This window comes from Schistocerca piceifrons, chromosome X, assembly GCF_021461385.2.
Source record: "Schistocerca piceifrons isolate TAMUIC-IGC-003096 chromosome X, iqSchPice1.1, whole genome shotgun sequence".
Taxonomy (NCBI): Eukaryota; Metazoa; Arthropoda; class Insecta; order Orthoptera; family Acrididae; genus Schistocerca; species Schistocerca piceifrons.
The window spans coordinates 576,517,718-576,589,806 of record NC_060149.1 but is presented as its reverse complement, the minus strand read 5'-3'; the positions used below and the strand labels follow the sequence as shown (position 1 = coordinate 576,589,806).

Genomic DNA, 72,089 nt, shown 5'->3' with positions numbered 1-72,089 from the left:
TTTCATACTTGTCAGCAGATAGCCAACATCGTAAATAAAGCTGCTGTTGGCAACAACAGCGTACGCTGCGAAACATTCCTCGCAAGTACGGCTACAGTCTGAAACTAATTCTTCCAAACAGAACTGGTCACGTCTCGTGCGAACTGCCCATCGTTGCCGCCGTCGTACGACAAAACGTGGAGTATTCCAAACCTTGTCGACTGAACCATGTAGGGTGTAAGAGGGTACTGTAGAGATATCAATGTGGAACCAAATGCTGAATCCTTAAGAATTATAATGTACTTCACACAGTCCAAATTTAATATGTTTGTTTCACTTGTACAATGAATAAAATTGGCGAAAAACTCTATCAGATCAAAACCATCAGGACACCTCTTCGTGAACATTAATATGCGGTGTGTCAACCTTCCACCTTTATGACGGCTTAAACTCTGCTGGAGACACTTTCAATGAGGTGTCCCGACGTCTGTGGAGGAATGGTAGCCACTTCTTCCTCAAGAACCGAAATCAGAGGAGTTTGTGATGCTGGGGGCTGGGGTCTGGAGAGAATTCGACTTCTAACTTATCCCTAAGGTGTTCCACTTAGTTCAGGCCGGGAATCTGGGTAAGCCAGTCCATTACAAGAATGTTGCCAATGACAATAACTACACTCAACACTCAATAACCATTCAAATTATCATAAAAATTACAACAATCAAAAAGTCAAGAACGATGAGGTGTTAGCAAAAGGTGCATAGCTGTATGAAGGTGCTTTATTTGTAACTACCGTTTTCACGTCAGTACAGAAGAATCTTCAGGTTTATAATGGTTATATTGCCGTAATGTAGATGGAGAATTACGGAGTCCCAGCTTTCGGGAAGATGAAGTTTATTGCTAGCCTCTACGGACTGCTTACACCACATCGGTCTGTTAGCAATATGGGGGAGGAATGCACGTTACACGGGATTTTAAGGTTTACTTCAATGATTTATAGAGCTGGTATCTACCGGGTCTTATAATATGTCCTATGAGGTGTTATATCGCCTGGCTCAGTCAGCAGTCATGGTTTGTACATTCTGAGAACCATTTTTTGAGTGTCCTCAATTTTATTATGACAGTCCACGATTGTGGTTTTTGACTCTTAACGTGGATAACTTCCAGAAAGCTGGGACTCTGTAATTACCCACATACATTGTGGAAAAAATCACTATTATAAACCTGAAGATGCGCCTATACTGACGTGAAACCGGTAGCTGCAAATAAAGCAGCTTCATAGAGCTATGCGGCGTTTGGAAATATCTCATCATTTTTTACTTTTTAATTGTTATAGTTTTTATGATAATTTGGAAGGTTATTTAGTGTCGGGTATTGTTATTGTCATTCATAATGTTTCGAAGTTGTGGGTGCCTCCCCAGAAAGTTGTTTGTAAGAATGTATCGTCCACAGACTATTACCTAGCAGATACTGATCTATGACGGAGGGCGTTGTTACGCTGATAAGCCGGCCGGGGTGGCCGAGCGGTTCTAGGCGCTACAGTCTGGAACCGCGCGACCGCTACGGTCGCAGGTTCGAATCCCGCCTCGGGCATGGATGTGTGTGATGTCCTTAGGTTAGTTAGGTTTAAGTAGTTCTAATAGTTCTAAGTTCTAGGGGACTGATGACCTCAGATGTTAAGTCCCATAGGCTCAGAGCCATTTGAACCATTGGTTTTTTTTTTTTTGTTTTTTTTTTTTTTTTGTTACCCTGATACAAAGAATCATCGTCTCCAAAGTTTTTCTCTGCTGTACGCAGTACACAATGCTGTAAAATGTGTACACACCCTTCCGCAAAAAACCTTGAGGTAGATTCCTTTAAGCGATAGCTGTTCTGCCCAGACTCAGCAGCGCGATCATTGTGAGAGAATTACTTCCAGATAACAATGATCTCCAGCAGTAAAGGCAGTGTAAGAAGTCGTGTGGTAGATCCATACCAGGGACGAGATAATTACATGTGAGAGGCTGAGTGGGTGATTCGGGTCGCAGTGGAGCAAAGAATACCATACTGGGAGCCATGGAAGAGAGCTAAGGATGATCCCATGTATTCTGCAGGCCTTATGGATCCATCACCGAAGAGCCATCGGAAATTGGAGCAAAGGAGGTCCCAGTTAAAATACTGCGTGTAAGGTCTGCCTTAGAATGTTGACCGTTCAACGTTTTTGTTAAATTCATCCAGAACGCCGGGCAGAATATTAAAAAGGACACGGCTAGAATTTTTTTGTCAAGTCGTAAACTTAGTCAAAACTAACGATGAAAGCGAAAACTAGAAAATAGTTCCAGCCCACTATGCCACTTTCATTGTCGAACTAATAAGAGTCAGGTCAATGACGTCTGTCAGGGTCACGCACGTGTTATGATCCGTGACATATTAATTCCTAGGATGGCGCAAAACTTCAGGGTCGAGCGGTTGAGGATTCCAAACTCATTATTTTGCGACATGGAACTAATGGTTGGAAATGAATATTTAAGACGATACAAATCTTGAACGAGTACTGCAAGGGAAGCAAGTGTTCGTAAGCTGATTGTGTTTCATAACAAACACAGGTAGCTGCCTGACGCATCGACATTGTTGGCACTATCTTGAAAAACAATACACAGTCGTCTATGACAGATCTACGTTGTAGTTTTCTACCGTTTACATTTTGTGACTGTTTGTCGAAGAAGGAGCATCATTCGTTGCAGGAACTTATAGTGATGTATGTCAAAGCTGGATGTAGTGCCAAAAATTCAAACGAATTTACAGAAAATAGTTTCACCATGGTCGTAGAAACATACTAGCAACTCATTCGTTCAAGCTAAATAGAACTGTCCAAGGCTGTCGACGACAAGGGTTTGGGGAGACAGTGTTGGATCGAGTGGAAGAAGATTCGCCAATAAGTAGGCCTACTTGTCAACCAAATGATGGAAGCGCTTTAAAATATACAGCGTGGACGTTATTGTTAGAGCAGCAGTTATTCCCCACCATTAATAAAGGGGGAGGAGAAGATTAGTGTTAACGTCCTGTCAACAACGAAGTCATCTAGACGCGAAGCACAGGCTCGGATTAGGGAAGGACGGAGAAAGAAAGCGTCCGTGCCCTTTCCTTTCTTTCCTTTCTTTCTTTCTTTCGATTTTTTTTTAAATCTCATTTTTTCGATACAGTTCGTTGCATTTGTTCGGGGCGGACGTCCCATGGGACCCATCTATCCACTCAGTTTTTTGTTGCAGAAGGCAGCTAACCCTCTGATCGAACACGCTGAGCTACCGTGCCGGCACTGAGACTAGCAGTCGCCTCATTGAGTTGTTACTACCAGCCTAAATTGTTCAATTGTCTGTGGCAGTAAAAAAAGGAAAGATTCATTTGAAGTCCTTAGTTCATAGTACTCACAAGGGAACCTCCCCATCGCACCCTCCTCAGATTTAGTTATAATTTGGCACAGTGGATAGGTCTTGAAAAACTGTACATAGATCAATCGAGAAAACAGGAAGAAGTTGTGTGGAACTATGAAAAATAAGCAAAATATACAAACTGAGTAGTCCATGCGCAAGATAGGCAACATTTAGGATAATATGAGCTCTGGAGCGCCGTGATCCCGTGGTTAGCGTGAGCAGCTACGGAATGAGAGGTCCTTGGTTAAAATCCTCCCTCGAGTGAACAGTTTAATTTTTTATTTTCAGACAATTATCAGAGTTCAGGCACTCACACATAATCAACCGCGCTCTCCTAAATTCCAGGACATGTTCAGATTTGCTTGGACATATGCAGGATTTGACGGTCTACACACGGAAAAATCTGAAAACGTTAAAAACATATGTTTTGACAGAGCAGAGAGAAAACTGTGCGACTGTGAAACTGTTGCATTCATTTGTTGCAGTTTATGTGACACACTCTTATGTTTTCATCACTTTTTTGAGAGTGATTATCACATCCACAAGAAAACCTAAATCGGGAAAGGTAGAAGAATCTTTTTACCCATTCGCCAAGTGTGCAAGTTAGGTGGGTCGACAACATATTCCTGTCATGTGACGCACATGCCGTCACAAGTGTCCTATAGAATATATCAGACGTGTTTTCCTGGATAAAATGTTTTCGGTTCCCATTGGAGAGGCACGTCATTTCGTCTACTAATCGCACGGTTTTGCGGTTCGGTCGCAAAACACAGACACTAAACTTATTACAGTGAACAGAGACGTCAATGAACGAACGGACAGATCATAACGTTGCAAAAAAAAAAGTAAGTAAACTTTTCACTCGAGGGAAGACTTGAACCAAGAACCTCTCAGTCCGCAGCTGTTCACGCTAACCACGGGACCTCGGCGCTCCTGTGCTCACATCATCCTTAATGTTGCCTATGTTGCCCATGGACTACTCAGTTTGTATACTTTGCATATTTTTTTCATAGTTGCACACAACTTCTTCCTGTTTTCTCGATTGATCTGTGTTCAGTTTTTCAAGGCCTATCCACTGTGCCAAATTATAACTAAATCTGAGGGGGGTGGGATGGGGAGGTTCCCTTGTCAGTCTAGGATCCGCTACTATCTATTTTTTACTCTAAAAGTTTAAGACACCGGGCATTCTCGGTTTCGTAACCGAACGTCACAAAGAACACTTTACATTGGTTACATAGAAAATCTGCATAGGCGCGATATGCTGATGAATATAAGAGGTGACTTAAAAAATTAAGTTACACATGTCGTCCCACACTAAGATCATTGAACTAAAAGAGTGGCACATTGTCAGAGGAGTGTACGTGTTATTGATTCCTTGCAGAGGCAGTTCTGCTGCGATATGGTTAATAAGTGCATCACAGTGTACGAATGGAAACGTACTCCAAAGCTGAAGCACGTGGGACAGTACGATTCTTGAGGACAAAAATCTAAATCGCTCACAGATTCACCCTGAAGTTCTGGCGGTATATGTGCCAAATGCAGTGTCGCGTCCGGCCACACAGAAGTGGATTATGCTAGTTGGAAAGAATGCCATCGACATCGACCACAGACTACAATGGCCAGGCAAACGAGGAACTGATCGGCAGCAATTGTAGATTTTTCAACGTTGAGGACATTCACGTAGCCGTTCTCGAATGGCTGCGTGACCAAGGAGCGAATTTGTATCCTCGAGGAACTGAACGATTGGTAGAACGTTCCGATCGTAGTTTACAGACTTGGTGGCAATGATGAAAAACAATGTCAAATATCTGTGTCACTTTGACGTGTAATGCAGTATTCAATAATTTACTTGGCTTGCCGTAACAACGTATAACGTACCTTCTAAAGCCACTTCGTTTTTCAATGTCAGCAGAAACTAGTTAACTCAATGAAACTTCCTGGCAGATTAAAACTGTGTGCCGGACCGAGACTCGAACTCGTGACATTTGACTTTCTTGGGCAAGTGCCAGAAAGTCAAAGATCCCGAGTTCGAGTCTTGAACCGACACTCAGTTTTTATCTGCCAGGAAGTTTCATATCGCCATTCCGCTGCAGAGTGGAAATTTCATTTTAGTTTATTCAATTTTTACAAGTTGATTCAAGAAGAATGCGCCCTTTGAAATGAAACATCAGTGGTAATTCTAAGCAAAGTCCGATTAAAAGATGTAATTACTGTTCGCTATGTTTACCAAGACGTTCAGCCTATAATTTAAAACTGACATCAAAATCAAAGAAAGAAAAAATGATAGAACACAGAAGGGCCTGCGATTCATCTGGTTTAAATATGGTTTTCCGTTGTTTTCCTAAATCCATTAAGCTGAATGTAAAGATAGTTCTTTGAAAACATGTGGTTGATTTCCTTTCCCATTTTTATCCAAACCGAAATCGTGCTGTTAGGAATGACTCCGTTGTCAACGGGAAATTAAACTTTAACTTCCTACTCTTCTCAACTGAAAGAACGTCGATATGTCATCTTAGGTGATCATCATATTCCGACGGGTATGCAGGAAACTTGGTGTGGAAAGTTAATTTTAAGGTACTTGCAACAGCGTCACTTCCCTCTGCACCACTTTTACGTGCATTTGTCGGTAGGGTATTCAATTCAGTGTTTATTTTCAGTCACATCTGGTATCTTTTACTAGGATATGATTTCGTTTAGTTAATAGAATACCTCTAAATTAATTTGGAGGAGGACTCACGTTAATGTGACTGATATTCTTCCGATCACTTCCACAAGTGTGGCAGGATCTTCTTCAGCCACCATATCTACTTCTATACACAGTCAGTCGCTTTAAACCGAATGGCATTGAAAAGTTTTATGTCATACATTAAGGTTTTTCCCATTTCATACTCGGGCAGAAAAGGAAAGAAAGGGATTTAATGTCCCATCGGCGACGAGATCATTAGAGAGGGAGCACCACCCGGATAGCGTAAAGAAATCAGCAGTGACATTTTCGCGACATTCATCTTCATCGGTTTAGGGAAACCGAAGACAATCTGTGTCAGGACAGTCAGATACAGGTCTGAACCACACTAACTCACAATGGTAGTCCATTATGTTAACCACTACGAAGCCTCTCTCTCTTAGTCAGATGAAGAGCGTCTGCTTATCATCGAGCTGTTATTAGTCAAATTTGTTGTTCACCATCCGTATGAGGCAATACGAAAGGTTTGGATGACAGCCGTGGATTCACTTCACACTCCCTGAAAACTGGTTCGTAGTTTTATCTAAATAGCTTTCGGGAAGATATAGGGCGCGCTCCTTCGATTATCCACCAGCTCATGTTTTTCACCGTATGCGAGACGCCTTCGAGTTAGTTAAACTAGCATATGACCATAGCGCTATCTCTGTTTGCGGATCCTCGGAACCCCTTGTTGTTCCAGCTCGATATAGATCTCACACATTCGGACAGCATTCCAACAGAGACGGTAAAAGTGTTTCCTAGTACCCAGACAATGGAAAGCGGGCTACTATTTGCTTCAACCATGACTATATGTGGGTAATCTAATCACTCCCTAATTTACATAGCGTGACTGATTCCACTTGTGACTCATTAATCGTCGAAAGTCTAATAAATTTCGTGCAGTACGTAACTCTACATTTCCCCATCCCATCACTATTTACATCCTCGTAGCAAGTTGATATCTGCTCGAATTAGTAGAGTGAAGTGATAAAAGTGAAATGCGCACTGATGCTGTCAGCTTAAGAAACTACAGGTATATGTTTCAATGCGTCGAAAGAAGAGCGGGACGCAACTCGAGCCACTAGAAGATTGTGCGAATCTTGCTCTCTTTGCCCCAACCTCTCGCTCTCTTATCACGTGAAAACGCTAGCAACATTGAAACATTAGAAGAAAGAAGGAAGGTTAGGATTTAATGCTCCGTAGACAACGAGGTCACTAGAGACGGATCACAAAGCTCGGAAGGAAAGCAAAATCTGGATGGTCAGGATCTCAGTCCTCCTGTGCCTTACCATCTCGCTCAGTTGCAACATTCGAGAACAATAAAGGAGTAAGGATTGGGACAACTAGAACGGAATATTAATCTGAATATTCTACCGCATTGCAATGAATGTCATTCCAATTATAAATATTGCAGCTAACTGGATGTCGTTAGTTGCAATGCACAAATACGCGTAGCTAATCGCTGTTATTTAAAAATACTAACATTTTACTCCTTCGTCATTAAGCGGACTGAATTATATTTGGTGTTTCGTAAACTTTCCTGAGGTATCGTTCCCTACACTGCATAATTAAATTAACGCTTGTCGTTGATTTACAGGTTTCATTGACAAATACGAGTCACATACTGGTGTTGCATTAGAAACATATTATGTTCAATGGATGCTGCCGATGCTCTACGAAGCTGCATAAAATAAAAGAGAGAGAGACGGCGTTACATAACGCCGCATTCGATACATAATTCTACGTCTACATACATATTTCGGAAGCCACAGTACAGTGCTGTCGGAGTGTATTTTGTAACAGTACTAGACACACCATTTACTGTTCCACTCGCAATTGGAGCGAGGGAACACAAACTGACTGTAGGTCTCAGTACGAGCCCTCATCTCCCTAATTCGGTCCTTCTAGTCTACATCTCCATCTACATCTACATCCATACTCCGCAAGCCACCTGGCGGTGTGTGGCGGAGGGTGCTTTGAGTACCTCTATCGGTTCTCCTTTCTATTCCAGTCTCGTATTGTTCATGGAAAGAAAGATTGTCGGTATGCCTCTGTGTGGGCTCTAATCTCTCTGATTTTATCCTCATGGTCTCTTCGCGAGATATACGTAGGAGGGAGCAATATACTGCTTGACTCCTCGGTGAAGGTATGTTCTCGAAACTTCAACAAAAGCCCGTACCGAGCTACTGAGCATCTCTCCTGCAAAGTCTTCCACTGGAGTTTATCTATCACCTCCGTAACGCTTTCGCGATTACTAAATGATCCTGTAACGAAGCGCGCTGCTCTCCGTCGGATCTTCTCTATCTCCTCTATCAACCCTATCTGGTACGGATCCCACACTGGTGAGCAATATTCAAGCAGTGGGCGAACAAGTGTACTGTAACCTACTTCCTTTGTTTTCGAATTGCATTTCCTTAGGACTCTTCCAATGAATCTCAGTCTGGCATCTGCTTTACCGACGATCAACTTTATATGATCATTCCATTTTAAATCACTCCTAATGCCTACTCCCAGATAATTTATGGAATTAACTGCTTCCAGTTGCTGACCTGCTATATTGTAGCTAAATGATAAAGATCTTTCTTTCTATGTATTCGCAGCACATTACACTTGTCTACATTGAGATTCAATTGCCATTCCCTGCACCATGCGTCAATTCGTTGCAGATCCTCCTGCATTTCAGTACAATTTTCCACTCTTACAACCTCACGACATACCACAGCATCATCCGCAAAAAGCCTCAGTGAACTTCCGATGTTATCCACAAGGTCATTTACATATATTGTGAATAGCAACGGTCCTATGACACTCCTCTGCGGCACACCTGAAATCACTCTTACTTCGGAAAAGTTCTCTCCATTGAGAATGACATGCTGCGTTCTGTTATCTAGGATCTCTTCAAACCAATCACACAATTGGTCTGATAGTCCATATGCTCTTACTTTGTTCATTAAACGACTATGGGAAACTGTATCGAACGCCTTGCGGAAGTCAAGAAACACGGCATCTACTTTGGAACCCGTGCCTATGGCCCTCTGAGTCTCGTGGACGAATAGCGCGAGCTGGGTTTCACACGATCGTCTTTTCCGAAACCCATGCTGATTCCTACAGAGTAGATTTCTAGTCTCCAGAAAAGTCATTGTACTCGAACATAATACGTGTTCCAAAATTCTGCAACTGATCGACGTTAGAGATATAGGTCTATAGTTCCGCACATCTGTTCGACGTCCCTTCTTAAAAACGGGGATGACCTGTGCCCTTTTCCAATCCTTTGGAACGCTACGCTCTTCTAGAGACCTACGGTACACCGCTGCAAGAAGGGGGGCAAGTTCCTTCGCGTACTCTGCGTAAAATCGAACTGGTATCCCATCAGGTCCTGTGGCCTTTCCTCTTTTGACAGATTTTAATTATTTCACTAGCCCTCTGTCGTCTATTTCGATATCTACCATTTTGTCATCTATGAGACAATCTAGAGAGGGAACTACAGTGCAGTCTTCCTCTGTGAAACAGCTTTGGAAAAAGACATTTAGTATTTCGGTCTTTAGTCTGTCATCCTCTGTTTCAGTACCATTTTTATCACAGAGTGTCAGGACATTTTGTTTTGATCCACCTACCGCTTTGAAATAAGACCAAAATTTCTTAGGATTTTCTGCCAAGTCAGTACACAGAACTTTACTTTCGAATTCATTGAACGCCTCTCGCATAGCCCTCCTCACATTACATTTTGTTTGTCGCTTGGTGAGATGAAAGTCGGAGGCAGCACAATCACTTTTCAGTCTGTCACAAATGTTGGTTCTCTAAACTTCCTCAATAGCGTTCCCTGCGCGGCGGAGGTTCGAGACTTGAATGCCACGTTATGTAAGGATACTACATTGTGGCCTGGTCCCATTGGGAAAGGCGGAGAGGATAAAAAAATTTCCAACGGAATTTTTATTGCTATCCAAATCTTCGGAACACGACCGTATCATTACTCTCTTCCGCCAAAAAGACAAGTTCAAAACATCGTGGCAACACGCCGTATCGGAGCACTGGCATCTGATAAATTACGTTATTGTTCGCGCTTGTGATAAGTGTGATATTTCGACCACAAGAAAAAAACAAATGCCAAAACAATTTCGTCAAATCGTTGACGAAGAACCTGCATGTGAATATCCAGACAGCACTGAACAACACTGGTCGATGTTCAAGGCAGTCGTTGTATCAGCTTCTAAAGAGAATTTAGCTGCGCTCCGAGAAGACATCAGGAGTGTTTGATTATAACAACCTTGAAATTTAACGTCTTATAGATTGAAAGAGGCAAGCTGTCATTGCTATGCAGAACAATCCCATCACAATCTTCAATAAGCAATTCCTAGCAGCCATAGTGAAGTTCAAAGAATAACCCGAACTCTTAAGAATGAATGGTAGAAAACAAACCACTTGCAATGCAGAACCTAGCAGACACCAACAATACTCGGGCATTTTTAATACCACGAAAACTATCTAGGGTCTGGCCACCCAAGACATAAATCCTTTACGATCCACAGGCTGTTGCTCCGTCAGTCCTCGTCAGTATCAACTTGTTGACGTTCCTTCTTTTCAGGAGTCGAAGCGGTTATCGATCAGCTAAACCAGCTGGTATAAACGGGATGCCTGTACAGTTTTATAAGAAAGGAGGCCCTAAGCTAACTCAACATATACAGCTGATTATATAGTCAAGACATAGGATACTGAAACGATTCTAGCTGACTTTCAAGATGCTTTGATCGTAACCATATACAAACAGTGGGATAATACCGACTGCGGAAACTAGCGGGGAATATGCCTACTTCCGGCAGCTCGGAAACTAAATACAGGGTTATTACAAATGATTGAAGTGATTTCACAGCTCTACAATAACTTTATTATTTGAGATATTTTCACAATGCTTTGCACACACATACAAAAACTCAAAAAGTTTTTTTAGGCATTCACAAATGTTCGATATGTGCCCCTTTAGTGATTCAGCAGACATCAAGCCGATAATCAAGTTCCTCCCACACTCGGCGCAGCATGTCCCCATCAATGAGTTCGAAAGCATCTTTGATGCGAGCTCGCAGTTCTGGCACGTTTCTTGGTAGAGGAGGTTTAAACACTGAATCTTTCACATAACCCCACAGAAAGAAATCGCATGGGGTTAAGTCGGGAGAGCGTGGAGGCCATGACATGAATTGCTGATCATGATCTCCACCACGACCGATACATCGGTTTTCCAATCTCCTGTTTAAGAAATGCCGAACATCATGATGGAAGTGCGGTGGAGCACCATCCTGTTGAAAGATGAAGTCGGCGCTGTCGGTCTCCAGTTGTGGCATGAGCCAATTTTCCAGCATGTCCAGATACACGTGTCCTGTACCGTTTTTTTCGCAGAAGAACAAGGGGCCGTAAACTTTAAACCGTGAGATTGCACAAAATACGTTAACTTTTGGTGAATTGCGAATTTGCTGCACGAATGCGTGAGGATTCTCTACCGCCCAGATTCGCACATTGTGTCTGTTCACTTCACCATTAAGAAAAAATGTTGCTTCATCACTGAAAACAGGTTTCGCATTGAACGCATCCTCTTCCATGAGCTGTTGCAACCGCGCCGAAAATTCAAAGCGTTTGACTTTGTCATCGGGTGTCAGGGCTTGTAGCAATTGTAAACGGTAAGGCTTCTGCTTTAGCCTTTTCCGTAAGATTTTCCAAACCGTCGGCTGTGGTACGTTTAGCTCCCTGCTTGCTTTATTCATCGACTTCCGCGGGCTACGCGTGAAACTTGCCCGCACGCGTTCAACCGTTTCTTCGCTCACTGCAGGCCGACCCGTTGATTTCCCCTTACAGAGGCATCCAGAAGCTTTAAACTGCGCATACCATCGCCGAATGGAGTTAGCAGTTGGTGGATCTTTGTTGAACTTCGTCCTGAAGTGTCGTTGCACTGTTATGACTGACTGATGTGAGTGCATTTCAAGCACGACACACGCTTTCTCGGCTCCTGTCGCCATTTTGTCTCACTGCGCTCTCGCGCGCTCTGGCGACAGAAACCTGAAGTGCGGATTCAGCCGAACAAAACTTTATGAGTTTTTCTACGTATCTGTAGTGTGTCGTGACCATATGTCAATGAATGGAGCTACAGTGAATTTATGAAATCGCTTCAATCATTTGTAATAGCCCTGTAATTCTATCTAAACTCCTGATGTCCCTCGCTGAAGATGCCCTACCAGAAATACAGTGTAGTCTTAGACCAATCTTGAGCGCAGTTGACATGACCTTTAGCGCACGGAAAATGCAGCAGCAGATATCAAGAGAATAAAATATGCCCCCTCCTCCATAGAGCCTTCATAGATCTTGTAAAGAGGATGTGGGTTTTCGCGGGAGGCGTGCCAGAGATAAATCCCTGCAGTCTCGCTATCACCTGTGTCCTCGGTGGCTCAGGTGGATAGAGCGTCTGCCATGTAAGCAGGAGATCCCGGGTTCGAGTCCCAGTGCGGCTCTCGCAGCCGAGCGAAGCAGACGTGCGGTGTGTGCTCTCCGCTGTCAGAGAGAGCCCGCGCGCCTTGTTTACTTTCTTCGGCCGACACTAACGTGACGCCGTAGCGCTACAAGACCATGGCAAACCAATACAGAAGATCAACCCTGAAATTCACATTTGGGAGCGACTTTATCCGACCAAAGGCGCTCGAAGTCGAACGCTTTTTAAAAGAGGGAGCCAAGATCCCGGCTGCCGACATTGTCGGCATTCACTTTTCGATCGTCAGTAGCACGGTCTATGTAAAGCTCATAAACGAAACTACATGCGACAAGGTGCTTCGTGAGATGAAACAAGAACTCCGCTTCTGCCACGCAGATGGCAATGTTGGCAACGTCGAGGTCGGCCATGCCGCAATGGGACTGCGGACTATCTGCATATTCGAACTTCCATTTGAACTCCCGGCGGCAGAAGTTGTAGCGGCGCTCCGCCCCTACGGCACGGTACACGAACACGTGGTTGAAAAATAGACCCAGTTTAAGACGTATCCAGTACTCAATGGAGTACGCCAAGTGCGCATAGATCTCCAACGACACGTGCCATCCTATCTACAGATAGGAGGATGCCGGGCCATAGTTATTTATGACGGCCAGCCGAAGACGTGTTCCGGATGCGGCAAAGAAGGACACCTTCGTTCCGAGTGCCTCCAGCGTCGGATCACACAACTCCCACCGAAGGACGTTGCACCACCAGCGGCGAAGACTGTTCTACCCGTGACTTACGCGGCGGCGCTCACGACGTTCTCCACACAACAGACACGGCCGACCGCTTCAGCGGTACAAGAATCACTTTCCACGGACAAAAACCCGGATGATCCGCCGACCTGGCCAGTGGTGGAAAATAGTACAACGACTCTGGAGCTACCGAACGCGACAGACATTGACGCCGGCAAGATGGCAATTGATTCCCTTATTGTACCGACCGAAGCGTTTGTTCCGGCGGAGCGTGAGTCAGTGCCGTCTTCTGACAATGAAGGCCATGTACGGAAACAGCGATCACCGAAACGCCGAAAGCGCCGTCGTCGGACCGTGTCGGAACACAGCGGTTCGCATTCGGCCGGGGAAGAACAACTGACCCCTCAAGAAGCCAGCCGCGAAGCTGAGGCTGTTTCCACTGACTCTAACCTTGCAGAACAGACAGAAAAACATGCAGCTTTCGAACATCAGCCCATTGACAGAAACAGTGAGCAACGGGAAGGTACCAGTGCAGGCAGCGAAGTCGCCCGGTCCCTTACTACCAACCATTCAGAGGCTATGGAACATGAACAGACATCCGCGCCCGCTTCGTGGGCCGAGGACGTCGAGACACAAGATCCCGACCCGCGGCCAGCTGAGGCGCCGCCGGATCATGCAGCATAAGCAGCACAAGGAGGACCGCGTTTGGCGGGGGGGGGGGGGGGGGGGGGGGTGACATCACTTCCGATGTTCGCTTCTCTCCAACTTCAACATGGATAACCTCGCCCAAACAACGCGTTGCCAGGCTTACCGCCTGGCGACAATGAATATCAACATGATCAGTTCTCCTGTCAAGATCCAACTTTTGAAAGAAACCATACGAGCCATGGGAGTTGACTTTGCTTTCCTACTAGAAGTGAAAACGACTGCACTCCCGCACTTTTACGGTTACGCCACACATGTGACGCCCGGTAGCCCTGCAGACACCAGAGTGGCAATATTAGTGCGTGAAGGTATTGAAGTTACCGACGTCACGTTTCTTCCCTCCGCGCGGGAATAGCATTTACGGCACTCAACACCCGATTCATTAATGTATACGCGCCGTCGGGTACCACAAGACGTCACGACCGCGCCAGATACTACTCCACAGATGTCGCTCCCCTTTTCCTTGGGCGATACGACCACAGCGTCTTCGCCGGCGATTTTAATTGCGTACTTCACCCCAAGGACCAAATCCCACATTACATGCCTTGTCCGGAACTGGGTGCGATGATCCAAGAACTTCACTTGTGCGACACGTGGGAAAAAGTCCACGGTAACCGCTCTGGCCACACTCATCTTACCAGTCATTCGGCCAGCCGACTTGACCGCATATATGTGTCACATGATCTCACACAAGGTGTGGTGGACGCCGAATTATGGCCTCAAGCCTATTCCGATCACAGTGCCTATATCTGCACTATACACCTACGCCCCCAACAAGTCTGGCGCAGCAAAGGCTTTTGGAAGCTCAACATAACTCATCTCCAGGACCTGGATTGCCGTCGGCAAGTTGCAGCAACGTGGACTGACTGTGAACGCCGTCACCCACGATACACCTCGACCCTGGAGTGGTCGCTCCTCTGTGCCAAACCAGCAATCCGTAGGACACTTATGCGATATGGCAAGGACGTGACTGCGTGGCATCGACAGACCCTCGATTTTTACTACGCGGCACTCAGGGACCTCGACGCCTTACCCCCTTCCCCGGAGAGACAACATGATCAAAGCAGAATCAAGGCTCACATACTATCATTGACGAAGCGTCGACTAGAAGGTGCAGTAGTCCGCTCGCGACGGCAATACCGAACGGTTGCAGAGGAACCCACTATGCACCACGTTGTGGCGGATAAGCGCCGACAGCGTCAACATTTAATCACTCAACTCAGGACACACGACGGTCGCTTATGTACGACCCAAGCAACCATAGTAAAGGCGGTGGAGGATCATTTTCGTCATCTTTACAAGGAAAGAACCATCATTGACGAGGCCACTACTGAAGAGTTACAGCAGATAACACGTACTATCGACGAGGCTACCGTGAATGCACTAACAGAGGAAATCTCACTCGCAGAAGTCGAAGACGCCGTGGACAAAGGTGCGGCCAATAAATCTCCTGGACCTGATGGATTGCCCATCGAATTCTACCGGACTTTCCGTGACATCATGATGCCTCGCTGGGTTATAATGTTCCGCGAACTTATGTCTCCAGACTGTGTTGTGCCGCCACCGTTTGTAGAAGGTCTCCTCATACCAGTACACAAGCCAGGTGGAGGGCTATCGATTAACGACCATCGGCCGCTTACAATGTTGAACGCCGATTACAAGATTTTCAACAGGATTATGGCGAGCCGTATTAAGACGACTTTGCCGATGATCCTCGCTCCAGAACAGACGTCGCAGGGGGGAGAAGCCAACATACACATGGCCACCGGTGACTGCAGGGACTTAATAGCGATCGCTTTTGCGTGCCGTCTGAGAGCGGCGATCGTCTCCGTCGATTTCAACCGCGCCTTTGATAGAGTGCACCACAACTTCCTCCTACGAGTGATGGACTGTATGGGATTCCCCCCGGGCCTCATCGACACCCTACGGCGTCTTTGGACCGCAGCCAGCTCACACGTCCAGGTCAATGGAAGGACGGTAGGACCAGTACCCATTAAGAGGTCTCTACGACAGGGTTGTCCCCTTTCTACCTACCTTTATGCAATCGCGCTCGAGCCACTCCTAGGGAGCCTTAACCACCGCCTATCTGGTACCACGCTGCGGGACGTCACCTTTCGCTATAGGACATACGCTGACGACCTGCTACTGCTGGTCCGTTCCAATGACGAAGTTCATAGCGTACTAACCTGGATTGAGCGATACGGACAGGCCGCAGGCAGTCTTCTGAACATCAACAAGTCGGCGGCGTTGGACATTGGGCGTGGTCTCGGACCGGAAGCCCTCGCTCCCCTCCCACCAGTTTCTGATCTGCGATATTTGGGAATCACGTTCAAGAAAGATGTACGTAAAACAGCTGCAGCAAACTACCGACGGTTATTACAGATCATACGCGCAATGGTGCGACAGAACCTGCTCCGGGACTTGAATCATCTACAACGTGTTGAATACCTGAACCTCTACGTAGCATCCAAACTCAACCACGTGGCACAGGTCCTCCCACTACCGCTGCAGATAGGTCGTCGGCTTCAGGCGGCCTTCAGTTACTACGCTTCCGCAGGTCATATCTTTAAAGTACGATACGACACTCTTACCCTCCCAGTGCACAAAGGAGGGCTGGGATTGGTCAACGTCAGGGCGAGAGCAGCTGCCTTTTACATGAGCAACATGAGGAAACAATGGAAAAGTCAATATACCTCTCTCACGGGTCGTTTACTACGGGTTCTGATGCCAGCCTCTAACGTCCCGCCGGTGTCGGTTGCGCACGTCGCACCACAGCTTTCCCATATGTCGACCTTCATTCTTGATTACAGCTATGTCAGCTTGAACCTCTCCGCCACACGTCCACCAAAGGCGAAAGATTTTTATACCAACCTTCTGCGGGCTGTTCACCATAACGTGGTGGAAAACAAGTACCCTACGGTTCACTGGCCAAGAGTGTGGAAAACGATACACCACCACTTTCTGTCTGTCATCCACGGTGGGTTCGCAGTGGTATCAGATCGCCAACAAAAAATATGCCACACGCCAGCGACTTCACACTATTGGACTGGCAGACTCCCCTTATTGCCCAGATTGTCACCTTTTGGATACCGATGAACATCGTTTTACTTGCGCATCATCGTCCGGAGTTTGGCGACTAACACAGAAGATATTGGCTTGTTACCTGCGGGTCACACCTGATATGATTGACCCGCAGACCCTACTCTGTCCCGATGAAACTTACTTTCCGGCTGCAAAGTATCATGCGCTTACATGGTTCAAAGGACTTACCGTCGCCTACATCTTTAGCGACGGAGAGAAAGAGCAGCTTGATTACTGGTGGTTCCTACAAAATGCTCACAATGCCCTCGAACGCACACCGAAATACTGTACGCTCTTCGCAAATTATTTACGCAGCGTTTTCGTTAACCCCCCCACTCAGCTGGGGAGTGTCAGGCTGTGGTTAATATGCTGTGCCGCATCACACTAACGGCTCAACGTTCTGCCTTGTCAGCCATGACCAAAGGAAGAGACAAGCTGCTGCAAGGATACTGTTTTCCTTGATGCATAGCGAAGCAGAATGCCTCCGTTGCAGATGCCCTTCAAAGGCGCTATTGGAGATTTCAGATAACGATGGCAAGGCTCCAAGTGGAACCAGTTACATTATTGAAGAACCTTTTAGTTAGAATTACAACAGTGGTTTATATTTTTATTTTTTTGATTACTCTTTGATGCCACCTTTGTTGTTGTAACACTTACTTGTAACACTTAGTTACTAGACTTCTCATTTGTACACGCTCCCTAAATGTAATCATATAAAAAACAAGAAAAAGTGGCAACGGATAGCCCTAACCTTGATTCCCATACCTCCCCTGGTCTATAGGCACCTCTCTGGGGTGGGTTTCCTCAGGAGCCAACGCCTGAAGTGGATCAGATTTTTTTTGTTATAGGATGACAAGTGGCGGTGGCACTTAGGTTTTTTTATTTATTTATTTATTTATTTTTTTAGTTCCATTTTCCTATGGGGCTTTTTAAGGTAAAAAAGTGGTCCAAAAAGGGGATAGCGTCTAAAAAAGAAAAGGGGTAGCGTCTTTAAAAAAAAAAAAAAGTCCCGGTCGGGGCACACATTTTCATCCGTCCCCGTTGACGTATGTCAACGCCTGTAAGCAGCTAAGGGTGTTCAGTTCATTGTGATCTTGTAAAGGTTAATCGACACGCTCTTTAGAGGGTCCTGTCTTCAATTGGATGCTCCCCAGAATATATACATAAAATTTGCCTGCTGCGTGACATCATGAGCCCCACCATCCTCAATAATTACAGTGCATTCAGAGAGGCTTTTGAAATCAAGACAGGGATGTGTCTCTGCTCCTACCTTGTTTTCAATATTTTTTGGAGCTTTACCACATCTCGTTGAAGGAAAACTTCCATCAAGAGTTGAAACAATGGATCGGACGGTTGGTGGGATTTATTACCAAGGTAATCACAGCCTCTCTCATCGAACTCCAGATTCCAGATTATCATTTTACGGTCAACACAGAGGAGTGCCTTCAAGAATTTTTGAATGTATTAAATAAGGCATACATGAGCATCGATCTAGATGTTAACGCCAGGAAAACTCAAATTTTGTATCAATCATCACAAAATACCATCTATACAAATCTAGCCATACGAGACAATGGTGAAATCTTGCAGAATGTTCGACACTTTCCTTCTGCTGACAGTCATCTCTCGGCAAACGCAAATATTGATGATGAAATCCAGTATCAATAAGATGTGCTAGCACTACGTTTGGCCATTTGAGGAACAAGCTCTTTGATAATCATGGCCTTCGCACTCTGACCAAACTCTTTGTGTGTCGGATAATCATTACACTAACTCTCACGAGGCCTGGATCACTTACAGAAAACATCCGAAGCTTCTCAATAAATATTATTAGCACCGCGTCAGGAATATCGTGAAAGTGAAATGGCAAGACTGTGAAAGCGGGGGTTTTTGTCTGTCTCGTTGTATGCATTTCGATTCTCAACCGTCATGAGGATATTCTCCGCGCGGGGACTTGGTGTTGCGTTGTCCTCATCATCCTTTCGTCGTCATCACCGAAACGCAAGTCGCCCAATGTGGCGTCGACTGGAATGATACTCGCAACCCGACGGCCGAACGCCCCCGGAAGAGGCCTCCCGGCCAACAATGCCATGCAATCATTTCACTTCATTTTATGCATTTTAGAGCCCAAGTTTACTGCATATTTTTTCTTGATTTAGTGTGAAGAACCTAACTCCTGAGTTTGTAAAAGTATTGTTGAAACACCCTGTAGAGGGGTGTGTCTGTATTTACCACCATTGTTTTCTAAAGTCGAAATACTCGGGTTAAGCTGTTCAGTCGTCTGTATAGTTTTGTCTCTAAAGTATCTGGACATACCACAAGGAATTCTTACACATCTATTTAAAAGCTCTTATTATACATTGATCTTAATTCTTTCAATGAATTTTCTTTTTCATTACATTTAGATTCACAACTCGTGATTTCGAGTTTTGCAAGTTACCCACACAGTAACGGCACATTTAAGACATACTCATGTCCGAGACGGGGCTCAAATTCACGATGTTCACTTCACGAAACAATGATACTTCCCCGGAGGATTATTTCCTTCATTCTTGTCCAAACCTTGCGATTGTTGTATTTTTTGTCATCGATGTTGATGCGACCTTCAACGAAAACTTTCCTACCTAATACTACTCGTACTACTACGGAGCGCTACCTTATTTGGACGAACCAGTCTTCAACTTCTTGGATTTTCCACTTGCAATTCGCTTTGAGTAAGCTTTGGAAACCATGGAGTTTTGGAAATGCTCAAAAACAGCTATTAGTACGTCGAGATCATTAGAATTGTAAGTGCACATAATTCTAAAGACTTCTCTTTTCAATTCCTCATGTATCACTGTTTTGCCACACGTCTGTAGGATATCCCTAAAGTCAAAATTTCTGCAGACGGTAGGGTATCCTAAACTGACTATTCTGAGGTGCTCGGAAATGAATATTTCTGTCGGTACGAATTCCTGAATGGGTAATGCGTGCCAACAGTGTGTTTGTCAGCTGACTGTGTTCCGAAACAAACAACTGACTGCTTTCATTCGAGATGTTCTGACTCAGTCGTTGGAGATTATCTATGAAATAATGTGATTTCAGCACGACAGTGCACCATGTCACTGCGGTACTAATTCTGTGAGTATCTGAACAACAGATGTCTTCGTCATTGGATTGGAAGGGGAGTTCCTGTTCCGTAGTAAGAGCGATCGGCGGGTCTCTGTCATATGGTGTTACATGAAGTTATGTCCGACCAGCTATTTCTATTTGTAGTAAGTATCAGGAGTCCGTGCAAATGGTTCAAATGGCTCTGAGCACTATGGGACTCAACTGCTGTGGTCATCAGTCCCCTAGAACTTAGAACTACTTAAACCTAACTAACCTAAGGACATCACACAGACCCATGCCCGAAGCAGGATTCGAACCTGCGACCGTAGCAGCAGTGCGGCTCCGGACTGGAGCGCCTAGAACCGCACAGCCACCACGGCCGGCGAGTCCGTGCACAAGGGACCATTCCGTAGCAGATCAAAATGGCTGTGGGGTTATTATCTCGGTGCTTCCAATCCAAGCTTCCTCACTTGCTGAGTTACAAAGCTTTTCCTCTGCATCAGATGAATTCAGCAAAAGTACTGGAATGCTTTTAAAATTATAGCAGTCATGATTCCGAAGAGGAAGGGGCTGTGCTGCGAATTTTACTATCTTGAAGAAAATTATTGAAAAAACGGAGGGCGAAATCAGGAAAACACATAATATTTATTTATTTAAATAAAGTTTTTGATGCCATAAAAAGAGACAAACTCGTGTAGATATTTTATAGCAGGGATTTCCCTCAACAGTTAGTAGCAGGTATGGAAAGCATTTCAATTCCAGGTAAAAGTAATAAAAAAAATCAAACAACTTTGTGACAAGGGTGCAGTTTACTATCTGTGCTTTTTAATGTCTAAGCAAACGAAATCCTTTTGGAATGAATATATCTTCTGCCATTTTATTGTTTTATTCTTAGAAATACAAACTATGTACTAACGATACTATTTGTAGATGACCAGGAAATTGTTGCTAATGGTGAAGATACATTACAAAGAGCAGCGTATCAATTATGAACAATTTAACCCTCTTAAAACTTGCTCCATGCGGGGTAACCGCGCGGTCTTGGGCGCCTTGCCACGGTTCGCGCAGCTTCCCCCGTCGGAGATTCGAGTCCTCCCTCGGACATGGGTGTGTGTGTGTTGTCCTTAGCGTAAGTTAGTTTAAGTTAGATTAAGTAGTGTGTAGGCCTAGGGACCGATGACCTCAGCGGTTTGGTCCCATAGGAACTTACCACAAATTTCAAAAAATTTAAAACATGCAAATATCGGCACTGTATGAAAAAAATTTCTAAAACTGTAATAAACGGAATTTTAAATACCTAGAATGCGATGTAGGATATGAGGTTGAAACTGATTATCAACATAAAGAAGAGGATTTTAACTGAATGAGTGGTACTATCAGACAAACCGTACAAAGGAAAATGGCAAAAGAAGCATGCTAAAATTAAAGAATCATTGACAGTTTCAGCTGTAACGTATGAAAGCGAAACTTTGGTAACAACAACAACAACAAAAGGGCACACTGAGTATCTACAGTTCAGAAATGAAGTTCTAAGAAACGTATGGTCTTTTAAGACCATATGAGTCGGATGGAGAATGATGCATTACTAAAAATCTTTAGTGTCGCATATGCAGGACCACACTTTTCATTCCACTGGCGAATTTTTAAACGTATCAAATGTATAATATATCGTGAATTCCTATTGTGTGCGTATGTTCATGCACATCGAGAGATTTTTTTTTTTGGTGTGCTACGATGAGGTGAATAGCGTTATGCTTATGCACCCCAGGCCCTTTCCTGTCGCTGCCAGTGTTGCAGCCATTTGAAGCAGAGATGGGTAATGTGTTGGAGGGAGAGAGAACGGAATACTTGGACGTTTCACGTGACAGGGACGTCAACAAGCCTTGTACTGGGTGTCGGTGCTGGATGGGCAGAGAAGTATGGTATCAGCACACTCGAACGCAGCCAGATCGACTCCTGGAACACCCCACCTCCGAGGTCGTGCAGGCTCTTAGCTAAGAGCGATAAGTAACTCCGGGAAGCGCTCCGTTCTGGGAAAATGGCCCCCGCATAGCAATGACGTGTGAATGCCTCCTCGACACACTCTGCCCGTGGCACAACGGGTCGCCGCCGTCACCGGGGTGGGTCTCTCTAGCCCAGGAGTGTGTAAGTCGCCGTCGAGTACCACGGACAGTCGAGGCGCAGTGCAGCAAACCACTTGCCAGTTCACAGGTGGACAGCAACTATCAGTGAGCTCACCGCACAGAGAACAACACGGCCGCCATTATCAGGTTACGAGTGACGCGATGCATCCTGCTTGTCAGCATGGTGTAGGTATTGTCGTGTGGTGCATGTTTATAAGGATGGAAATGGTGCTTCTGTTACGTCTGTCGACGATACTCTAATGTAATGCCCGATCACGAGGATCTGTAGACGGTCGCGTACAGCACTCTGCAAGCGACCTTGACCTTCAGCAAGCCAATGCTCCACCCAGTCGCTCCCGAATGTTGTCTGAACAGTTCGAGAAACACTCTGAATAAACCTGCGGCAGCATTAACCGAGATGTGTGTATATACCTTAGGGCCATTCCTCATGAGCCTAGATGGCGAATGATAAGACGGCTTTCTGTGTCTCCCAAAGCCCATGGCAGGGCGAAGGAGGTTGTCATATGCCACTACGAGTATTTAGTTGGTTCTAATTCGGTAGCTCATAAGCGTGTGTGTGTAGCACTCAAAATTGTAGCTATAGTACTACTGTGAAGGTGTCTCTAATTCAGCTGCTCAGAAGTATGTCTCTAGAAGTCAAAATGGTTGCTATATTGCTGCTATGAAAGTGTCACTAATTTACTTGCTCTTGAGTGCGTGTGTAACAGCAAAAGTTGATCGTGTGGCATAAATATGTATTTATAGGAATAATATTGTAATAGTAATGTGATACATGTACCATCATCTTGCCGTTATCGGTGTGGATTTATTTACTCGTTCAGTCTCAGACGTTCATGCAGAAAAGAGAACCAACAAACTACAATGCAATACAAATGTAATGTCACAAAGTCAAATAGTAGTCTGAAAATAGTATCTCCGTCGTTCGACGTTGAACTGTAGAAGTATGTAGGCACTGGAAGATATTTATCAAGAAACATGGTATTGGAATTCATGCAACCGAACTAACAAATCAGCGGTATGGCAGCCTCTAGCAACGGAAACGACTTGTATGTAACTACATATATGGATAGTGTATCAAGGAATAAAAACAGGGAAAAGAGAGAAAACTGCGTGCGGAACATTGATTTACGTCGGAAATACAACAACCGATGCCATAAATCAGTCACATAATGAGTAAAGACAAAGTGACATCAGATCATGTACAGCAAATCCTGCAAAAATATACTCTTCGTCTAACGCTGTGACAGTACGGACGTTACCATGGTGCAAAGGCGCCCTTCTCATATTGCAGAGTGGCAAATACCGTAGAGCATCCGTCTGCTGGATTTTTCCGAATATGCCGCACCTCTCGTACGCGTTTCAGATTTTTTGCTACACGTTGATAAAGTGTGTCTCAGCAGAATACCACAAGGCATGAATGAACTGTAAGAATAAAATGAAGATAGCGACCAGTCTTGCCTCAAACAAAAAGTTTACTGCACCCACTTTTAGATAGTGAAATTTATTACCTTATACCATAAATTTGGTCGTGAAGATAATGATTAGTGGCTCTGTGCACTGAAAATTGTATCTGATTTAATTGTAAACTGTTGTACACAAAATGCTTCGAAATCCACCTCACAAACTCCTAGGACGTGCGGAAAATAAATCGTATGATAAGCCAAAAAGACAAGCAATTTCCGTGTTACGCAACCAAATATGTAAACCACTCTCTCAGCAACTGTGCGAATGGGCGACAATAATTCACCGTGACTCTTTTAATAGTTACATTTTATGTAGTAAGAGTGACAAGTGCTAACTGCTATCGAAACAGAGTAACGAGATGCAGACCACTATAGAAAGAAAAAGACACCGATCCACAGACGAGACCTGTACCTTTCGTCAGTTCTACCCAGTACCTACACACATCCTGGGAGTTTGCATGGGACTTTCGAAACACCTTGAATTATGTAACATGTATGATGTTAATAAACTGATTTCTGTCTGTGCATTAAAACTTTCAAAAATCAATTATGTAAATGTGTTTCATAACACTGTTTTCTACAAACGAATAAATGCGTATTATTTACTTAAGACATTTTGTGATTTTCCTGATCACATCTTTATTTAACTGAATAGTACTCTATCTCTAAAGCTCTACAAGCTGGTGGGGAGTTTAAAATCTAACCTTTTTTTTTGTCCTGCCCAAGGGCAGACACTCAGTAGTATGATTTACTCCGTATCGTTACCTGCAGTGTTATTCGTACGAAAGATTACACTCGCAGCTATAGCACTAACTGCATACGGAAACAGACTCCACAATTAAAACAAATCAGTCAAATTACCCTGTGAGCGACATGGCGCTGAAATCTAATTCCAAGAGATCGACAGAGGCCTTAAAATACCAGTTCGTCACTATAAGTCAAATCGATTTCTTGTCTCAAGTTCGCAAGGCAGAGAAAGGCAAAGTGGAACTGCGCCGAGAAGTTTATTGATGGCTAATCGTTCTTCACTCAGTGCAGCTGCAACTGTTTTTATTTAATTCGTATTACGACAAACCTGATACCGGTACAGGGCATTTTGAAAGGGTAGACCTTAATCTGCAGTGTTAATATACTGTTGGTTACTAGAAGTGCAACACTAAGAAGAATAGCAAATAACGAAATTTTTTATTGTGCATATGCAGTATAGTAGGAAGAATACGTGATTAAATTCGAAAGTGATTTGGGAGTATACTTGGTGCGAAACGTAATGCACAGGGCTGCCGCCTCTGGGAGCAAAAATGGCTCAGAAGTGGCTGGTTCAAATGGCTCTGAGCACTGTGCGACTTAACTTCTGAGGTCATCAGTCGCCTAGAACTTAGAACTAATTAAACCTAACTAACCTAAGGACATCACACACATCCATGCCCGAGGCAGGATTCGAACCTGCGACTGTAGCGGTCGCTCGGCTCCAGACTGTAGCGCCTAGAACCACACGGCCACGGCGGCCGGCAGAAGTGGCTGGATGTCGACTCAAACTGAGCTTGGATGACTGACACGGGTACATCATTCGATACTGCTTCAACCCTCTGCCAGAGTTCGTCAATCATAGTGGCTCGTGAGTGATGGCGTACCAGTCTTTCAGTAACCCATGGCCAGATGTTTTCACTTCATGAGAGATCTGGAAGTGTTGGCCAAGACAAGAGTCGAACACTCTCTCTATCAAAGGTAGGTCAGGTCAGCACGAGTAACTCACCGTTTCATGTTATCTTGTTGAAAGATAACGTCATGGAGTCCTCGAAGATAGAGCACAATCTTAACACGTGTGACGATGATGAATGCAATATGGCAACGTTATGGCAATGGTCGTCATGCTGACAGTTATTTAGTGCTCCAGACTTCGTCACATTGTGCGTGTTGGTACTTGTCTTGCTGAAAACAAGGCCATTTCCTGACAATGTACCTGACATTGTTGTACGATTCCTCGGGCGCCAGTCACGTGGTGCCCTAGAGATCCTGCATGGCATAGTGTATAGCCCTCCTGAACCCATCGATTCCATATTCGAATAACAATCGTGGGGCCGGCCGGTGTGGCCGTGCGGTTCTAGGCGCTTCAGTCTGGAACCGCGTGACCGCTACGATCGCAGGTTCGAATCCTGCCTCGGGCATGGATGTGTGTGATGACCTTAGGTTAGTTAGGTTTAATTAGTTCTAAGTTCTAGGCGACTGATGACCTCAGAAGTTAAGTCGCATAGTGCTCAGAGCCATTTGAACCATTTTAACAATCGTGGGATGCTGACCAACGCGAGCAGCAATATCGCAGGATGATAAACTGCAGTTTCGATAGGCTACGATGTAGAGCCGTGACCAGCTGCGCTAGGTTTCTCGGTTGAGATCCGTGGTGCAAATAGCCAGATGGAGATGGTCCCGCAGATTCTAGATTGGGTTTAAATCTAAGGAGTTTGGTGGCCCTGGGAGTACGGTGAACTCATCTGCTCTTCGAATCATGCATGTACACTGCGAGCTGTTTGTGTGACACATTGCATTTTCCTGCAGATAGATGCCATCGTGCCGAGGAAAAACAAACTGCATGTAGGGGTGGACATGGTACCAGAGGATAGAGACATACTTGTGTTGATCCATTGTGCCCTCCAGAAAGACGAGATCATCCAGGGAATGCCACGAAAACATTCCTCAGACCACGAGGCACCCTCCTCCGGCCTGGAGCCTTTGCCTTCAGACGTTCCACCCTGTACACCACCTGTCGCCACTCAGAGGATACGTTTATTCGCGGTACTGGCGTCCAAATTCCAGTCTTCGTCGCCGTTGAACAGTAGCCATCATGAGTGCATGAACCAGGTGTCTGCTGTGGAAGCCCATAGCAACGTTCTTTTTTGGTACCTCCGTCGATCATACAGGCACAGCTGCACATCTATTCGTCCGTAAACATGTCCGCAGCCGTCGTTCAGCCCTGTTCATCTAAGGCTCATAGTGCACCACAGCTGCCAAACGCGTTTTGGATAGCGCCATTCTGGCATACACGGTATACTTTAGCCTACGCGGCAGACGAACAGTTTACAAACTTAACCCTTTCGAAAATGCTTCCACCCTTGTCCCGAAAGCCAATGACGATGGATAAATCGCTCCATTTATGCATTGGGACAAGGACTGCACAGTTTCCCGAGTCCTCCCCGCTAACTTTATATAACTTCCACTGCTACTGCTGCCACTTGTCGTCTGTGAGTGGTTGTTGCACGTTGACGTCGAACATAGGCGGTGGTCACATTAATGTGACTGGACCATGTATAATTCAAACATCGTCAAACAAATCGGGCAAAGATAACAACTAGTTTTCCTCTGCAATTTACTTGTCGTTAACTAAGGTACTATGGATAGAAAATTGAAAATACCATAAACGGAATTCCACCACAGATTCGGTAAGAAGAGGGAAATGAATTTCCATAGGATTTATTTACTCTCGCATTCACATAGACTAACTGGGGGAAACGTCTAGAAACTCAAAATAAATGTCTCGAGCACATAGCAGAGACATCACTATCGACGAGGTACGCAGATAGATCGCTTGGAACGGAGCTCTTTTAACGGGTGTCTTCCTTTCGGATTTTTAAATTATTTGACATGCATTTTACAACGATCTACATAGTATAGATGTAGATTTATGAGAAATAAGGTTCCAGTTGCACACAGACAAGGTAATCAAAATCGAAAGGGGAGTTCCTATGGACCGTCGTATCACAGTAGCCTAATACCGGACCTTGGGAACGTTTCACATAATGATGTATCTCACTTGACTGAAGCTCGTTGAAAAAAGCTATTTGTGAGCGAAAACGAGAAGAACGCTTTCGAAATAGGTCTGTTGCTACAAAAACACAGAACGGATTCCCGCGGTTCAACAGTATGACGTCATTTCCCGACAGTAGTGGGAGGTAAGTGCATCTTCAGTTGTGAAAATGAATCTCTGGCGTTAGAGCAGTAGATCAGTGGTAAATTTTGCTGCGGAGTTACTGTTGAGAAACGACAATAACATAGTAAAGAGTGCTATTCAAGAAGTTTCCGAAGGTTAATATCGGTTATATTTCTTCATACTTTAGTGATTGCATGTGCATTAGTTGCTGTGCAAAATCTAAACATCAACCGTTCGCGAACCCATGCCGCAGGAGGGAAGAAATCACTTAATGTGGGCAGTGGTTAGACGACGACGCTTCTTGGTGTTATAGTATTGTAATGTGTGCTGTAGTATTGGAAATTGAGAGTATGTTTTTGTATATTGGTTGCTGCAAACCTCCTATAGTTAAGCCAGTGTTAAATGATGTGGGTGTAGTCTGTCCATGTCGAATACTGTGTGCAATAACAGACCGTTGTGTTCAGGTTTATGGCCTTGTGTTGCTTATTTCGCTACCATCAGCCTGAATGCATCAAAATTCTATTCGCTCTTAAAGGTCAGGTGCATTTATACGGAGTGACAACATTTCGAGAACGTCTTTTGGCTTCTAAAAAATTTGTAGCAAGCTCTCTGTTAATCATTGCTTAGTTCACAGTACATTTAGATTTAGTTGGCCTCCTGAAATAAGACTGTTTCTTTTTCGTTTGTCTCGGCTCTTGTAGCTGTGGATCTTGTTACAAATAATGTGACACGTACCTGCGTGCACGCGTGTGTGTATATGTGTATTATTTAGCGGTTTTAACATAGCTTGATTGCTTCTGCACGAGAGATTGCCTGGCATGCTACTACATACTAACTATAAATTTCAGAACAGTCTACACAGCTATGTATGATAACCAGCAGATTGCTGCTTTGAGTTTTACCGTCATAACAACATACATGTCGTCTGGAGTGCCTGTTAAAGTGTTCCCATAATGATGGTAAACTGGCCAGGAAGATAAAAACTCGCAAATCGTTTGAGAACCACTCATTTTCCAATGCCAACAATAAAAGAAATACTGACATGACATCCCACATTATTTTTTAAAAAAATTTGGAGACAGTTACGTAGTGCATAATAAAAACATTAACAGATGTTGTAAGATCAGAGAAATGCTAAGAACTTAAAATCAGAAATAATTGTATTGTAAAAAGATATACTTACATGAATATATTAACATAATATTGTCTGGCAACCAAACCCAAACTGTAGAGTTTTCCAAGATCTTAAGTTCGGTCTAATGTTTTGTATTATTAGTTACAATGTACAAGTTTCTGCATTCTCCAAAAATTTTCACTGAACTGATATTGAACCTATGGCAGTACAGTATGTGAGATATGTTATGCTCAAAGGGTAACTCAAAGCAGCAAAATAAAGACACCATAAGCCAGCACATGGCAGTTGATACAGGGCACCCTGTACCATTAATTATTCCTATTCCCCTCCAACCCTCCCTCCCCCCCCCTCCCCCCCCTCCCCCCCAACCATTTGTCGTATGTTGGTTGCCAGGCTCTGTCCTATGGGCCTAAATTATGCACTCTGCACTCTTAACACATTGACTGCCATGAGACTGCAGTTGACCACAGTGGGGACTGATGACCTTTGCTGTTTAGTCCCCCTTAAACATCCCAACAACCACCACCTTGACCACAGCAGAGTTTCTCACCTGGTGCCTTGGCATCCAGTACTGTCACACTCAACATATTGAACTTTGAAGCAGACTAGCCCACCACTCACAACCCACCATCTTTCATTCCTTTCTGATAAGAGGCTCAGAATAGTATTCAGTTTTCTGCATGGCCATAAAAGTGTCTGTGAAGTTCATGAGTTAACAGAGATAGTTTTTGGAGGTTTGTCAGCTATACACAGTGCTGTGGACCACCATTTATTCCATCATATGTTGTAAAATCTGACGCAACTTGAATACAGTAAAATTCAGTGCGGTAGCCCTTGGAAATTTAGACTTCTTAATAGACTTATGTGAACAGCATTGTCACTGGTAATCCAATAAATGATGTATTACAAGTTCATCTATTTGTGGTCATTTTTTTGCCATGATAACAACAAATAGCAAAATGCATCATTATGTTGTTGTTCTACAAAAGGTTGGAAGAAGATAAAAGGAAACCATATCAATTAAGACCTTGCCTGGGTTGACACTGCGTTATTCCTATTTTGACACCAACCTGCATTGCTCAAGTATTCACTTGGCGGCATTGGCTCAGTAATCTGACTCCAGTGGCACCAGGTATACTGTTTATTTATACCATTTACATCTTCCTGAAGTATTATAGTATGATCTGTCTCAGTCCAAATTGAAAAATAAAGCAGCCATTTGTCACCAGTAATGTGTCTGACTTAAACAGTAGAATTGCAAGGAGCCAAAATACCTGAAAGTGGCATTCGATAACTATTGAACTCGATCAAAAATTCAGTTCCTTCCAAGAATTAATAATTTTTCATTTGCTACAGTCAAAATAACAAGTTACAGGGATGCATTGCTTCTGTGGTGTTCCACAGCAGAGTGTATTTCACTTTTGTATAACTCAGTCTTTATGAAATTGACAGTGAAGTATCTAGGCTGAAAATTGTTTGCTTAAGACCTATTCATACCAAATGTCTGAACCACTCAGAATAGTGTGAGCATCAGTTTGAAGACAAGTAGGCTGGATGTGTGCAAAATGGGATGAACAGGTGAACTTAGCCCACTCACTAAAACCTACCTTCCTGAACAGAAGGTGAAAGTTGAGGTAAAAAATTTCTTCATACTCCTAAGAAAGTAGCAGTTTCTTCTGGGAACACATAATCAGAATTGTGAAAGTGAAAGACTGCCATTCTGAAAGCTGTAAATGTTAACATTCAAGAGTGAGAACATTACTTTATCAGTATTAGCATAAGTGAAGAAGTACAAATCATAAGTTATGTTCTTGTATTCCCCTGTTTTGCTATCTCACTTGGAGTGCAATGTATTGATGTGTATTATACTCAATCTCAGTGACATCTACATGAATTAATTATTGTGTAAGAGATGAAACAAATAGGCCCAGTATTCACAGATAAACTACATTTGTGATGTTGAAAAGTGTATGTTGGTTTAATACCACTTGGTTAATACAGAGCATCAAGAGGAAGTGGACAGAGTTCGACACTCCCCCCACCCTTTTACAGTAGTTCACTAAATGTAAAATTTTCAGCCGAGCTTCAGGAAAATAAATTACCGGGAAAACTAAGGGTCTTGAGAATGCCAAGGAATTCTAGAAAGTTACTAACTATACCCATGATACCTCACATTTGGTTTGATGGCTAGCCATCGTGAATACCCTTGTGGTTTGACTGCCTGTAGAAAATGTGAAAAGAAGCTGAAAATCTACATACAGAAAAAAATGAAAATACTGTATGAAATGTAGACATTACTCTGATTCCTCCTCCACCCAATGCCATTCCAAAGATACACCAGTAATGAAACATTTTGAACCACACCCTAATGCAGGAACAAACTCTGGTTCATCCATAACCTGCCCCTCCCCCCCCTAAAAAAAAAAATAGTCCCTTGGAATTGAACTGTGTAGCTGTAACTACTCTTGCAGAGTGCACAGAAATTTAGCAAGTCAGTGCAAATCATAGCATTATTAAGAGAAATGTGTACAAAATGACAGTGTAAAGCAGTTTTGTAAGCATAGCCTACAGATTTGTTTATGCATAGCAGAGATGCTTCAGACTTATTGCTACTTTCTTCAACTAACAGAGGCATTTATACTTAATCAGCTGTTTACATAAGTGAATGCAGCAGCATGACTGTGTTTTACTTTTTACTAGCAGTCACTTTTAGCCATTGGTGTGCCAGTAACTGCATCGTACATATTCAGTTCTCACGGTGTCCCAGCATGACAAGACTTTTGAATCATATTTACTTCATACATGTATTATCTTCTAATTTAATGCACCCAGTAATAGTTTCGTAGTACATCATTTGCAAACGAGAATAGAAATAACTTAAGATATGTTTCTCATGGTGCTAACAGGAGGAAGAGGGCGGGGTGGGAGGGAATAATACAAAACAAAAATATGTGGTAAAAACTGTTGTAATGCCTTGTATAAGGAACTATGGGAGGTATACCTATATGTACTATAAATTAAATTGCCCCAATGTATTTTTTTCTGTCTGTATGTAAAGGCAAAGCTCATTATCTCCTGTAGGACTTTTGATACTGGTATGGCTTTCACTAATAAACAGATTGGTTCATGAGGAAGGGTAGTGTTGCCAGGCTCTGTCCTATGAGCCTAAATCATTCACTCTGCACTTTTAACACATTGACATAATACTGTTGTTGGCCACAGCAAATTTTCCCACCTGATGCCTTGGCATCCAGCATTGTGGCAATCAACATACTGAACTTTGAAGCAGACTGGCCCACAACTCACAACCCTTCATCCTTCATTCCTTTCTGATAAGAGGCTCAGAATAGTGCCATACAAGTCATCTGGTTCCAGATACCTGTGCAAAGCCGGGGCGGGTTGCTAGTGTGAAATACACTATGGTCGCACATATGGATGTTAAAACTAGAAGTTGGCATGCATTTTGGTTGAATATTGTAGGCAAGGAATGTATTGAGTCAGATCTGAGTGTTATTTGTTCCAAGTGTGTCACATTTTTTAAATACAAAGGAGACTTAGATTTTAGTAGTTGAAAAATGAATTTACTGTAAGCTGGAGTTTAGGTGACAGTAGCAGGCATCACATTAAATGCCAGATTTCATACTAGAAGAAACTATACATACGTTTCAAATTAATTACGGAAATTAGCTGGTTTTGTGTTCTATGGATTATTAGGATGATTAAGCTTGATTATGTGGAACGAGTCAGTTTTTATTCACATTACACATTCATTTGTAAACATGGCTAGATGCTGATCATTTACAAGGATTTTTTATTTAAAAAAGATCTGGTTGGGTTAATAATGTTTACTCATTGTCTTTTATAGATTACAAAAAGGGAAATTTTGCTGTGGAATAGGAGTTGTCCAGGAGAAACTTTTTCAGTTTGTTTTTATCTGTCCGACATCATTGGGTTAAATGATCAAAAATTTTGGATGCAGTATTATGCACCCCTTTAGTGGTAGAGGAAACCTTAATGTGGGTTAATGAATGTCATTTTTGTACTGGTATTGGAATAATTCACATTATTGTTCCTTTTGAACTGAAGTGAATTTTTTACAACATACTTTGTGAGGAAATCTACTATATAGCAGTAGTCAAAACACCTAACTCCTTAAACATATGTGGGATAATGGTAGGTGAGTACCACATATTATCCTTACAGTGAGTTTTTGTGCTATGAAGACTTACTTTCTTAAAGATGGGTTACCCTAGAACATAGCTCCATATGACAGTACTGAATGAAAATACCCAGAAAATATCAGTTTACCAATTTGCCTCTCCCCAAGATTGACAATGATTCTCAGTGCACTTGTGGCTGAAATAAATTGTTTTACGAATTTCAAACTGATCTCAAGTTTACATTCTTATAAAATGGACACACAATTTTTTTTTTTTAAATTTCTACCTTATTTACTATTTCAACATGTATTACACTTATTGTTGGTGTAGAAGAAGATTGGGAATGAGGGACAGGTCATTCAGAGCCCAGGTTGAGAAGGACCCACCTGTCTCGATGACGAGGGGAGATGTTTCATTTCTCCGTGAATTGTACAGGAAAAGAAAGGTGCAGCCACCACTTCTTAGAATATCATTTCTGCCCCCTGTCTCTGTTCCTTTGGTAGTGTTGGGATTGTTCCACAGATGTCTTGGTACTTAATCATTTTGTGATTGACATCGTAATTACTGAGTGAGTTGGCGCAGCAGTTAGCACACTGGACTCGCATTCGAGCGATTGTCAGTTCAAACTGCATCCGACCATCTTGATTTAGGTTTTCCGTGGTTTCCCTAACTTGCTGTAGGCAAATGCTGGGATGGTTCCTTTGAAAGGACACAGGTGACTTCCTTCTCCATCCTTCCCTAATCTGATGGGACGGATGACCTTGCTGTTTGGTCTACTTCCCAAAATCAACCCACCAGACAACATCATAATCAATGTTGTAAGCTGTATTTAGTAGTTCATTTATCACCTAAGAGTTATTTTGGCTTGACTGGGTATTTATCTCTAAAAGCCACAGTTTTAACCTTTTTTATATTTGGTCATACTTCTTTTAAGCTTGAACATCAGCAAATTGTATTTCAGTGTATTCCTTCATTTATTTTAATTCCTAGAGTTGTAGTGGATTTCCATTCCTGCAGACAAGGTGTTTTTTTCCCTTCTATATAAGGCTTTTCCATACTAACTAAATGTAAGCTGTGTCTTAAGATTAAATTCACTTCTCATTTTAATCAGTATTTCGTAGATTGTGTAACACAACAATATACAGCAGCACTCTGCAGATACAAGACCTACACAGGAGAGCCTGAAAAAATATCTTAATCTTCAAGTAGCTGTAATCCAACCACACATTAACTAGCAGTATTCCTTCATTAGTCTCATATGGTACAAGGGCCAATCAGTAACTAATGCCCCACAGCTTTTTCTCAGAACATATTTATTCCCAAGAGTTAGAATTTGGTGACATTATCAGTAACGTTTCTTTTATATGTACTATTTTTCTACGTAGTCTCCATCATGTTCTATGGTCCAATGCCAGCGTTGTGCAAGTGTGTGTTTTCCCTGTTGATAAAGGCTCTTGTCCTGTGTGTAGATGTGATTTCATTGCAGAATTAACTCTCTTGCAGATATAGTTCTACCTTTTTATTTGTAACATTATCATTGATTGCTACAGGGCGTATTTTACATTCCACAGCTAATTACACAGCAAAAGCAGTTAACTTTTACTGATACACTGGCAAAGTTTTTGTAATCGTACTTGTGCTGCTCAGATGTCTCTGTCCTGTAATTACAGGCTGATAGCTGTTATAAAACAGCTGTCGTTTTGCTTATTTTGGTTTCCATCACTTCCAACTAACAGTGAATACAGGAAGTTAATATGTCTTTCCTATAGGCAGAACTTTTATGAAACAGCTTGTCGCCCCGTTGCTGAGCTGACTCTTTCTTCTGTTTTTCAATTTGAGCATTTCACAACAGAGAATGTAATATCTAAGTCTTAAATCACTTAACATTTGAACCCTAAAAAAATAAATAAATGAAACATTTCAGACCTCCCCATCCCCTTTTTTGTTCAAGAACCAATTAGTCTCACTTTTGTTGATGTAAATCATCTTTCATTTAGATGAAAAGCCTATTGATGCATCTTCCACAAGTAAAATGACTGTTATTTGGAATTTGTTTCAAATGTTATTTGACTTAATGAGTGCAGCATTGTGTGATAGAAGTGAAACAGTAGCACTTTCTGTTTGCACAAACAGTTTTGCATGGAAACAGATGGTCATCAAAATACAGATTTGATTGTATTACCACTGTATAATATGTTATAATTTTTATGAAAGTCAGGACAACATTAATGTTATTTTTATGTAGTGAATAACTGGAGAATTGAAACATATTTTGTTGCAGGGACTGTCGAAAATATTGCAAGATCAAAAGCCACCCCTTCATGTGTTTGAACACGTGCACTTAATTGGCAGTGAAAGCTTGTTGGTAAGTCTCAACTTGAAAACTTTATTTTCAAATGTAATTTTCGTTTTTGCTGCAGTTTTTGAGATAAACATAACAGCTTTTGAGAAGCCTTTTGCTGTTTATTAGTTTCCCCCATTTCATGTTATTCATTTTGACAATCAGCATTAATTGTAAGAAATCATTCCACCTCATATTGGAAATACACACATCGGGCTTTATTAATATCCTTCCATTCTCATTAATGTATGCTTGTGAATGCATAGTTTATAATTGTACAGATTATTAGTTACATACCTATTTTATGATAAGCTTAAACTATAAAAATATAAATCTGTGAGTGCTTGTGATATAACTTGCATTCTTTTTGAAAGATGAATAATGTGTGCACCTCAATAAATTAGGCTGATGGCATCGGTATTTCAAGCCATACATTTCAGAGCAGAACCAAGCACCAAATATCACATTTCCACAGCATAATATTAACCATGGAAAGATTTCACAGCCATTGAAGGCTTGTAGGCATTGAGCTATTTAGTTATTTTTTATTTGATTTCTTCTGGATTTCTCATGCTGACAGTATAACACACACCTTTAAATTTTAGTATCAAAGACAAACTTTGGGATAACTATGCTTGTAATTAACACAGTAATTATTTTTCTGTCATGGATTTCACAAAGGTCCTCATTCTGAAATTCATTACTGTTGAATGATGTAGGGGTCACCACTCTGCCATGTCAGATTTTGCTCAAATTTTGTGTGCACATTTCCTAAATGATCAAATGAAGGCATCCAAATTTATAGCTCACAAAGTTCAATACTTTGTGAGTAATTGACTCATAACCCTAGAGTGGTCATGCTCTTTAATGTTACAGGAGCAGGCACACGGTGTATTCTGTTCACATTGATAATTAGTGGCTATTTCGTATTTGTTAACATTGTCAGCAGAGATAAGTGATCTTTCATAGTTTTTTATATGAAGTATTGAAACTCTTCCAAGCCAAGATTGCTAATAAATTTTTGTGGTATAACATGATTAGTGTGAACTCGCTATTAACACGAAAAAATATTGACTTGGCAGGAATACATTAGTTCTTACGAGAAGTTTTATCAGTCAACAAGAAATTCAGTTAAGATGAATTAGTCTCTAGTGTAGTTAAATTTAATTATAACAGAAACTATTAATGTTACAGTATTTTTAAGCATCATGAATGCAAGAAATGTAACTACAAATCTAACAACCCATTGTCGATTCGTTTCTAACATATTGTAGGTTGGCAGCCACAATTATCTCCTCAACAGTCAGCATAATAATAAATAAATAAATTCAATAATGTGTGCATTAACATTTAGAAATATATTTGATGCCAGATCTTCTTTTAGTCATGGCCAGATCGAGTTAGAATACTGAATAAAAATCTAGATACGGTAGCACGTGAAACATGGTGAAGAGGATTTAGGATTAGATTAGATTAATACTTGTTCCATAGATCATGAATACGACACTTTGCAATGATGTGGAACATGTCAGGTTAATAAAAGATGTCTGTACAAGATATTACATTACACAAAATATTGCATGACATTAATTTTTTTCCCCCTTAATTTATATCTAAAAATTCAGCCAATGAGAAGGAGGAGTTGTCATCTAGAAATTCTTTTAATTTATTTTTAAATGTTAGTTGGCTATCGGTCAGGCTTTTGATGTTGTTTGGTAGGTGACCAAAGACTTTTGCGGCAGCGTAATTTACCCCTTTCTGTGCCAAAATCAGATTTAACCCTGCGTAGTGAAGATCATCCTTTCTCCTGCTGTTATAGCTATGCACACTGCGATTCCTTTTGAACTGGGTTGGATTATTAACAACAAATTTCATAAGTGAATATATATACTGTGAGGATCCCTAGATCCTTAAATAGATGTCTGCAGGATGACCGTGGGTGGGCTCCAGCAATTATTCTGATTACACGTTTTTGAGCAGTGAATACTTTTCTACTCAACGATGAATTACCCTAGAATATGATGCCATACGAAAGCAGTAAATGAAAGTAGGCATAGTAAGCTAATTTACTGAGCTTCTTATCACCAAAATTTGCAATAACCCTAATAGCATACGTAGCTGAACTCAGACGTTTCAGCAGACCATCAATGTGTTGCTTCCAGTTTAACCTCTCATCAGTGGACGCACCTAAAAATTTTGAAAATTCTACCTTAGCTACAGACTTCTGTTCAAAGTCTATATTTATTACTGGAGTTTTGCCATTTACTGTACAGAACTGTATATACTGTGTTTTATCAAAATTTAAAGAGAGTCCGTTTGCTGAGAACCACTTAATAATTTTGTGAAAAACATCATTTACAATTATATCACTTAGTTCTTGGTTTTTGGATGTTATTACTATACTTGTATCATCAGCAAAAAGAACTAACTTTGCATCTTCATCAATGTGGAATGGTAAGTCATTAATGTATATCAAGAACAGTAAAGAACCTAAGACCGAACCCTGTGGGACCCTGTACTTGATAGCCCCCCAGTTTGAGGAATCAGATTTTGTTTTAACATTACATGAACCACTTATTTCAACTTTCTGCATTCTTCCAGTTAAGTATGAATTAAACCATTTGTGCACTGCCCCCCTTAAACCATAATGATTTAGCTCATCTAATGAAACAGACAGCTCTAAATGTACAGGTAAAGCTTAAGATTCTAGATGAAGTGGACCATGTACAAAGAAAACAGCAACTGCAGAGTAGTTTGGAATGCCAAAATTTACTGTATGTATCTTGATTAAGAATCAAGAAAAAATTCATTTATGCTCCTGCATCAGGTTGTGGAAACAAATCTAAATGACTTCATAGTGCTATGTATGAAGACATCGAGACTTTACTGCTAGAATGGTTCAGTCGTATACATGCATCTAACATACCTGTAAATGGCTCTATGATTCAGTCCAAAGCAAATGTGATTGCCAGAAACATAAGCATCAAAGACTTCAGTTGCTCTGCTGGTTGGCTGCATTGGTTGTGAAAGACAGATTCAGTTTCATCTGGATATATGATGAAAGTGCGAACAGCAGATTGCAGGAATTCGACCGAGAAATGTATGCCTTGTGTTATGTATTCAATAAAGACGGAACTGGAATTTACTACAAACGTTTTCCAAATTGCACCTTGGGGATAAAAGGTGATAAGTGACATGGAGGAACACACAGCAAACAACCTGTATCTGTTTTCCTTGTATGTATTGCAGATGGCAGCGAGCAGCTTCGTCCTTGGATTATCGAGAAGTCCGAGAAACCACATAGTTTTAAAAACATAAATATGGACACTTTGCCTTGCATCTGCTCTCACCATAAGAAAGCTTGGATCGATGGCACATCATTTCGCAAGTGGCTTCTTTGCTTCAACAGTCGAATGGTTGCTCAAAACAAACGTGTTTTTCCTACATTGGACATATGTACTGCCCATAAAGTACAGGATCGAAACCTAACCAACATAAAGGTTCATTTTTTTCCATCAAGTGTGACAAGCCACTTTCAGCCCATGGACTGAGGCAGCATTTTTCTTGTGAAGAGAGCTTATCGCTACTGACTTGCAACAGCTGCAATTCGTGGTGCTGAAAACAATACAACAACACCAAACTGGAATCTGCTTGAAGCAATAAGAGCCATCGCAGCAGCCTGGAAGTTCGTGTCATCACATCACATACAGTAGAGCTTTAACAGAGTCTGAAGACATAGCAACACTGAGGATGTCCACGAGTTAGACACTACCACTTCACCTGATGAATTGACAATTCTGCAAGACATTGCAAACTTTGGGATTAGTTTTGCAGAATTAATTAATGCAGGCGACAGTGTTACCATATGTGCTTCTGTGGAATCTGATGTGCCAAAAGCTGCAACTGAGGTCCAAGAATGATCATCAGAAGTAAGTGAAGAGGAGGAGAATACAGATACCATTTGAACTACCTGTCAGGAGATGTTTACAGCCTCGGACAGTTTAGAATGATCTGCTTCAACATCTGACGTCGCTGCTGGGTTTACAAACACTATTAGTTAAAATTGTCTGTGAAATTACAAGGTATTTACGTTCCCGTGAAGTCAGCAAACCACGCTTGAATTTTTTCCAAGAAAATAGTGTAATTTGTGAGTACTTGTACTTTCACAGCCACTTTGTAGTGTTGTAAGTCTACAGTAATCTTACGTGATTTATACAGTAATATATTGCGTATAACAGTCCTACTGAACATGTATTCATATTAAAATCTGTGGTTCTCAACCTGAATTTATTTTTTAACGTGAAATCTTGATTTTTTTCCCCCCTTTGGATTTGTGTTACGAAGGCCATACTGTATTTTAATTACTAGTTTCAGCTACACACGACCCGTCTTCAGAGCAAAGATAAAAAATTGCACATAATAATACTGCAATGTACAACAGCTTATAGGAATCAAAATTACAGGTCCAAAATACAAACTGCATATAAAATTATAGCAAACTTTAAAAGTATGTAAGAAGTTGTAATTGCCAGACACATGCTGTATAAACATTCTCGATAAGTGTAATTGCCATAACAATTCAGTGCGATATTAAAATCTTTTTTGAAATGACAACATCCTTACAGAATGTGTAGGTAAAATAACTTTGCACTTTTCATAACAAGAACAACAAAAGCCATAAACTGAAAAATATTCATTAAGATAAGAAAGAGGCAGTGAACAAGAGAGAATATATTTACGCAAGTCAAAACTGCCCGCTTCAGTGGAAGAAAAAAGAAAAAAAGAAAAAGAAAAAAAAAATCAGCATTTGTATTATCTCATAGCAGAGATTATAATGAGTACATTATGTGGTATATGAGAATAATATAGCTGTTGATGACCATTACAGTGATCAAGAAGTACATTTGAAATACACGCTGTGTAAACTTGTGTGGTCAGTTCCACAGGGAAGAGTAAGATAAACTCTAATGATCGAGGTTTTGCAACTATCATGTATGCACTTCATAGGCATCTGGCTACAGAGTTATATGCAGTTTTTATAATTTTCATAATATATTTCTGGTATCTCATTTGCATTATCACAAATTTTGTATCATTTCCTTCTCAATAATTGAGTAATCTGTTATTATGGTCATTATGATGAAAAATTATCAACTGTTATTTCAGACCCAGTTATGGTCTTTAATGTTGTATGTTGATGAGGTTCCTTATACTTTAATTTGTTATGAGGACAAGTACTTTGTTGTTTTTAAAAATCTTGAGACTGTGCTAAGACTGTTAAACCTTTGTAAATTAAAAATTTGGTAGAATAATGCATAAAATTGGATTGCTTGGTTTACATAACTTTAGTAGGCTCATATCACAATGTCATGTTATTATCAGTTACAGCCATATTCATTCCGTTATAGTGTGAACTATACTGATGTGTATTTCTTTTAATTTTTTTAGAATATTGAGATTTTACGCAAGTTGTATAGTTGACTGCTGACACCATCTAGTGATCATCGCCTCAAGCAGCTTATCGAACTTGGTTTTTGTCAGTTCCATCTTTGTTGTACTACTGGCCACACGTTTGCATAATGTGTAGGTCAAATGTGATATTTCTTGCTCGTTGTAATGGTCATCAAATGCAACGCTATTATCATGTACCATGTAATAATGGAAAATCCAGCAGGGAATGATGACAGTATTATGAAAGGGATAGACTGCTACTCACCATATAGAATAGATGTTGAGTCACAGACAGGCACAACAAGAAGACTGTTAAAGTCGTGAGCATTCAATCAAAAGGCCTTCTTTTGAAGTAGACAACATACACACATTCACGTAAGCACAAAAGAAAAACACGCATGTGCGCGCACACGCACGCGCGCGCGCGCGCGCGCGCACACGCACACACACACACACACACACACACACACACACACACACACAGGTGTGTGTGTGCGCCACCGCTGTATCGGCCACAGAAGCCGAACCTCGACGGCCTGAGGTAGCAGTCAGGTGTGTGTGAGCTGTGCTTATGTGAATGTATGTCTACTTCAGAAAGAGGTCTTTTTATTGTGCTTGCGTGTGGGTCATCATATCTATGTGGTGAGTAGCAATCTATCCTTTTCATGATATTGTCATTATACTACGTAATAATGTACTCATGGTGATCTCTGCCATGAGGTAATGCAAATACCAATTAAACTGTATCAGTTAATAAATTTTAACAGCTTAACGTCTTAGGTAAGGCAATACCATATATAGGATAGTTTTGGCTTATGTAAATATAGTCTCTCATTTTCACTGCCTCTTCCATATCATAACATATTTTTATGACCTTCATTCTACCTGACTGGCTGTGAACATTGTAAGGATATTTTACCTGTATGTTCTGTGTGAATGTTGTCATTTTAAAAATGATTTTAACTATTTATTGAGCCAGTATGGCAATTACACTGACCAAGAATGTTTTTGTGGTATGCACCTTGTAATTACTTCTTCTTATATACGTTTGAACTTTGCTATAATTTTATGTGCAGTCTGTATTTTGGATCTGTAACTTTGATTCTTGTTGTTGTTGTTGTTGTTGTTGTTGTTGTGGTCTTCAGTCCTGAGACTGGTTTGATGCAGCTCTCCATGCTACTCTATCCAGTGCAAGCTTCTTCATCTCCTATAAGCTGTCATTCATTGCTGCATTCTTATGTGCAATTTTATATTGTAGCTGAAACTAGAAATAAAAATAAAAATATATTTATGATCTTGACTTGGAGGATTTTCAATCCTTAAAAAGGAATAATTTACTGGCAAATTGTCTTCAGGTTTGGGTGAATACACATTGCATTTTTCACAGAGAAATGTTGTTGAGAATGATTTTTGCAAACAAAATCATTACAAGAGCTGCCTCTTATTGTTGTGGCACCATTCTTCCCCCTTCCACATCCACCATTTTCTTCATTAGTTGCTCTTGTATTCGCTCCTCTTCAACTTCATGACAACATGGATATATGCTAATATCAGCTGGTAAACTTGGTATTGGAGAACTTTCAATAAGATTTGGTTCTATTAGTTGATAAAAAAAGATAAAAGAAGACTCATTAGGAAAAACTCAACATGGACGTTTCTCTCTCTATTCATTTGCTGGAAACTACAGCGCATTGATACCATCCATGTTCAGCAGTACATACCACAGAGCTATTGTCCATCTTCTTGTCATTCATGTTACCGAGTACTTAATGCACATTTGGTCAACAGTGTCAACTCCCACCCTTTATTTTATTATTATCTAGTATAATGTGAAGTTTCTTAGTGGCCTCATCTACTATTCCTTCATTGTTCATTTTGGAAATAGATACAAGAGATTTGTTGCATTTAGGTACATACAGTACATACCACGTAATGTCTTTCTGGGATCCAGAAACTGCCGAATTAGTTTCTCTGTTCTTATTGGACAAAAACTCTGGTGGAATTTCTTTTTTACCATTTCTTAGGGTTCCTACACAAGTGATTTTTATTTGTAGCAGAGAGAGAGAGAGAGAGAGAGAGAGAGAGAGAGAGAGAGAGAGAGAGAGAGAGGGGGGGGGGGGGGAGGGGGGGCAGTTATCCATTGTGACATTTCTATTAGTGCATTTTATCGGTGCTGTTAGTCTACAAACAGTATCAAGTGACTTATTATAAACAGAAAATGGTCCTTCTGGCTGTTTGCCACAGTACACTTCCAACAAATCAGTGCAGAATGATTTAGCATTGCACAGAGCAAACATTTTCATGCCATATTTAGCTGGTTTGTTCGGAATGTATTGTGTGAAGCTGCAACCACCTCTGAATGCTTCTAGTTTCTCGACAATAGTAACACATACTCAAAGATTGTGACTGTTGATGCAGTTTTTCACCCCCAAGTTCAGGAAAAAATGATGTGTAATTAAAATCCGTACGTTAGTGACCATTTACACATGTTTCTTCCACAGGTGTAAAGATGTTCGTATGGCCCTGTAATTCTAATGATCTCCGTTCTGTTGACCACTTCTGGGACAAGATGGAGCAAGGTGGACATGCCTTAGACATAGCTCCAACCAATTATTAGCAGAAATTTGTGCCTGTAAAAATATTGATGTTTGACGTGTGCAACTATTACAACCACCATACCTTACATCTACATATATATTCTGCTAGCCACCAAGTGGTGTGTGGCAGAGGGCACAATTCGCATCGAATTCATATTTCCCCTCCTCTGCTTCACTTGCGGATCGCAGGAGGGAAAAACAACTGTCTGAATGCCTCAGTACGAGCTCTAATTTCCCTTATCTTTGAATAGTGATCACTGCGCGGTTTGAAAGTTGGTGGTAATAATATATGCTCTACATTGTTGGTGAAGATCGGATTTTGAAATTTAGTGAGCAGCCCCGTCCATTTAGCGCATCGTCTATCTGCAAGTGTATCCCACTTCAAACTTTCTTTGAGATTTGTAATGCTCTCGTGATGGCTAAATGTACCAGTCACAAATCTTGCCGCTCTTCTTTGGACCTTTTCAGTCTCTTGAATTAGACCTAACCGGTAACGGTCCCATACAAGCGAACAGTACAAACTGGACAAACTAATGTATTGTAAGCTATTTCCTTTGTTGAAGGACTGCATCGCTTCAGTATTCTACCAGTAAACCGCAATCTAGAGTTTGCCTTACCTGTTACTTGTGTAATCAAATCATTCCATTTGAGATCATTTCGAATAATCACACCCAGATACTTGGCGGATGTTACTGCTTCCTAAGACTGGGCATTTATTTTGTACTCATATATTAATGGGGATTTTTGCCTTGTTATACGCATTAGGCTACACTTACTAATATTGAGAGATAACTGCCAGTCATTACACCATGCATTTATTTTCTGCAAATCCTCATTAATTTGTTCACTATTTTCGTGTGGTACTACTTTCGTGTGGTACTACAGCATCATCGGCAAACAGTCTAATGCCGCTGTCAACACCATCAACGAGATCTTTTATGTAAACCATAAAAAGCAATGGACTCATTATGCTACCCTGGGGCACACCCGAATTTATGCTTGTTTCTGTTGAAGTCACCCCATTCAGGATGACATACTGCTCTCTGTCTGTTAGAATACTTTCTATCCAACCACATATGTCATCGGATAGCCCATAAGCGCGCACTTTCTGGAGCAAGCGGCAGTGTGTAACTGAGTCAAACGCCTTTCGAAAGTCGAGAAATATGGCATCCACCTGGGAGCCGGTATCTAGAGCCTGTTGTATATCATTCACAAAGAGGACCAGCTGTGTCTCGCATGACCGCTGTTTCCTAAAACCATGCTGGTTTCTGCAGATGAGCTTCTTGGAGTCTAGAAAGGTCATTATGTCTGAACGCAAAATGTGCTCCACGATTCTACAACAAATCGATGTCAGTGAAATTGGCCGGTGATTATGTGCATCCGATTTTCTACCCTTTTTTTATAGATTGCTATGATATAGGCCTTCTTCCAGTCCCGTGAAACTTTCCACTGTTCCAGTGATCTCTGATTGATGGTGGATAAGAATGGTGCTATATTTGTAGCATAGTCAACATATAATCTTACGGGGATACCGTCTGGGCTAGATGCCTTGTTGGCGTCTAAGGATCTTAACTGTTTTACAGTCCCAGATACACTAAACACTATGTCAACTATCCTTGTGTTTGTTCGATAAAGGAAAGGGGGAATTGTGCTGCAGTCCTCTACCGCTAACGAGTTTTTGAAAGCTAGGTTTAGAATTTCGACCTTAGCGAAAGATCTTGTTGAGAACCCAAGAAAGTTGTGTCCCTATGTAAAATCACGGAGTACTTGAAGACCTCCGTCCAGTCACTCATTGACCAGTCTGATGTGGCAGTAGAAGAAGCAAAAGGAAAGCTGAAGTTTTAAATTTCATTTTTGAGAAATCTTTCATGCTGTAGGTTCGTACAAACATACCATCATTTGACTGCCACACAGACTTCTATATGGATGACATAGCAATAAGCATCCCTGCCATAGAGAAGCAACTTGAAAGAGTTGAAAACAAATTTCACCACATGTGGATGGAATCCCAGTTTGGTTTTAGAGAGAGTGCTCTATGGCACTGGCCTCTTACATAGTTTGCACATATCGCAAGTCTCTCACCCAGTGCGGAAAAAAGTGCAGGTGACTCCAGTGTGCGAGATTGGTAAAAGAACAGACCCACAAAATTGCAGACAAATATCATTAACATTGGTTTGCTGCAGAATTCTCGAACATATTCTCTGTTTGAATACAATAAATTTCTTTGATATGGACAAGCTAATGTCCACAAAGGAGTGTGAGTTTAGAAAGAAAGAATCGTGCACGTGAAACCCAACAGGCACTTTCTCACGACATCCTGTGAACCATGGGTTAAGGGCAACAGGCAGATTCCCATTACTAGATCTCTGGAAAATGTGTGGCACAGTGTCCCATTGCAGACTGTTAACAAGGTGTGAACATAGGAAATAGGTTTCCAGATATGTGAGTGACCCAAAGACTTTTTAAATAGTAGAACCCAGTACACTGCCCTCAACAGAGAGTGTTTGTCAGACACAAGCGTGTCATCAGGACTGCCCCAGGGGAGTGTGATAGGGACTGCTTTTGTTATCTACATACATAAATTATCTGCTGGAGAGGGTGAGCAGATGCCTGTGGTTGTTCGCTGATGACATTGTGGTGTACAGGAAGGTGTCATTGTTGAGTAGCTGTAGGATGATACAAGATGACTTGGGACAAAACTTCTAGTTGATGTGATGAATGGTAGCTTGCTTTAAATGTAGACAACGTAATGTAATGCAAATGAGGAGGAAAAATACTCCAATAATGTTTAGATAAAGTATTAGTATTGAGCTGCTTGAGACAGCCACATACACATCGTATATAATCTTGACCACATTTCGCACCACAGCTGACAGTAACGTTAATGATTGATCCCAATTGTAGCAACTGCAGCTGCAGTAGCACAGTGAATGTGTAACAGTGCAGCTGAGGTTGTTTTCGTTAATTGTTAACAGTCGTGTCAAACTAAATATGTAAGTGTAACCTTGCAAAACGATACGAAGTGGAATGAGCACACAAGGGGCAGTAGTAGGGAAAGCGAATGGTCCTACTTTGATTTATTGGTAGAACTTTAGAAAAGTGTGGTTCATCTGTAAAGGAGGCATTGTATAGAAAACACGTGCAACACTTTCTTGAGTGCTGCTCTAGCGTTTCTTATCGCCACTAGGTCAGATTAATGGAAGATATTGAATTAATTCAAAGGTGGGCTGCTGAATTTGTTATCAGTAGCTTTGATAATCGTGCAGATATTAACGGAGGTGCTTCATAAACTTAAATGGAAATCCCTGGTAACCACATGGACGGGTAACATACAACTGGTGCCAAGGTAAAATACATAATTTTGTGAAGTCAGATGAATCTTTTTTGAAACGCCCTCTATTTATGAAAGTCAATATTTTATTCATAGGGTCCAGGCAACAGCAGCGTCTGATTACTGTCCAAATCACAATTTATTTGGTTTTCGAAACTGGTTATACAACTGTCTTCAGACCAATTTCTTTTAAAAACAAATGTAATGGGTCATTTGTATATAAAATTATAGAACAGTGAGGAATGAAAAAAGAATGGACAAGCCTTACGTTATCCACAGTGAGGCAGCAGTGTTGAAGAAAGTAATATCTTCTAATAAGTACCAGTCAGTTGTGGAGAGCAAAGTCAGACCTGGCCAGAAACAAGGCTTGGTGTTGGAAGTGTTCTAACTATTTTCTGGTAAATTCGTACTCTGTGTAAGCCAAGGTTGCCCAGGTGTAACCTTAGAATTAGTGCTTTGTCTCTAATGACTCTTTATCAACTGTATGTTTTAACCATCACTTCCCTGTTCCATGACAAAACAAGCTGCTCGTCTATGGCGATTCACACTCCCCCCCCCCACACACACACACACACTCCCCCTCCCCCTCTGTTTATCCGACCTGGTGAGACATTTAGCAATGTCCTGAATGTACTCAAATCTACTTCAACATAAGACCATTTCTCTCATTAATAACAAGCAGAGTTCTATATTTTGGGAATATTCAGTCCTGTCACAAAGCTGATTTGATACCCTTTAACCTCTCTTTTAGTCTGAGGCAACTGTGTGAAGCTCATTTGAAACTGAGAATTATGGCAACAGAAGTACTGTTTTCAGAATCTATGTTTATTCCTTCAGAGGGAATTCTTATTCCTAATAAATGAATATAAAACATATTCAACACTTTTTACAATAGACTGAATTCAGCTACATAGGTTGTAGTTAAGAAACCTAAAGGACCATTTACATTTGTGGTGATTTTAAGTGTACAGATAATCCTCAAACAAATCTTGATTTGTATCCACTTCACTGGTTGGAGGAATAATTGGTTAAATTGGCTGGTGGCCATTATTTTTCGAAGATTGAGCTGACTGATGCCTACTTTCAGTTGTCTGTAGGTGATCAGATAAAACAGTGCTGTAATAGTTTGTTTGTCTTTTGGGACTGGAGAGGCTCCTGGAATTTTTCAGATATACCTCGAACAACCCATCCCATGTGTCCCCAACTTTTTACATTAATTAGATGATTCCCATGCGGGAGCAGCACCTACACAACCTCCAGTTGTTGTTGGAGTGGCTCCAAACCCATTGTATGTGTTGTCACATTGATAAATATAGTTTATTTAAGTTGAGTATCAAGTACTTGGGAGATACACTACTTTCCATTAAAATTGCTACACCACGAAGATGATGTGCTACAGACGTGAAATTTAACCGACAGGAGGAAGATGCTGTGATATGCAAATGATTAGCTATTCAGAGCATTCACACAAGGTTGGCATCGGTGGCAACACCTACAACGTGCTGACATGAGGAAAGTTTCCAACCGATTTCTCATACACAAACAGCAGTTGACCAGCATTGCCTGGTGAAACATTGTTGTGATGCCTCGTGTAAGGAGGAGAAATGCGTACCATCTCTTTTCCAACTTTGATAAAGGTGCGATTGGTGCCTATCATGATTGCGGTTTATCGTATCGTGACATTGCTGCTCGTGTTCGTCGAGATCCAATGACTGTTAGCAGAATATGGAATCGGTGGGTTCAGGAGGGTAATACGGAACGCCGTGCTGGATCCCAACAGTCTCGTATCACTAGCAGTCGAGATGACAGGCATCTTATCTGCACGGCTGTAACGGATAGTGCAGCCACATCTCGATCCCTGAGTCAACAGATGGGGATATTTACAAGACAACAACTATCTGCTCGAACAGTTCGACGACGTTTGTAGCAGCGTGGACTATCAGCTCGGAGACCATGGCTGTGGTTACCCTCGATGCTGCATCACAGACAGGAGTGCCTGCGATGGTGTACTCAACAATGAACCTGGGTGCACGACTGGCAAAACGTCATTTTTTCGGATGAATCCATGTTCTGTTTACAGCATCATGATGGTCGCATCCGTGTTTGGCGACATCGCGGTGAACGCACATTGGAAGCGTGTATTCGTCATCGCCATACTGGCATATCACCCAGCGTGATTGTATGGGTTGCCATTGGTTACATGTCTCGGTCACCTCTTGTTCGCATTGACGGCACTTTGAACAGTGGACGTTACATTTCAGATGTGTTATGACCCGTGGCTCTACCCTTCATTCAATCCCTGCGAAACCCTACATTTCAGCAGGATAATGCACGACCACATGTTGCAGCTCCTGTACAGGCCTTACTAGATACAGAAAATGCTCAACTGCTTCCCTGGCCAGCACGTTCTCCAGATCTCTCACCAACTGAAAACGTCTGGTCAATGGTGGCTGAGCAACTGGCTCATCACAATACGCCAGTCACTACTCTTGATGAACTGTGGTACCGTGTTGAAGCTGCATGGGCAGTTGTACCTGTACACGTCATCCAAGCTCTGTTTGACTCCATGGCCAGGCGTATCAAGGCCGTTATTATGGCGAGAGGTGGTTGTTCAGGGTACTGATTTCTCAGGATCTATGCACCCAAATTGCGTGAAAATGTAATCACATGTCAGTTCTAATACAATATATTTGTCCAATGAATACCCGTTTATCATCTGCATTTGTTCTTGGTGTAGCAATTTTAATGGCCAGTAGTGTATATTAAGTAAAGATTGGTTCACACCCACACAAGATCGTGTGGATGCAATTACTAACTTAGCAGCTCCTAAGAGCCTCTCAGAGCTACAGTTGGTCCTGAGCAAAGTAAACTTTTATGTCAAGTTTATTCCCATAGCAGCTCATATTTCCCAGCTGCTCAGTTGTGTGCAAAGGCATGCCAGAAAGTTTTCGTGTAACTTAAAAAGTGCCAGTCAGCCTCCTTGTTTAACAAATTTCCATCCCGGCAGTTGTTAATGCTTGCCACTGGTGTATGGGATTGTGCCATTGATGCCATACTCTTCCACAAATACTCTGACAGCACAGAACAGTCTATTGCATTTGCATCTTAAATGTTAAATGCAGTGTAGAGTAATTATTTACAAATTGGGAAGGAAGTGTTGGCTGTCATATATGACGTATGGAAGTTTCACGTATATATCTGGTATTGAGTGTCACCTGGAATTGTAAAACTTCTGTGGGCTATCATAGACTGTGATAAGTAAGTGTAGATTCCTGTAGTTTTTCCAATAGATTTAGTCAGTTAAAGCCATACCCGTGTTACCTGTACATTAGGTGTGTTGCATACCTGTCGGGCATTACAGAATAACAATTGCTTTCTTTATGTATGCGATCAGTGTCTTACTAGATTCCCTGAAGAACTGGAAGCAGTGAACTTTTTGAGGATATGTAAAGAGCTGTGTAAGCTATGGAACATTTTTGTTCTACGTAGTCATCCTCCTGTCCATTGCTTACGAGTAAACAGTATTCATAGCATACTGTATGTACAGAACAGTGCTGTGTGCATTACTACAGTGGCGACAGCCAACGTTGTTACTGACTTTGTACCTACAAAGCATGTTCTGGTACACTCTCTCCATCCCATATAGTGTTACTTCAGTTCCTAGTGCAGTGGCCAGAACTCATGCCAGCAGCCCTTCCTCTGTCTCTACAGGAGTCTCTCAGCAAGACAGAGGTGAAGTGACTTCAGGTGACTGCTGATTAAGTACGTCATCCTATTTACACCTATTGCATACGTTGACACGCAACTCTGATACTTTTTCTTTCCCTCAGCAGACGTGGGCACATTACATGCCTGAATTGGAAACTGTCATAGAATGGAAATAACAGGAAATTCCAAACATCCTGCATAGCACTGAAAAAGGTGCAGTTAAAAACTCTTATTTCATTGTGCAATACTTTCTGCAGTCTGTGTTTTTCCTTGTAAGTATATCTGATGGATAATCATTAGGCCATTGCGCCCGACAGAGTCATTTTCCTTATGCTCAACAAGTCACATTTCTTACCTAGCAGTGTGTGCATGTGCGTGGGTGGCAGTGCGTATGGGTGGGGGAGAGGGGGGAGAGATTCTAAATATCAGTCTTACTAAAAAGTAAAAATTTAATCTGTGCTTTAGGTACCTTATTTTTATTTTATTTTTTTACATTACTGTGATTTTCAAAATAGAAATGAATTGATACTAAATACTGTACAGGCTCTTTAAGTCCATTTAAATGGAAAATTTTCCACGTCAGTAAAACATTACTTTGTTGTTATACCCACATCTGTCACCTGTAGTAACAGTAAGTAAATCGGGACCTGTTTTGAATATTTGTGTATAAAATGTCTGCATAGACTACTGTTGCAGCAATGCGTATAACAGGCTGATCAAAATATTTTGTTTAAAATTCAGATTCTTTCAGATAGTCAATTTATGAATTTTTCCTATTGGTTAGAGTTGTGTGCCTGTAACAAGGTGGACAATGCACAGGTAACAATAATGTGTGTGCCATGTGACACACCAGTTTATAGTGTTTTTCTGCTGTATCTTAAAGTGTGCTTTGTGGTGTATGATGAATATGTAGCTGTGATTTTCATGTTGTTAAACATTTAGTTATTTTAGTATTCATTGTGTGTGACATAAAGAAAACACAGTAGGCATTATATTCCATGAGTATATTATTTTAGAGCAGTACAGATGTACAAACAGGTCCCAATATGAACTTTGTATGAACTTGTCAAGGCACGAGTAACAGAGGGAATGTGTAGGACATGGAAAAAGAGACACACTGGCAGTGGCACAAAGTGCTCTGTAAGAAGAGGAGAAATATAGCCAAGGAATAAACAGAGAAGTAAATATCGTAAGTGCATTGTGTAAGTTGAAATGAGGAATGGAGCAAATTATGAGAATTTCTACATGTTACAGTTCTAATGCTGGAAGGCACTCACACAGCATGTGTTGCAACAAAACGCAACCAAATAACAGCTATTGTCATGAATGAATCCTCTGCAGCTGGGTATTATGTAGTGCATACTCTTTGTGGTCATTCTTTTCTAAATGAAGTGTGCCCCTCTCTACAGCTTTAGAATATGTGCTAAACTTACTGTTCTACAGCCTGTCCCCTCGCCGCCGCCCCCCCCCCCCCCCCCCTCTTTCCCTCTGCCTTCACTTAACATAATTACCTTGGCAAACTGTTCCAGAAGCAAATTTCCCTCGCTGCCATAGGAAACATGAAAACTGATCTTTCTTGTTAAAAACAACGAAGGAATATCTCAATAGTTACAGAACAATAGCCTGGCCTGGACCATGTTACATTAACAGTAATACCTGAAGTAAAATCAATACTGTGTTCACATGCCACTGCAAGTGTGTCTTTTTTTACCAAACGAAATGAAATGGAACGGATGCAGCACTGGATTCTTCTTGTTGCATTGTAGCCACAAATTCGGCCCCGCAGCCCTCCCCTCCCCCTCTCCCCTCCCGTCCTCCCCCCCTTCCCACACACACACCCGCGCGCGCGTGCGCGCAATTTCGTAGTTAGTGTACGATAGATGTACGTCATACTTGCAGGAAATTTGCCTTTGATGTAATACAGCTTTTCTGTGTTTATCTTGCCGTCTCTCTCTCTCTCTCTCTCTCTCTCTCTCTCTCTCTCTCTCTCTCTCTCTCTCTCTCTCTCTCTCTCCCCCCCCCCTCTCCCCCCCCCCCTCTCCCCCCTCTCTCTCCCCCCCCCTCTCTCTCTCTCTCTCTCTCTCTCTCTCTCTCTCTCTCTCTCTCTCACACACACACCACACACACACACAAAAAAAATCATCACGACAAGTGCATTGAATATGAAATAAATGTAGACTTGGGGACGCGTTGAAGTTTAATCTGTTACCACAAATTTTATTCGTTGCCTTTTCCAGCTCTCAACAAAATTACTACCTTACAACCGAACCTGGTCCTCGCTACGCTTCAGATCAGGCTTTCCCAACAAACAAGATTTCGTAAACATTACAGAACAGCTGAATTAACTTTGTCTTTGAGGTCATGCAAAGATAAATGAGCGCAAATCGTACAGAACACCACGCCATACATTACTCTTAAACATCTTAGAGGATAAAATTTGCATGTTAATGATAAGAAAACACCATACAGAAATTTGTGACTTACAGAAGTAAATATAAATGACAAGTTTTATTTGTTCTGTTAGCTGCCCAAGCAGTCCGCCTCGAACTAACGATTTCAATTCCCAAAACTAACAGTGGATATGACGGAAAGAACGTAAATGGCAATTTTAAGAACACTTGTTAGTTTCTTCCATCTTCGCGAGTGTTTAGAAAAGTGCTACGTAAAAGTAAAGAAATGCCTCCCGTTCGGTTTATGTTGTATGACGACATAACAATTACTCGGTCAGCTGCGGAACTTCTACTTTGCATAAACTGTAGATAATTGGGGATTGTTGCTGACTAATCTGCAGTAGCCGAAAGGTTGGTGGCAGGCCCGTACCTACTGTCTTCCCTTTCCAATGACGATATATGTAAAGATATAACTTCCTAGGAGTGTCACCTACAGTAGGTTGTGTTAAAATTACTAAGTTGAATGTCGTTATTTATTTAAGCAGCTGGTTACTATTTCGAAAAATTACATTCAAATAGGAAGAGACTGATACTTTCAGAAATCTTCAAAACTCATTCTTGGACCAAATTTGAACATCGGTGTACTTTGAATTCAACGCTGAAATTGTATCCGCCCTTCTTTTGTTTGCGTGTCGTGTTACGTAGCGGATTTTTCTTTCGTACGGCGTCTTTACGCGTCTGATTGTTGTTTGCGCTCGCGTTAGCAAATCTGTGTTAGTATCCGTATTTGTTCGCCTTTAAATTGGCACCATGCCCAACATTTCGTGTTGCAATTGTAAGTACTTTTGTTTTTGATTCGTTGTTTAACATTTAGATGACCGCTTGATGCTTTCGCAGAAAATCGGTAACATTTTCCAGGTGTCGATGGAACGGTAAAAATGAATAGAAACTCGTTTCATCAGTCTTACATCAGAATATATGCTTACTGATACACAATCAATTTTTACAGTAGGTTCTGTAATTGAACTTGACGTAGAGCGCTAAATGTCAGGGTAACTAGTAGAGTCTTATTACAGGACGAGAGTTCTGTATTTAACTGTCAGAGAGTAAATCAGCGCGAAGTGAAAAGAGCGCAGCTGTATTGTTATTAAATGCGTGCCGAGAAAGCGCCGCGCCGCGGCGTTTCCTGGAACGTGATTGGCGGCACGACATTCGCGCGCAGAACTGCGGAGCAGTGGGTGGGTACACTGGTTCTCACCGCAAGAGAAAACATTTTCGAGGTTATACGTGAATGCCTGTGCGCCTCGACTGTCATTTTGGAGTTTCATCTATTTTCAGTTGTATCTGTTTCGTGTCTTAACCATGTGAATAAATGCAATTGTGTTGTCATAAAACATGTTGTTGACATTGAAAGTATATAACTAACTAATCTGGTAGCCGCGAGGAAGTATTATTACGTAGCAGTTTTTTATCTGAAGTTTCTTAAACACGCATATCATTAATGCTAGTCCGAGCTAACCACTATCGCTATGTTAATGAATATCACATAGAAATGTGTTCTTAGCATTTTGTAGCTGAGAGACATCTCGTGTAGTATTCAAATTTGTTGTATTTGCGTATTATTCCAGGACTGTTCATCACAATTGCAACATTTTATATGCCTCGCTATTTGGCGACTTGGCAGTTCAGTGAAATTAATTGAGTTTCATTTCAAATCTGCCACTGATTGGACAGTAATTACAGAACTCGGCTATATATCCATATCTGGCTTGAAAAAAAATCTGTTGAATGTGCTAAGGGAGAAGGCTACAACATAACACTTTCCTAATGTACTGAGATTTTCTGATGTGGTGGGGGTAGAGGGAACTGCATAATTTCTGAGGGGGGTTCCAAGTAAATTGCTTTCCATTATTTATTCTCTCACAGGCATTGTACCATTTTTGTAATTTCTTAGTTCCATGTGGGACTACAAATCCAAAAGTCAGGAGTTTAGTCCCTAATTGTTCCTAGGATATGCCTAACCCCAGCATTTTAGTGCTTTTGAAAAATAGTGTCCTTTGTGTGGTGAAAAGCGAGAAAGTAAAAGTACTACAAAATAAGCTTTGACACCACCTACATACCTTTAAATGTATATGGGTGCAGATTCAAGGGGAGTTGGAATGAAAGATTAATACCTCCGAAAGTAAAAAACAGAGAAATATAAATGAAAAGTTGACCAAAATGATGGCAGTCTGTTCATAAATGTGTGCCTGTGAAATCAAAAGCTGCTTGCAGGTAACATTTAGTACTGTGTTGCTCCACCCTATGCCTTGTAAGATCCACCTCAGAATGGTGTCCACAAATGGTAGAGATTTTGCAGATCAACGGCGACCCTTCTGAGTTCGTGTAGTTTTGTGGGATGGTGGCTTGCAGTGACACACTAAAAGTTAAACTGATTGCAGAATGCCCAGTTTGGTTCATGTCGGAAGACCCAACAGGCCATTGCATTCTGTTGATGCCTGTTCCTGGAGCAAGATGGTCACTAGGTGGCTGGTGGCTGTGGTGTGCACATGCATTATCATCATGGAAGAGTAACCCTTCACTGAAATGTTAATTGTATGCTGTTACTACACAGTCCTCAAATTATCCTTCATAATGGTAAGAGGTATCCAATGTCCGTTCGTTTGTACCAGCGAGTCCGAAACGTGACTGACCCGCCTCTCTGCTGGACCTGTGGGACTGCATGCCTCTTGCTTAACAAGCATGACAGGAAACAAATTGCTGAGTATCGGAGCAGATAAGAGCAAATATTCTGAGAATGAATGTGGAGCACAAATGGGATAAATTCAAAAGCTGTGCACACAAAACACTTAGCTATCACCATGAATCTTAAGAAGTTTTGGTATTAGATACAATTAGTAATTAGATCAAAATCTTTTATTCAGTCACTCGGTGACTCTACTGGTGTCAGTAAGGAAGATGTGAGAGAGAGAGAGAGAGAGAGAGAGAGAGAGAGAGAGAGAGAGAGAGAGAGAGAGAGAGAGAGAGAGACTGTTGCACAAAATCCTTGTATGAATGCCAAATTGCTAGATATTGAGGTAAGTGATTTGCAGAATACAGAATCAACTAAAATCACTGATCACATGAAAGTCATCTGTATCAGATGAGATATCTGTGACATTCTGTAGATTTCACATGAAAGAATTTGCTCACCTTCCAGGAGCAGTGTCTCATAGATTGCTGGGAGAATGAAGAATACCAACCAATTGGAAAAAAGCATTGGTGGTTCCCATTTTCAAGAATGGTCCTTGAACAGATTCAGATAATTATAGGCCATATCGCTCATGTCAGTCCGTTGTAGAATTATGGAACATGTTTTTTGCTCATATGTTATGGTGTTTTTGGAGGACAAAGATCTCATAAAAAATATATGTGGATTCTGCTGACAGAGATCTTGCAAAATCAGCTTGATGTGTTCGGAGCTGGCCGCAGTGGCTGAGTGGTTCTAGGCGCTTCAGTCTGGAACCGCGCGATCGCAACGGTCGCAGGTCTGGATCCTGCCTCGGGCATGGATGTGTGTGATGTCCTTAGGCTAGTTAGGTTTAAGTAGTTCTAAGTTCTAGGGGACTGGTGACCTCAGATGTTAAGTCCCATAGTACTCAGAGCCATTTGAACCATTTTTTGTGTTTGGATATCAGATTCAGAGTACCTTAGATAATGGCACTCAGTTGGTTTTGTGTTCGTCAGTTTCTGGAAAGCATTTGATACAGTTCCACATTGTCATTTAGTGAACATAATAGGAGGTTATTGAGACCCAGGCCAAATTTATGACTGGATTCAGCTTTCCCTAGCAAACAAAACCAACACATTTTTCTTGATGGGATGGAATTGACAAAAGTAAAAGGTAATTTTGATTGTACTCCGAGGGAGTGTTACAGGACCATTACTGTTCACGATATGTATATAAATGATCTAGTTAATAACATCGGAAGCTTTGTGATGCTGTTCACAGGTAATGCTTTGTCAGTAGGAAGATTGCAATGCCAGAACAGTAGAGAAATTCAGGAAGACATGCAAAGGATCAATAGTGGGTGCAGAGATTGGCAGTTATCTCTGAATTTGAAGAAGTTTTAACATATTGAATGTATATAGGCAAAGATATCCATTACTGTTTGATCACACTGTTGGTGATAAATCACTGGAAACAGTAGCAACCATAAAATACCTAGGAGCAGACATCCAGAGCAACCTAAGGTGGAATGATCACATAAAACTAATAGAACAGGCATATGGCAGACTGAGAATTTGTTGGAAGAATCTTAAGAAAATGTAAATCACTCATAATAGATGTGCCTCACAAAACATTTGTTCGGGTGATGACTGAGCATTGCTAATCAGTTTGTAGTGATAGGGGCGAGGGAGGGGGGTGGAAGAGAGAGAGAGAGAGAGAGAGAGAGAGAGAGAAGTATGTTTTGTCATGGGCAGTTTAGTAGGCACAATAACGTTACAGAGATGTTCAGCAAACTCCAGCAGCACACACTGCTAGAGAGGCCTTGTGGATAAGAGAGAGGTTTGTTGTGGAAATTCCAAGCAGATTCTGAACGGAGTAGGGCAACCTACTGCTTCCTCTCACACGTCTCGTGAAGTGACCACCAAGTGAGGTGGCACAATGATTAGCACGCTAGACTCATATTCAGGACGACGAAAGTTCAAATCCATGTCCAGCCGTCCTGACTTAGGTTTCCTGTGATTTCCTTACATAGCTTCAGGAAAATGCTGGGATGGTTCCTGTGAAAGGGCACGGCTGGCTTCCTTCCACATCCTTTCCCAATCTGATGGGAGTGATGACCTTGCTGTTTGGTCCACTTCCTCAAATCAACCAACCAAAGAAGTGACCACAATGAGAAAATCAGAAATGACAAAGGTTTACTGACTGTTGTTATTCCCATGCACAACAAATGGCACAGAGAAATAGTAGTAGTACCAGAAGTAACCTTCCGTTATGCACCGTATGGTGGCATGTAGAGTAGATATGTAGATGAGACATGCATTGATACCTGGCTACTTCGTTTCTTCTGTGACAATCATCTGGCATGGGACGAATCCTGGGATCGCTTAACCAGCACCATTTATTCAAGTTCCATTCCACTTGTTCCCTTGCCCACCTTCAACATGTGGGTTTGTACTACTGTTTATAATGGATGTCTAGAAACCAAACTGATTGTATGGACTGGTTGTTTGATATCTGGATTGACACATCTCTTTCAGTTACCATTTAAAAGACAGGTAACAGTTTGTTTCATTCTCCTTAGGACACTCAGAAGCCATAATTTGTGTTACATGGTCTGCAGCTGGTGTTTTTGTCCTCATTCGGCCAGTATTAGACAGATCTTTAAAGCCTCGGGATAGCAGTTTAATGTTTGTATGAAGTCGCTGTTGTTTACAGGGTAATTGCTGTCTCGTGTGCAGTCTATAACTTGAAATTACCTGTAGAGGCATGTTGACAGAGTAACAAACCTCACAGTCTCATTCACAATAGGACACACAGTGTGCTCTAGAGAACAGCACTGAGAGCAAGTTTACCTTCACCTTCATTACACATGTGGCTTCAGATAATAATTCACTGTGATCAAACAAGTATTAAGAATCAGGTGTCTGAACACAAACTACGGAAGTCAGAAGTATGGTGGAAACTTTTTTTGACCCATTTAGAAAATGTGATTTTTCCTGTCCAGTCATAAGAAACATCCATTTGTTTCAATTCTTCTGTGTCTTCTTTCTCCAATAAAGGAATTCGTTGTTCTTAAAGCTAAATAGTCTACCATATTGTATTTGTTCATAAATCTGTTGCTATCAGGTATGTGGACATCCATGCATATAATAAAAATGTATGTATATATGTTCCACCTTTCCTCCTAAGCCTCAGGATCAGTTTCAACCGAACTTGGTATGCGTATCACTTACTGTCCGCTAATTGCCCCTGTTGGGTAAGAGCCACTGACCTATCAAGGGGGTGAGGATGTGGTGGTGGTGGTGGTGGTGGTGGTGGTGGTGGTGGTGGTGGTGGTGGTGGTGGGGGGTGGTGGTGGTGGTGGTGTAAAAACAGTGTAGCCCATGCCGCAAAAATACCCGTACTTTAGTCACCCAATATTTGAGAATGACAGCACTTAGAGACTTGCAACAAACTTTACACACAATTTCAAACCTTTACGAAACTTTTTCTCACTGACAACCTCCACAAAATGGCGAAAGAAAAATCTTTATCGCTTACTACATTTCTGCTGTTCGTCCAGCAAAACTGTCACATGAAGCACAACATTTTAATTTATTACTTCTTTACTACTAACTCTATTTACAACATATTTTGCAGATAGTAGCCACAACAAGGTGCATTCCATAAGTAATGTGACTAAATTCATAAAAAAATCAGTTATTGAATATATTCGTACAAATAATCAAAAATTTTCAAAATAGCACCCTCTTGCATCATACATTTCTGGAGGCGGTCTTTCGATGCCTGGAAGGCATCCTGGAATGCCTTTTCTGGAATGTCGTTTAGAGCTGATGTAACACGCACCTGGATGCTTTCAGTCGTGTCCCAATGTTTTCCTTTCATGACTCCTTTTAAACAAAAAAAAGTCAGTGGGAGCCAGGTCAGGACTGTAGGGATGCTGGGGAACCAATGGGGTCTTGGTCCTGGCCAGGAAGTCGTTGACAGTGAAGGCGCTGTGACTCGGCGCGATGTCGTAGTAAACTTTCCACGTGTCCTTGATGTCGCTTCAGCAGCGCGAGACCCTCCTTTTCAGTCTTTTAAGCACTCCAAGTAGAAAGCTGAGTTACTGTAGTCCCGGTGGGTACGAATACGAGGTGGACAATGCCTCTGACGTCAAAGAAGACAATGAGCATGGTTTTGATCCTGGACTTGCTCATGCGTGCCTTCTTGGGATGGGGCGACGATCAAGTGTGCCACTCTGAACTCTGCCTTTTTATCTCAGGATCGTACTCAAAAATCCACGACTCATCACCAGTAATAACTGAGTTTAGAAACTGAGAATCATTTTCACACATTTCCAACATTTCTCGGCACCAAAGCGCTCGCATGGGCTTGTGTTCGTCGGCCAACACTTTTGTGACGAGTTTGGCGCATACCTTTCTCATGTTCAAATCTTCGGTCACAATATGGAAAACGGTTGTTTCTGACATGTATAGAGTTTGTGCTATCAATTGAAGGCTCATTCATCTGTCAGAGTTCAAACAATTGCACACACGCGTCATATTTTTGTCGACTCGTGCGGTTGAAGGCTGTCCACTGCAAGGTTCATCAGTGATCTCCTCTCGGCCCTCCATGAACGACTTGTGCCATCGGAAAACTTGTGATTTGGACAAGCATTGAGTCCCAAAGGCATGCTGAAGTAATGGAAACATTTCGGTGGCGGACTTCCCAAGTTTAATGCAAAATTTGATAGCGTACCGTTGCTCTACAGAATGATCCATTGTGCCATGTTACATAAACTCAAAATGTGGTTGACAGAAATGCACGTCCTGACTCTCCGGCAGCTTGCAGCCGAATGAGACAAAGAGCGTTTTGAATTAACACCCACATCCACCTAGCCGAGCCAGTTACAACACGCTGTGGTGTACCGTTGCATCAGAAAAAAAATTGGTCACATTACTTATGGAACGCGCTCTGTGTACCTTTTAATGTTCCTGCAAAATTGCATCATTGTACAGCACATAGTTCCGGAGATACGTCTTAAATGTTGAGCTGTGTGAAAATTAAACTGCGGGCCGAAATTCGCTAGAGCATGTATTTGACATGTGCGTATGTGAAAAAAGCCATAGGCGGTAAGCTTATTCTAAATCCCTGGCGCGATGTCAACAAAATTTTTTACACATGTTTGTTAGTCTGGTAAGAAAGACTGGAGGGAAGAACCATCAGCCTTCTATTGAGGTGAGTGTGATAACATGGAGAGAGAAAGGGGGCAGGGGAGGTGTGGACAGACAATGAGTGGGAAGGAGGAGGGTGGAGAAGAGGATGGACAGAGAGGGAGGGAGGGGAAAATGGACAGAAAAAGGGGAGAGGAGCAGATGGACAGATAGAGCAGCAGGGGGGGGGGGCTATATTGCATTAGAAATGCTAATTTGTAATGAACTTTACATTTTATTTCAGTTTTATTGTGTGAAAGCATGTTCCATATATGACAACTAATGGAAAACATAAGTTTTAAAAATTGGCTTGTATTAGGTGTGTACCCATGTGATTCTTGCCTTTTAGAAGACAAGTGGAAAATTGGAGATATTGATTTGGCTACATATGAAGAGTTGCCTTTTTGGCTAGCTTATTAATTTAATGTGTGGAAGCCACTTTCTTTGTAGCCGGATGCGTAAATTGTGTGGGAGTATGTGTATGTTTCTCGTCCTATGTTGCTCCTAGTTCCTTTATGTACATCTGGCTGCATTTCTGATTCCCTGTCCTGCGCCCCCCCCCCCCCCCCCCCCCTCTCTCTCTCTCTCTCTCTCTCTCTCTCTCTCTCTCTCTCTCTCTCTCTCTCTCTCTCTCTCTCTCTCTCTCTGTTTCTCTTTCTCTCTTTCTCTTTCCCCCTCTCTCCCACCATGCTCCCTGCCCCCACTTTGTACTATTTCATTATATGTAAGTTTACAGGCGTTTGTTTTATCTATGGTCCACTCCTCAGAATCCTTTTGAATAACATGCAACTATTAAGCTGCTACTGGCAAAATTCACATTATAACTGAAACAAACAATTGGTAGGAAGTTCTTGTTAGTGAGACAGTGTGTAATTGTGCTTCTTGATGTTAAATGTCGTGTTTGACTTTATTTTGAATTTATCATTTGTGTTCTGAAATTATATTGACCAAGCAACTTTTCGTTTCCAAATAGTTGTGCAGTGAATGATGCAAAAACAGGCCAATTGGCCATATGTACGTCAGTAAATCATAAAGTTAGTAACCAAAATTTTGTTTTCCAATGATGTTATCACACTCAAAAAAACTTGCAGTGATCCAAGTAAGTTGTACTGGAGAGATGCAAATTAAATAGCTGTTTTATATAAATTCACATTATACTAGACATGTTTCTTTATTTTTAATTAATTCTATATTTCATTTATAAATTTTGTAATCTAATTGTCAGTATGACTAATTAAATAAGAAAACAATCCTTAAACATTTATTTTAAGCCAGTTGTTTGTATGTGTATGCAGCAAATTTGTTCTTTGGTTGTTTCTTTAATTAAGCTCATCTTCCTTGCTTCCTGTGACGTGGCCGTTACTCTTTATATTGTAGTGACTCTGCCAGTTAGGATTTAATTCCCGTGCAGCTTATGAAAATTCCCACTGGTTTATAATGGTAAGGTGTGAAGTTCAAAACATGATGCAGCAGGCCTGAGTTTGATTCCCGGCTGGGTTGGAGATTTTCTCTGTTTGTGGACTGGGTGTTGTGTTGCCCTCATCCTTTCATCATCATCATCACTGGCATCACCTGAAATAAGACTTGCAACATGGCGGCCAAACTTCCCTGAATGAGCCACCAATGCCACACGATCATTTCATTTCACTTCTCTAACTGCAGTGGAGCATATCTGAAGAGAGGATGGTTATGGTTGACGAAATGCTTTACACTTGGAGCAAAAATTTCTTTATGAACCATTTATCTTGCGAAACATTACAGGGAAGCTCCACCCTTTGACATGGGCACAATAGGTCCTCTGCTATAAGAAGTTAAACATACTGAAATCAGAGGTGTTAGTGACAGCTTGTTTGACGTAAATTCAGTATGACAGGTTTTCTCTCTCTCTTTGTCATGGAAGACTGTCAGCACTACCTCTACTTCACCTGCTACTTTATGATTTAATAGTGATAGTCATAAGAAATTCAAATTGGCTTAGCAGGTTTGGCTGAAGGAGAAATGAAAAGCTGTAGATGCAGGGACAATTATGAGAAAGACATACATGTATCGTGTACGTGGACATTAAAGAAATTTTGGAAGGAAAGAGAAACAGCTGAATGAATGTCAGAGTTCAGAATGAAAGGGATTTCGAAACAGAAAAAGGAAGGCTGAGAGGTTGAAAGAATATGCAGAAAGTCTAAGTAAAGGAAAGAAACTTGCAGACAGTTTTACGGAAAGAAAAAGGAAAGTAGATGATGAGAGGACGACATGATACTGCGAGAAGAATTTGACAGAGCAATGAAATATGTCAGATTGAGACATCTGTAGTAGATGACATTCCATTAGGATTATGCTTATCCTTGGGGAACCAGCCATGACAAAACTATTCCGTCTGGTATGCAAGATAGGAGACAGACAAAATACTCTGACTACAAGAAACGTGATAATCCTAGTTCCAAAGAGGCAAGTGCTGATCTATGAGTGTTACTGGATCATCAGTTTAATAAACAATAGTTGAAAACATACTAACACAAATTATTTACAAAATGATGGAAAGACTGATAGACAATAGACAAGTTCAGTTTCGTGAGAAAAGTAAGAACATACAAGGCAATACTTGACCTTAAGACTCATCTTACAAGGTCGATGGAAGAAAGGCTATTTAGTGTTTATAGGATTTGTAGATATAGAGAACTTTTTGGTAATTTTGACTAGAAAATGCTCTCTGAACTTCTAAAGGTATCAGAGGTGAAATACAGGGCTCAAAAGCTTATCTACAACTTGTACAGAAATCAGACTGCAGCTGCAAGAGTTGAGACATGTAAAGGTAGTAGTATTTGAGAAGGGAATGAGATAGAGCTGTAGTCTACCACTGTGTTGTTCAGTGTGTATATTATGCAAGTGACAAAGGAAACCAGTGATAAATTTGTAAAGGGCATTAAAGTTTAGGGAGAAGAAATAAAAGAACTTTGGGGTTTCCTGATTACATTGAGAGGCGGTCAAAGACTTGGAAGATTAGTTAAATTGACTGGATAAGATGAACATTAACAAAAGTAAAACAAAGGTAACTGAATTTAGTCTAATTAAATTAGTTGTTGCTGAGGGAATTAGATTACGAAACAAAGAGGGTATGGAATGCGAACTGATAATAGGAAGAAAAATGTCCAAAGGGTCAAATGTAAATTTAAGACACTGGAAAGTCTTTCCTGAAAGTATTCGGCTGGATTGTAGCCTTATACAGAAGAGAAACATGAAGTTTGAACTGCACAAACAAGATGAGAATATAAACTTGTAAAATGTGGTGATACAGAAGAATGGTGATTAGATGGGTGGATCAAATAATTAAAGTACTGAATCAAATTGAGGAGAAGAGGAATTATGGCACAATTTGACTAAAAGAAGGGATCCACTGGCATTACACAGCCTGAGTCATGAAGTAATAGTTAATTTAGTAATGGAGGGAAGTGTGTGGGTTAAAGATTGTGAAACAAGACAAAGGCTTGACTATAGAAAGCAGGTTTCAGTCTGTTGGAATAGTTATGCAGATATTTCCATGAGATAATTAGTGTGGAGAGCTGCACCAGACTAGTCTTCAGCTGAAAATAACAACAATGACAACAGTCACATTCATTGGGCACATCATACTCTATTTAAGAGATGAAAGTGAAAAATATTAAATTTTGTACATTACAGTAATTTTGATTCCTATTATCAGGTTGCATATTTATCATTATCGTGCCTTCATCTGTCAGTGTGAATGTGGGTCAGCCAAAAGACGTCTCTGTGCTTGAATGTTTTGCAGGTGTTTCATAAATTATCTGCCTGTTGTCAGCAGAAGACTCATCTGTCATCTTTACTGTTGGAGTCTGGTATACTTCTGCCATCCAATGCACAATATTGGTTGTGTTTAAAATAGGTATAGTGCACACATTCTGTCCTGTCTCAGTAATGTGACAGTTTTTCTAGTTGACGAGACAGTGTAATACTTTGTGTCAATAGTCGCAGCCAATGCAGGTTATGGTAAATTGTGGTCTGTGCACACATTAATTTCAGAAGCTGTGGCTTCTGCTGGATCACATCACACAATAATGATGTGTTTCACAATTGTAGCTAATCATTGCTTATTGATTTAACAAATTCTAAGAGTCTAACAATATAGTGATAATAAAGATGATTTTAAAATATATTTTGGCTTCATGATAGGACCATCTTTCTTTGTACATCTCAGAAAATTTCATTTTATTCCTCCTACCCATGAATGAGGGGGTGGTAAATTAACCCATGTTGGGAATTACTTCTCTTGATGGTGGATGATTGGTTTGTCATCATTTATTGTATTGCCTAATGACACTGCTGCTTTCATTGCTAGTTTTTTGTCTTTACTGCAATGTGAGTGATAAGTATAATAATATCAATAAATAATTTCATTAAATCTCTTCTTTGTAGGTGTATGTGGAAAACAGACAACTAATAAAAACTTTGAGGTGCCTCGACGAGCGGGATCATTTACCACCAGCACAAATCACTGTAAAGTGTCTACTGTAAGAGAAGTAGACGAATCACCTTATGTTCCTTATGATGGCCCGGGTTAGTAGTACCTTTTAATCGAATGTCTACTTAGTACTGCAATCACCATTTTGAGATTATAATGTGTTATTTAATGTTTGTGTTGCATTTATCATAGTATAGGTAAAACTTCAGAGGCAAATACTCATTTGACAGTGATTCATGTTTAAAAGCGCGCGCGCGCACACACACACACACACACACACACACACACACACACACACACACACACACACACAAAATATTCCATTGGGCTCTACAAGGATTTAACACTTTGGTAGCATCTTTCTCTTTACAAGTAATTACAGTCTATGTGTAAAGCCAAGAATATAAGGGAAGGAGATATCTGTTTATCCACAACTTCATTGTTTCTGGTATATAGCACAGAATGATATGTTATATACAAATAAGCAGTAGTGCAGACAGCTTTTATTCAAATTAAGAAGTGTTATTCAGACAAAAGGACGTGATAGCACAGATGATCGCAGTAGTCATGGTAGTGGGGAAATGGGCTTACAGCCCAGATAAGGATAGAAAAGAGATAAGCTGTAAATGTGATTGGATATCAAGGGCTAGAGTATAAATAAGAGAGACGAAATGGTGTTTGGGGTAATCAGAATTGAGTGACGGGCAAGTGATGGTAATGTTGTTCTGGTATGGCTTTCTGCTGTGAATGTATTTAATGAACCATGTAATATAATGAACCAACATATTGATTTTCTGTTTTGAATAAGAAATTATTTGCAACAAGGAATAGGTTTTCATGAATGAATTTTAGTTCCTGGGAAAAGTGTACTTCTCCAATTACTAGCATTATCACTTAAGATTAAATGACAAATCATAACTTGTTGTCTGTTTGAAAGTAATCATATTGTCAGTGACAAACTTGTGACATTAATAGACGTAACATAACAGACAGTGAATTTTTAGAAGCGAATGTATGTTGGCAGCTCTGTAATGAGATACCTGACTTAATGGAATCATTTCACATGCCAACTTGGGCAACTACTCTACTTTCTGTCCAACTCAGTAAATCATGGAATATTAAATATGGCAGTACTTAGATCTTCAATCCAATTCTAGTAAATTTGGGAATACACTTGAAAATTCTCCCTTGTGAAATTAGGAAATTTCTACTTAGGTATCAACTCAGCCATATTTATTATAGGCTTTACCAGACTAAAACAGTGATCTTGAAATTGAAAATTAATGAATAATTCATTCAGAAAACAAAAGATATTGATTAAAAAGACAATCCACAGGAAGACATGGATTAACATTGCACAGTGCTTCTGTATTAGCAACATATTTTAAAAAGTCATGTAACCAGAATCCACAACACTACTTGGTAGCACTGGTTACAAATTTTAGCACAACTATGTGACCTCTAGTTATTTATTTAGGATGTTTGCCACATTGAGCGCCATATTTCAAAAGGTAGAGATATTTTAAGTGTCAAACTTTTTTTTTTTTACACGAAATCTGCCTGTTATCCAATATCTCAGGACCTTTCTTTTACAGGTACTATGGCTTCAAGGAAAGTAATTATTAACATAAAAAGAAAATTGGTCATTAATGAATAGTTTATCTGAACCATTACTTCTACTTAGGCTGTGATTCAAAAACAGGGTTCTCTAAGCTGGTAGATGCATACTGAAGCTTATCTACTGGTCATCTGTTGGCAGTAATGCTTCCATGGTCGATGATATTCGAAGTGGATAAAATTTTCCCGAGACTTAAGTTGTCTCCTTTTTTGCCTTATCACTGCATACAAGTGCAAATTCTTCCAGATTAGATCAGGGGTTCGGGCATGTACTTTACATACAATAACTTTCCATCTCCATTTTCAGCTTTCTTTGGGATAAGAAAGTACTTTAAACACTGCACATTTAAAGTAAAAAATCACTATCAAACAACATTCTGCTTACATTTTATGATTTGTGTAACGTGCACAACGCCATTGCTGTAAGAATAGACAGGGTCCTGCAAGGACTGACTCTTTACATTCTCATGGTTCTGAAGACAGATGGTGAGATCCAAGGTCATGATGTGAGCCTTTGATACAGTTCCACACAGCCACCCAGTAAACAAAATATATGATTGTGAGTTATTGGACCAAATATGTTATTTAAAAGAAGACACCTAATCAAATAGAACTCAGTATTTTATCCCCAACCTGGAGACACAATTTGAAGTTACAGTAATATCAGATGTATTTTGAAGAAGTGTGATTTGACCAATCTTACACATGGTATATGTGTAAGACATAGATAATATTTTTAGCCCTTTGAGGTTGTTTACAGTCAATGTGAGAGTAATGCAGTAATTCTAGATGGTCTCCAGTGGGAGATGCTACGTGAAAAACGAGTATTGCTTTAGAAATTAACCTTAAGATTCCTTAGATAATTTTTAAAAATTCCATCTATTTTGTGGCAAGAATTGAGAAGATTTGTTGGCAGGAGAATATGTTGGCAGTTGACGAGATGGAATTAACCATATTAAGGCTACCAAGGCAGATGGTTACTGAAATTGCTGCAGGTTATAAGTGAAAGTAGGTTTGTAAACAGATTAAAGTTTAGAGTGACTATGCAATGCTAATTCACTGATGATGATTTATCAGATCAACAGGAAATCCTGTTGGCACTAATCTCTTCTTAGGGTGGTGGTTGATCTAATCCTAACAGATGTTAGATATCTATTGATTATGTTTGCACGAATGTTGTGACTATATCCACTTATCTCTTAAAATGAGTGTGTTACCACTAGATAGCATTTTCCTCTTAATTGAGTTTATATTTTGATTTGGTTCATCTAATATATGCCATTTATTCATGTTTTCGATGTCTTAGTGACACAGATTTTATTCCTTTCACAGGGGAGTGTAGCAATAACAGCATCAGAAATCCATCAGCTCTTGGAGGCAGTTTTCACAATGTAGGAGACAAAGGTAATTAAATGACTGTTGTTGTGACACACTAGGATTGGTAAATAAAAAGGTGAATGCAGAGAAAATGTTACACAGACATCTGATTCTGTTCATTGTTATGTGCATGTAACAATAAAGTGCTTTCCTGCAGCATAATTTGCTATTTGCTTGTAGATACGCACATTGCTATTCAAAGTTTTTAACTGATGAAAACCACAACAGCTGCATCAAAAAGCTTTTATTAATCATGTCTAGTTTCATGGCATTATAGTCACATCTTCAGCTGGCAAAATGTTGACCTAAAGAAGATACAAAAATCATAATTAGAACTAACTAAAACGAGAATGAACCGCTTTCATACAGTTTTGATTAGCAAGGAAAGAACATGGACTTTACACCACATAATGTACTTAAAATCTCCCTTAGGGGAAATAATAGAAGTCCCCTATTTTCCTGCACAAAATTGGCATCATAAGGTACACAACCATCATCAGTAAAATAACTATAGGAATTAGAGCAGGATGTGACCCTAGAAACGAAAATTTTTGAGTAAGGACCAGCAACATAAACATGGAAAAGAATCCCACAAACTAAACAAGTGTACCAGATGCATGCAGTAAATCTTCTCTGGAATAATAGCCAACCCACTATTGGAATGTACACTGAATAAGCAGGCACCATCCTCAGAAAGAATGCTCAGCACCACATACACGAAGCCAGAGGAACACAACATAGTGAGCCAGAGGCCACAAGCACATGAAAAGCATATATTTAACAAAAATATATAAAATACCACAACACCCAGTCTTTCCACTTTCTCTGCTGTAATATGATAATAACATCACTCTGTCAGTAGTAATTGACTACAGGTGACATTTGTTTGCTACTGTGACCTACATTATGCGGAACTTGCTCAGGTTATTATCAAGTGTCCTTTGATAGAAGTCACCCTTTCAGAACTTAGAGTGTTAGTTCTTCCTACTTCATTTATTTTCTCAGTGAAGTTTTCCTGAATATGGGGACCCTGCAATTTAAGTTGTGTTAATATTTTGACAGACAATAAATTCATAACTGTAAAAATGTTCATTAATTGTTGTAGGTTACAGGAAATGGCGATGAGGTATTAGTCTTGTGTGCAAGACAACTGCAGTTCCAGTGACTATAAACATTGTGCGTGCAGAGCAGCATCTAGATCTAGCCACTTCCTAAGGGCAAAGCAGTTTGTCCAACTTGGGGGCAAAATTGTGTAAGGTCATTGAAAAACAATAAAAATAACTGTAACTACAAGAAAAATGACATGACAACCATCAGAAACAATTGCAGCAGCGATTACATTGGCAGCAGCACTGTAAAAGCCATATTATAAGCTACAGTGTGACATTGTGCACATAAATTGTGCAAAGAGGTAAAAAATGAAGGGCCAGCAAAATCCAAAGGTTCAAGAGGTAAAAGATCTGCCAATTTAAAAAATCAATAGAATTTGTATCTTTAAAATGCAATAAATTCATACAATTTTGTATATTGCTAAAACTATAAAGAGGAACTAAAATGAACACACAGTCTCCTGCCCCCAATGGTCCCCCCCCCCCCCCCCTCCCCCTCCGCCCCTCCCCACACACACACGTATGTACATTTGTGTAACCAATTTGCCATTAGAAAATGGTGATGTGAATTCTACCTGCCAATTAACCGTAAACTCAGGCATGGTTTTAAGCATCTCATTATTTCCATTGCTGCTAAAATGTTAAGCATATTGTCCTTAGGTTCCTTATGTAAAATTTTTAGAAACTTTAGTAATGGAGTGTCCCTCAGCACATAAATGCAGTTTAAGAGTTTATATTATCAGTGTGTTCGTTAAATCTAACAATAAAACTTCTCCCTGTCTGACCAATATATTTTACTGGGCAACAGAATGAACAAGTCTGGTAATGGGACTGCTAATACCAACTTGGATCAATTTATCACTGTTATTCTGGAATAGGATCTGGATCATAGTGTATACCCCAGGATTCCATATTTTGGTCTTGGTGCCTCTGTTAGACACACACAGACCTCAGGGTCAGACCCCTTTTATGATACAGATGTTCGTAGTATTTATTGCGACTGTTGCGCAGTACAGCAGGTTGTGAATGGGTAGACAACATCACCACCATCGGTTACAGCACCAGAAGGCAATGAGACAAGCATTGCATCTGTGGCAACAGAAACACTTTTGATGGGAAGCATGCCCCCTTTGACACCAGCAATGCAGCCTGGCCTGTGGTGGATGGCGAGGGTGGCTGTGAAGATGTTAAGACCTCTGTCAGGTGCGGTATTTGACAATGGACTAGCTGTATTATTTCAGCTGACTGGGCAATGGCTATGACTTCTTCGAATCTAGGGTCCAATAACTGGAGGACATCAATAAACACTTCATGACCAGGTGTGTGTGTATATAACTAACCTGTCTTGTATGATGCTGTTTGTATAAAATTTAACACACCTCTCTGGTGTGCAATTGAATTTACAGTGTCAATGTCATGGAGTTTGGTAGTCCATTGTAAATGCACGTCCTGATTGTTTATCACACTGAAAGAAAAACAGTCATTCTGATACCACTTGGCAGTTATAGTGTTTGGGGTAGTTTATCTAGCTCATCCAGGATGAAGGCAGAAGGCTCCTTCTGAGGGGCAATTTTCTATATCATCTGAAATGTATCTGGTTCTACTATGCAGGGAAGTTGTCCCAGTAACAAGCAGTATGAGTAATGTATCTTTCCCTAAATGTCAGTGCAGTAGTGCTGCATTAGCACTCCTTTCTCATGGCAGCTGTTGAATGGAGGGAACGGAGCCAATGTAGGCTGTGCCAGGTAGTGTGGGGTCACTCGAAGTGAGACAATAACTGCTCCTTAAGTTTCATTTGTGTCTGTTGCATTTGCTGCTGCTGCTGCTGCTGATGATGATGATGATGATGATGTAACTGCTGCTGCAATTGTTCCTGATGGTGCTTATGTTGTTTCTCTTGTAGTTTCAGTTGTTTTTACTGTTATTCCCAGTTGTTTTTACTGTTATTCAATTAGCTTAAAAATGTTGCCTCCATCTTTGACAAACTACTTTGCCCATAGGAACTGGCTGCATCCAAATATTGCTCAGCACACACAATGTTTATGGCCACTGATATTGTAACTGTCTTTCACCCAAGACTAATACCTCAATGCCATTTGCTGTAACCTACAATAATAAACAAACCTTTTTACATTTATGGTCTCTATTCTCCATTAAAATATCAACACAAATCACTGGGTCCTTATAGCCAGGAAAAATTCCTCAAGAAGGTAAACTAAGCGAAGGGAACTAACACTTGAATTTCCAAAAGATAAACTTCTGTCAAAGGATGCTGTCAGTGACACTTGACAATAATCTGAGCAGATTCCACACGATGTAGGTCACAATAGCACCGACATTCCGAGTAGTCACTCGTAGTCAGTCACTACTGACAGGGTCAGAGCCCCACAGCAGTACAGCTGGTTGAGGCAATGAATTCAGCAAAGTACAACAGAACAGTGTGATGTTATCATATTACAGTGGAGTGGCAGTGGAAAAGACTATGGCTTAGCAGAGCTGGTGATGATCTGCTTGAGGTGACTGCTGAAAGAGAACTGACGAACACATGCTCTGCAGTCAGCTATGTGACAGTTTTTGTAGTTCACTAGGAGGCTGACTTGTTTGGCACTTGTTCATGTACCATTGTTGCCACTGCATGTGACAGAGCCTGGAACCCTGTGATGGTCGTGGTCTGTAACAAAGATACAAGCTAAATCATGTTGTATTGTTATGATGACCTTGGTAACTTATGAAAGTGATACAGTGTAAATTATGAATAAGAGGAAGGAAAATAGAAATAGTGTTTCC

The 72,089-nt window shown here is 41.1% G+C and overlaps 1 long non-coding RNA gene across 1 annotated transcript; it reads left to right on the top strand.

Annotated features, from left to right (window-relative positions):
- The first annotated feature begins 27,735 nt into the window (after window positions 1-27,735).
- LOC124721108 lies at window positions 27,736-68,355 on the top strand. The gene is made up of 4 exons (XR_007006268.1): window positions 27,736-27,865; window positions 35,287-35,370; window positions 65,154-65,294; window positions 68,149-68,355. It is a non-coding gene; the product is annotated as an uncharacterized LOC124721108 (long non-coding RNA).
- The last annotated feature ends 3,734 nt before the right edge of the window (window positions 68,356-72,089 follow it).